The following is a 60948-nucleotide window of genomic DNA, read 5'->3' as shown; positions in this document are numbered from 1 at the left end:
ACACAGCCTGGCCAACATCCATGGGTCTTCTGGGGTGAGGCCTGCCTATCGGGCGGCACTTTGAGTGGCCCCTCCCTTTCCTGGCCCCTGCTCATGGCTGTCCAGGCCTGATAACATCCAGGGACATGTCAGAGCCCCCCAGCCCACCCAGCCCCCAACCCAGGATAGGCACAGGGTCTCATTTCACATCTGTATTTCTGGGGACACCCCATACCCAGGTCCCCTATGCCTTTTGTCCCTGTTGCTGACATCCCCAGCAGGACTGAGAGCCCCATCAGGTGAAAAAAGGCAGTCAGAAGCCCATCACCCCCAGGTGGATGGATGAGCTTTGTGGAGGTGACTAGTCAGCCCAACCCCACAAGTCAGCAGGGGCCGGGCCCACGGTCTATCCATGCATTCATTCCTCCATCACTGAGTGTTGACCAGGCACTGGGCTCATCGCCAGACATGGAGGAATGGATTGGACAAGGCTCACACGGAAGCTGTGTTCTAGTGGGCGAGACCAGGCAAGCACAGGAATATTCAAATCTGTGGTTACAGAATGGGCAGGTATCAGGATGGCTGTAGCACCGTAGGGGAGGCACTGGGCTGGGCCCTGTCTGGATTGGTGGGGATTAGACTTTAGGATGCTCAGACAGGAAGTGACCAGCTGGGAGGAGGCATCCTTGCTGAAGCGGGCAGCAACGGGGGCCATGGACAGCCCATCACCTGGGAGAGATGGCTGAGGGTTCTGAGATGGTCCCTAGGATGACCAGGCCCCCAAGGGGCCCCAAATGACCCCTGCCTGTCCTGGAGTCCCCCAACTCCCTTCCCCTGCAGCCTCATGCGGGTCTCTCTCAGATGCACAAGGAGGTGGTGATGTTGGTGGGCAGGGCTGAACATGGAGACCCCATGGATGGCCCCTAGTTGTCTCCTTCTTGATCATAAAAAAAAGAAGATTCAGGGAAAAAAACTCTAGACTAAGCTGTGATTGTCAAATGCTCTTAGGAGGCTTACCACATACATTCCCTCGGCCATTTAACCCACCTCCTCTTGTTGTTCGGCTAGGTTGTTTCCATGACAACCCTGCCTGGTGGAGGCCTTCGGATTCTGACTGCCCGAGGAAGGCTCTGTGGAGGAGGTGGCATCAGGGGTCTTGACGCTTGAGGACCACACCCCGGTTAGGTGCACAGTCAGAGGAAACAGCCCATACAAAGGCCCAGAGGAGTGACATGTTTGGAGGTCGGCAAGGGTCCCCATACTCAAGTGATACAGGTGCTGGGAGGGGGTCCCTGAGGCCACGAGGTGGTGGTAGCTGGGCCATCCATGCAGTAGTTGGGCAGTACCTGGGCCAGAGTGTTTGCAACCAAAGGAGAAACAGGCCCAGATTTGCATCATGGAAAGTCTGAGCTTCGGGCCAAGCAGCGGGGTGGGGGATGGGCTGCAGCAGTAATTGGGTGGGAGGGGGTGGACAGAGAGGAGGCCCCCCACTGGGGGTTTTCTGGGAACCAGAGGGAGCACGGGGTGGGGTGCAGTTCTCGGGAGGTGTGACACCCATTCAGAAGGTCCCTGGGGCTGTCTGTGCAGGAGCAGGGCTTCTCCTTGGCCTGTAGGCTTGTTGGCAGTGAAGGAAGGCCGTTGGCTGGAGAAGGAAAAGTCTAGATTCCTCCGTGTGTCCTGCCCCAGAGTCCAGTGTGGAGGCCTGCTCCGGCCCCCGGCCCCCACCCAGCCTCCTCCCTCTCCCAGGCCCCAGCGCGGCCAGACGCCGTCCACCCGTGGTGCCGAGAACCCTTTATCAGATAATAAATAAGGCGGCTGGAGCCGTCCGTGTCAACATCTTGGCGGGCCTCGCGGGGCATTGCAGGGGGGGCTGCCCCCCCTGGCTTCCACGTGGTCTTCGAGAGCCGACCCCCTCCACCCTGGCTCCAGTGGGACTGTGGGACTCACCAGCCCCCTCCTCTTTGGGGCCAGTTCAGCCCCCACTGAGGTGCACGTGAGCAGAACGGGGCACCCTGGGGCTTGCAGCCTCACAGCCGAGGGGTGCTAGGTCTCTTTGACCTCCTTTCCCTTCTGCTGAGTAGGGGTCTACATGGGGGCTGGGCACCCTGGAGGACAACTGCCTGAGCCCTGTGAACTGCCCCCAGGCTTGTGGCAGAGGGAGGGCGGGGAGGGCTGCACATCTAACGCCCTGTCCCCCGAGGCTGCGGCCTGCGTGCGTGGTGGCAGAATGGCTCGTCTAGGATGATGGTGACGGCAGCAGGTCTTGTCCAAGAAAGGCCCTTATCTGGTCAGATGAAGAGTGGGTAACCTGCATTGCTTCCTCCAAAGGACGATTTTCACTTCTTAAGAAGCACGTGACATTTTCAGATGAGAGACTTACAGAATGGGCACCCATTTTTAAAGAGCCACGTTTTTCAGTAACGAAGGGGAAACTAACTTTGGCCCCAGCCCCACCAGGAAGCTTGGGGGCTCTGGGCGCAGCTGAACACGGCGGCCTGGCTGCCCTGGAGGGCTGAGCTGGTGCAGGCAGCTTGTGTGGCAGCGATGCCCCAACTAAAGGGCCCACAGGATGAACATGTGCCTGCTGTGTGCAGGGGATATACTGCTGTGTGCAGGGGATATACTTCCGTGGGCAGGGGATATACTGCTGACCGATGGCATCAAGACTGGGGAAAGCAGGGTGAAGGGGAGCCACTGGGGATCACCACCCTGACATCCTCCTCGGGGATATGTCCATCCAGGCTGGGGGGAGGAGCTGCTCTCCTTCCAGACTGCCCTGGGATGCTGTCAGCCTCCCTGTTCTGGGTCTGGAGTGAGGCAAAGGGTTAAGAGCTTTAAGTGGGGAGAAGGGTGCTCTGAAAATGCTTTTTCTGGATCAAAAACCCCAGTGCCCGTGGGTCTCCCTGTTTCTACGCCATGCCCCCAGTTTTCCAGCTTTCCTGGCCAGTCTGATCTTCCTTCCCCAGGCACCCAGGACAGCGCAGCGGGGCTCAGTGGGCACTTCCCATGGATGGAGGGAGCTTCCCCAGCTGGAGGAGCTGTGGCCCCCTCCACCCAGGCTCCCTGGACGCTGCTCTAGTTTGAAAGACGTGGGAATGAGGTGCGGGCAGCAGGCAGCACAGATGAAGTGGCCTTTCTTTCCGTCCTGTGGTCTGATAAGCGGCCTGGGGCTGCCCACGCCTGCCAGCCTCCCCGGCTCATCCGGTTGTTTATGGCTGGCCAGGCAGAGCCGTGGGGCCGGCAGGCAGGAGGAAGAGCTGCAGGAAGTGGGGTGCCAGGCAGCTATATTCAGGCTCTGGTTCTGACAGCTTCCGGGTCCTGAAGAGAGGCTGGGGAGAAAGGCTTAAACTGAGATGCTCTTCCCTGAAGCTCCTCACGTCCAGAGGTGGGGGCTCAGCCTCCCCCATCCCAGGCTCGTCCTTAAAAATTATGAAAAAGAGGAAGAGATGGCCTCTTCCTTCCTCTTTGCCAAACACTCCTTCTCAGGACCTCTCTTCCTGGGTGGGGCGTCCAGCCCCCTCCTCCCTCTCGTGCTCTGCTCACTGAGCTGCAGGCACCTCCAGGAAGACTGCTCAGCTTGCTCAGGGCCCTGCAGGGGCCCCTCGCCTTGTGTCGCCTGCCACTTCTCAGGTGCTTGTCTCTTATGGGGGAGGAAGGACACCCGCGCCTGCCTTTTGGAGGGAGGAGTCGGAGACTCGCTGGTCTACATGGGGTGTGGTGCTTACTGGAGGAGGGGCGCTCCCACCACGACCACCACCGAAGTGGAGGCACTCCCCACGCCGCCTCTGTCTGCACCACTCCTTCCCTCCTCAGGGGGATGTTTGCTGCCCCTCCCCCTCCTCGAGAGCCCCAGGCCAGGATAGGGACAGGGACTGACTGGAGTCCGCCTGACCTCCAAGTGGCGACTTCTCAAAGTGCGGTCCCTGGGCTGCTCCACCCAGTGTCCCGCCCTTGTGCTGGTGGCAACCTCAACGGCGCCCGGTGTTCAGGAGCCTCATCAAGTCCTTAGGAGCCACTGGCGCGACCCAGGATGGCCAGTGAGGTCCCGCAGCCCGGTCCCTGCTGACGTGCTTCTGGAAGCAGAAACGACCTGAATGGATCCCGGCAGGCAGGGGTGAGGCCCGGAACCCACTGGTGATGGGGAGAGGAGAGCAAAATCAAGTTTTTATTTTACATGTTTTCTGATGGTGTCACTTGTGTTTAAATAAAAAAAAAAAAGACAAGGTCACATGGAGACACAGCTGGTTGAATCTCGGGGTACAGACTCAGGATGAAGGGACACGTTCAGGAAGGATGAGTATTCTTAAATATGAAGGAGATGTTTTTACATAGGATGGTGCAACAGTGGCTGTTCTAGATGGTTTACAAAACTTAAGATTTCTGAATCAAATTGGGAGTTGGAGGCGAAAGCTTTCAATTGGAAGATTTTACATTAAAAAAAGAAAGCCCGGTTTCTGGCTTCCATGGAAAAATCAGAAGGTCTTGGTGAAGGGCAGCTGCAGGACGAGAGGGATGGAGTGGCCCCTCTGCAGGGGGCCCCACTCTCTGCTGCCTCTGGCGTCAGGCTGTGAGCCATTGTCAGCTCCTTGGGCAGAGGTGCCTCTACCCAGCACAACAGCTAATTTGTCATCCAGCCCTGGGGTGGGGGATGGCTTTGTAAGTGAAAGGGGGTGTTATTGGTAATGATGCTGGGACAGACCCAGATGAGCCAGGACCTGTGGTCACCCCACTATCGGCCCTGGGAGTGACCCTGTGGGTCAGAATTGGGGTCCCAGGCACCTTTACTTACAAAATGGTCATAATATAGCCACAGATTCAGTCAGAACAAGGAAGGCTCTTTACTGCCCCGCCGGGGGAAAACCATACAAATAAATACCGGTCTACGATGACTACAACGTGATCGGCCCCTCGGGGTGGCGGCCTGGTACAGTGCCCAACCTGCCTATCTGTCCCTGGCTGTCCCATGCTCCAAGGAGGGCAAGGTTTCCATGCTGTGTCTCTATCCATCGAACATGGGGAGTGGGCAGCCTGAGGGAGTCCGGGGAAGCCCCGTGTCTGGCAGCCCCCTCATCCCCCGCTGCTGCTGGCCTCAGTCATGTCACCTGTGATCTTGGTTTTACCGCAGGAAGGTGGGTTTTGTCCTGCTGCTACCACCTGTAAACATGATGATGGCAAGTGTTGACGACAGAATTCAAGTTGGGGCTGGGAGCCCTGGGTCAGCCAGAGCCTCGCACATCCCTTGAAGTTTCCTTGCTGCCCAGGGAGGGGGCTTAGCCCTCCTCCCATCCACACAGAAGGCCGTGGCCGCCGCGCTGAGGGACCCTCCAGCACCTCCAGGTCCAGCTGGCTCCAGACTCTTCTGGCAGCAGGCCTGGCAGTCTGCTTTTGTGTTGGAGTAAAGAGGCAGTGAGGTGGGTCCATGGGGTGCCCAGGTACCTAGGCTAAGGCCAGTGCACACCAGGCCTCCTGGCGCAGGGCCCCGCCAAGGCCAGCCTGCTGGCCCAGGGCTGCAGAAGGCAAAGCAAAGTCCTCAGGCTCGAACTTGAACTCCAAGTGGCTGGGGGCCAGGGGGTCATCCACCTGTGCAGAGCCCTGCAGGGAGGACAGACCATGTGAGCCTTGGGAACAGCTGGCTGGCCCACCTGAGGGTGGGAGCCCTTTGACAGGAGGGCTTCCTCAGCGCCTGGAATGGTGTGGGCACTCCTTGTGAGGAACAATATGATAACCTCGGAAGGGCTCTCAGTCAGCATCGGCCACAGGGGACCCCCCAGCTCCATCGGCCAGCTGTGTGTCCAGCCCCGTTTCCAGGAGGGGCCTGTGGGGGCTCTGACCTGGCCGAGATGCCAGGGTTCCTCCTGGAAGTGCCTGGGAAGCAGCTCTGCACTCCCCACTCACCCTGTCCTCCTTACCTGGGAGGTGACACTGGGCCGAGGGCATGAAGGGGACGCCAGGCTGGGCTCGGGCTTCAAAGTGGCTGCTGAAACCTCTGGGTCAGGGACAGAGGCTGGTGGGGAGGCTGTGGCGTGCCCTGCAGACCCTGGTGGGAGTGGGGGAAGACGGGGCATTTACAGACACTGTAGATCTGGTAACATGGGGTGGGGTGGGGGTGGCCTCCCCCACCGGAGCCCCTGCCCCACGCCATGAACTCAGGCCACCCCGCCCCCTTTCCCAGCCAGAGCCATCCCAGGGCAGTGGCAGAGATTCGTACTTCAGGAAGATGATGCTTGCACCAAACATGTGAATCTCTAATGGTGGAATGTGAGGCACCCAGAGTGATTCCACAGAACGTGGGCCCCATGGGAGGCCTCCCCCAGCCCTGGCCCCCGCACCTGAGGAGCCCTTGGTCTTGGCAATGTTCTTCGGCTTCCGTTTCCGTGTCTGGATGCTCTCTTTCTTCATCGCCAGGGGCCGCGGTACCTGGCAGGGCGGCAGGGGTGGATGGCTAGTCACTGTCTGAGGTCACCCCCGTGGTCTCTTGCATGGCCATCTGCCCGGATCTCAGCCCTGCAGAGCTGGTCACGGCTGCAGCCCTGTTTGGGGAGTTGCTACCTGCCCCCCAGGCTCAGTGCTTTCCTCCAGGCAGGGCGGGGTGAAGCCTGTCCCACCCCAGCCTCTCAGGGCTGGGGGCTGTGGGGTCCAGAAGAGCCCTGGAGGTGTCTAGCCTCTGTCCCAGCTGAATGGCTACAGGGAAGCTGCAGTGAAGCTATGGTTTCTGAGAGGCTGTCTGTACCACGAGTCTAACAGTAACGTGTGTGCATGGTATGGGCAGTGGGGCCACATGCGTACAGGCGTGTATCCACTCAGCCCAGGCCCCGCCTGATCGACACCCTGCCCAGTTCCTCAGCCCCATCTCAGGCCAGGGGGTCCACCTGTGCCGGCAGCCCCATGGCCCTGCTCACCCCGTGCAGCTTCATGTACAGCCCGCAGGCATTGCACACTGGCTCGCCGTCTGCGTTGCGCCGCCAGAGGGTGGTGGTGGTGGTGTGGCAGTTGGTGCAGCAGAGGCCAGCCCGGCGGGATGAGGACTGTGGATGGGAGGCTAGGTGAGTGCGGCAGGTGCGGGAGTGGGAGGATGGACACTGGGCTCAGGGCTGACCAGTTATGGGGTTGGGTATGCAAGGGGCTGGGTGAGAGGCCTTTGGGTGCCAAGGTCCTGAGGCTGCCCAGGATTCCTTGTGGGCAGGAGCTTTGACCTAGCTCCCAGGAGCCCTGGGACAGATCACGTCACCCTTCGGGGCCTCAGCTTCCCTATCAAGAAAATTGGGACCTGCCTAGGTCCACTGTGGGGTCAGGATCTTATGAGGAGTGCAGGACACACAGGCTGCTGGGTTTCAATTGTGGCCTCTTTTTAACCAACGCTGGGCCTTCACTCTGTATTTCTGTGGTGAAACAGCACCCCTAGGGGCCACAGGGCCCCCTTGGGTCAGGCCCCAGACTGAACATTCAGGGGGGCTGCCTCCGAAGACCTGGGGCTCTGAGCACATGCTCAGCTCAACTGCTTGCACCAGACAGTGGGCAGCGGGCATCCACACCTGCCCTTGCTGCTCACTGGCCCGGGAGGGACAGTGGGGCCTGTCTGGAGACCCCCCACCAATCATTTCTAAGAAAACACAGACCTGGAAAAGCCTCCTCTCCTCCCTCCCCGGGTTGGGCAGCTGTCAGAGGCCCCAGGGAATCCACTCTGTTTAGTCTGAGGCCCGGCCTCCGATCTCCAGGGCAGGACTCTGCCTTGGGATCTGGGGCACAAGGGCCACAAGACAGGGAAGGGATGAGGCCCAGGAGGCTCCGGAGGGAGAGCAGGGCGGGAGCTCCTGGCCTGGCTGGGGAGACCCCACCCTCTGGCCGGTGGCCTCCAGGCCGCAGCTGTGTGGGTCCTGATGTCCAGCCTGGCAGGCATCACCAGTGGTCTCCCCAGGGGCTTAGGGGTGGACCTGCGCCCTGGTTGGAGTGCAGAGAGATGGTGGCTGGCCCAGGCCCAGCAGAAGTGGAAGGGCAGTGGTGGCCACAGCCCTGGGGCAGATGGTGGGACCCGGCCCTGATACAGGAGCTCCAGCCCCCCAGTCAAGTGGGCCCCAGCCTAACACCACCCTGGAGAGCTGGCAACCATGTCCTGACCTTGTCTAGAGAGCAGCTGCTTTTACTGGACACTACTCGAGTCTCCCTCCTCCCTGCCCCCTTTCCTCCCTTCCATCTGCCTCTCAGTTGCAGGGAGCTATGCCCACATGGAGGCACGCCACCCTCTAGAGCCCACTGTCCCACAAGAGGCAGCATCTCTTCCCATCCCTGCTGCCCGCCCTGGTCCAGGATCTCCTGAGCCCACAGTCCATTCATCTTCTTAAGGTGGGAGGAGGTCTTAGGACTTCCCCAAGGTTCCTAGATTGAACAAACAAACATGCAAACAGGATGCCTAGTTAGAATTGAATTTCAGATAAACAGTAAATATTTTCTGTAAATACACTCTACGCAATATTTGGGACACATTTAAAATGCTATTTGTTGCTCGTGTGAAATTCACACCTAACCATGTATTTAGTAATTAGTCTGGTCACCCTGACCTACATTCCCGGGCTACATCATGGTCCCTTACTCTTGCTGTGCCTTCAGACCAGGAGGACGATGGCTTGAGGCCCCTCCCCTCCAAACCAGCTGGGACCCTCAGGGGCTCTTACCAACTTTTGCCCCCTTAGAGTTCACACTGCCATCCCACATTCAAAAAAAAAAAAAAGTTAGCATCACTGAAACTCAGGAGTCACAGGAGTGCTGTCTCCTGGGCTGTCTGGCCACTTCCTGCTAAAATCTTTCCTATAGGAACACTATCGCAAGGGCGTAAAGAGACCCACACAAGGCCTTCATGCCAGCACTGTTTTCAACATCACACCACACAGCTGCACACATATGGGCACCACTGCAGACACACGTGCCCCCACGTGTCCCCCAGAGTTGCCCATGCATCTAGGAAGCTGCAGAACCGTGCGCACCAACTCAGGTGGTGGTGGGGTAGAGCCTTCCTCAGGTGGACTGAATGTACACAGGACACACCCTCAGGTGGGGTGAACCCACCACCTGGACCCTGAGGGTGCAGTGAAACCCAAAAGTCACGTTTGAACATTTTTCCAGTGAGCTTAGATTAAAATCCATAAACTGGAAATCAGATTAAAATCAAGACAATGGGTAAAAAGAATGACCTTGACAAAATTCTCGGAAGCGCTTGCTGATTTTTCTTTTTCCATCCCCTTGGTGCCTGCGTCTAACGGGGGGTGGGGAACTGAAGCTCAGACGAGTGGCCAGGGCGCGGGGGTGGTCCCGGGGTGGACAGAACCTCCTCCCTCGGCTGAGCACACCCCGTGGCCGCAGCCCCGGGCCATCTGCGGACACCCAGAGCCTCCCTCTGTCCTTCTGCACTCACGGCCAGGCCAGGCGGCTAGGCCTGGCCACTCTCAGGGCCCCTTAATCACTGGGCCTCTCCAGGCTGCGTTTTCTTTTTCTCTTTCAGTCGGTTCTTTTCAAAAGAAGTGGAACTTCAAAGCCAGTGGCAGAGCTGGCCTAAGTGCCAGGTTCCACAAGGATCTAGGCATCCAGAGGAATGAGGGTAGGAGGCAGCTAGAGCCGGGTGGCGGGCTGGCAGAGATGGGGGGCTCTGGAGAGGGTGTTGGGAAAGTAAAGGCTGCAGGTGGCGGTGCAGCAAAGATGTGGCCATTTCAAACAGGTCCTCCGCATGCTCTTGGCGGGGAGACCTGGGGACACTTAGCCTGATGGACGTGGGACAACCCCCCCACCCCGCACTTGGGGCTGCATGTGCTGGGGATACGAGGCTGTGCAGGAAGGCTCACCCGGAGCTGATGAGTGTCCCAAGGAAGCTGGGCTGTCCGTGGCACAGCCACGTCCTGGAGCTGGGCCAGAACCAGCCCTAGGCTCACAGGCCTGCCGTCCTCAGAGTTTGGCTTCTGGGCTCCAATGTTCAGAGGTCAGGCCAGGCCGAGCGGCACTTGCAGAGACCCTGGCCACAGGCACACATCAGCAGAGCCACTGTGACAACCCGCTCTACTCGCCTTCACTGACCGAAGCCTCGGGTCAAAGGTGTAAGCCCCACCCTGCGACCCAGGATACACACAGGAGGCAAACGGTAGAACAGCCAGGGGCTCCTGCTGGGAGGCGGCGACGCACACTTGTCATCGTCACATTCCTGTATTCTTGGTGACAAGCTTCTAGGACGTTTGGAATTATTTAAAGGAGGGTGAGACCAGCTCTTCCTGGAGAGGGCCCTCCTGGGCCATCACTTCTGCTCACACTCCAGCGAGAGTGAGACCCCAGAGTTGGGGCAAGCCTGGGGTGACCAGCCCAGCACCTCTGTGGCCAGGAGCACATGAGCTGGGCTCTGGCCTCAGGACTCTGAGAATCTTGGGGTTTTCACATGGAGCTTGGCCCTGCAAGGACCAGCCATCCGGTGAGCGGTGGAGCCACCCCGAGGGACAGGCAGGCACTCTGCAGCCAGTGAGAGGAGCCCCCCAGGAGCCTGCTCAGAGAGACACGGGGAGTAGTGGAGCCATGAGGATGCCCTGAACCTCAGCACCGCTCAGTAAACACTTCCGGGCGTGTTTTACATTCAGGTCCATGTGGGCCTGGAGTCAGGGCAAGCAGGCTGCCCACCTTCCAGGCCCTGCGGCCTCAGGGAGATGAGCAGACATGCAGGGATTCCCCCACTCTAGATGGCACCCCAAAGCTAATTATTTCATGTCCCCAGACTTGGAAACTGAGGCTTCACCAGGCCAAGTGCCTGTCTGTCCTCAAGCCACCCATGGCGCTGGCCACGGCTGTCCAATTTCCCTTTCTAGCAGGTAGTGGGCAGTTCCTGAATTCGGCTCGCAGAGGGCTAGACAAGAAGACTCAGGGCAGGGTCAGGAGGCTCAGCGTGAGTGGGGCATTGTGGGAGCTCGAGGCCATAGTCCTGGTCTGAGCCTGGGGTTGCCACTAGCCGGCTGCAAGTCCAGGGAAGCCCCTGGTGGTCACCTGGCTGTTGTGAAGGTAGATGCCTCAGCATGCAGATGGTGGCCTCTGCCTGCCCACCCCCAAGTTAGGAATTTTCTGCAGGGAGGTGAGCCCTGCAAGGGAAGAAGTGGAGAGGATGGCCCACTTCTCCTGTGTACTTGGCACCTGGTTCAGGGCTGGCCCCAGAAGAGAACAGGGAATCAGAGGAGGGAGGCAGCTTGGGTCACAGCCCCTTAGGACCCTCTCCCTTGGCCTTAGTTTCCCCTTCCCGGAGGCCACAAGAGACATTTTCTGGGCTGTGGGCATGAATACAGGCAGAAACAACAGTGGGGTGCCGTGAACTCTGAGGGCGACTCTCTCTGCAAGCGGCACCACACGGGTGCAGAGAGGTGGAGGACCCATGGAGCCTCCAAATCCAGGCCAGGCCAGAGGAAGAGAAACAGCAGCTGCCCTCAAGCTGCTGAACGCCTCAGTCCTGCTCTCTGCCCACCCATTTTGGGGCTTCAGAGCGTCCAGCCCCCGTGCTGCCATAGCTGGGGGTTCACGTTTCCAGTAAAGGCCTGTGACTGACCGCCCGCAGCTGTGGCAGGACCATCCCACAGCATCTGCCTTGGAAAGCCCTTCCATACTCCAGGGCTTGACACCAGAACAAGCCACCTATAGGGCTCCCACAAGCCTTAGCCCGGACCGAGGAAGAAGCCCCTGCAGCCCCCCCCCCGACTTTGGACAGATGGAATTACTGACGGAATTGACCATCAAAGTTTGCCTGTGAAACGGCAGAGAACAAAGCAACTTGAAACCTTTACACGGCTTCTGGAGACTCTGCCCTGCTGCAGGCAAAACTCGGGCGCCCAGTCCCCTACACGCTAACCAGCCGTACAGCAGAGAGAAGCAAAAGCGAAAATGAGTTTTGCCCAGCGAATAACCACACACCTGGTCTGGACCCATCCCTGCAGTATCAGGGGCAGTGGTCAGTGTTCGTCCCCTGTAAGAATCACTGTCAGCCCACAAAGCCAGCATCCAGCAGCCACTTTTCCCTCCAGTCCCATCTGGGGGCCATGTCATCTTGCCTCTCCACCACCCCACCACCTGGCAGCCCAAAGTCCCCAGAGTCACACAGCTGAGTCCCCAGCCGGCACACAGTGATCCCGGCCCAGGAGGTTCAGTGTCGAGCTCAGGGCAGCCCAGCCCCTTGGGGGAGACCCCCGCAGACCCTCTGGGGGAGTGGCCCCCAGCACAGGGGGCCCGTGGCAGTGGACCAGGTGCTCTGATCCTGCCCGACCCTCCCCTCCCCTTCCCAGAGCTCCACTGGCTCCCAGGCTGTGATCGAGGAAGACCAGCCCGGCCACCCGCACTCACCAGGCGCTTCTGTGGCCGCACGAGGGGCCGGTTGACACCGTTCATCTTGTGGTAGAGGCCGCAGGCGTTGCACAGGTAGTGGCCGGTGCCGTCGCGGCGCCAAAGCGGCGTGGACAGGGCCCCGCAGTTGACGCACTCGCGCCCCTCGCCCGGGAACTCCTCCAGGAGCTCAGCCGCTGCGGGAGCAAGGCGGGCGGCCGCTGGACGAGGCTCGGGCCCTTCCTGGGAGCCACCGAGCCGCCGCATTCGCACCACCTTTTCTTTTCCTTCCCCTTTGTGCCTTTATTTTGCTAATTTACTTCGTCTAACTTTTTTTTTTAAGTTTAAATTCACAAACAGTGATGTTTGTGCCAGATTTAAGTCTCTCGTCAGGGCTGCTTTATAAGGTCGGGGGAGAGTTAATAAATGCAACCCTGGGTAGGGCAACAGGGAACTAACTGCCCTACTAGGAACAGGGTCCAGCATCGCTAATTTTGACCACTGGGGAGGCAGGAGCGTCTACACTGGCAGAAGACCCTCGCGGGTCGATAGGAGGGGCAGTCAGGGATCTCGGGATCCTACAGGGACCGAGGTGCCTTCACTGTCAGCTTTCATGGTCTCGGCACAGTCCTCCCACTTGAGCAGCACACACGGCCAGAGCGGTGAGGCCTCCAGGCCCCTCCAGACCTGGCCGGGCTCTGGCGACACTTGGGCGGCTGGATCGGGTGGGGGCGGGGCGGGGATCAATCATCGCCTGGCCGGGGGTGGGCGCCTGGCGTGGGGCGCCTAGGCGGCCGGGTCAAGTGGATCCCGCTTCCTGCGCCGCTGCTGCCGAGGAGCTGAGGAGGAGTGTAGGCTAAAAGACCGGAGCAGCAAAAAAAAAAAGGAATGGCCCTTGGTTTGGGGGGAGTGGGGGTGAGAAAGTGTCCGTGGCACCCACTACTCAGAAGAGGGGTGGGGAGCAATTCTCAGCTTTACAGGTCTGGAATCCGATCACTCAAATTTAGATCCCAGAGAGGGACTGGGACTGGGTCTCAAATTAGAATATGCAAACATTTTAAAACAGAGACGAATATGGTGGTTTACTTAAACGAGAATTTTGAGCTTTAAAAAAAAAAGTCATTTCCCAAACTTTTCATAAAAACCGTTTAAGACATAGGCTCTAAATGGTATAATCCCAGAATACTGGGTTTGGATGAACGAAAAGCGAAAACACAGATGGTATGTGTATTAAGGATCTCAAGACCGGGTTTTCATCTTGGTGTGGGTGAGGTGCAGCCGCGGGGTTCCACCCAGGCTTACACGTCCCCCGGGGTCCCCCAAGCTGGTGTCCCACCTGGCTGAGAAAGCCCTGACTCTGGAGAGGGGGACATTTCGCAGGGTGCGGGTTTGCGCATGTACCGCCAGCGCCCAGGACCCTGGTCAGTGGAGCCAGTTCCCAGTCCCGCACTCACCGAAGGTGGCTCTGCGGCCAGGGAGGCCAGCCGGGAGACCCTGTAAGCTGTGCAGGACGCTGCCGTCCAGGGGTCCAGAAGTCCAGGACGGGGCCACTTCGGTGCTCATGTAGGCGGGGTAGGCTGTGGGGTACGAGGAGCTCACGGGCCTCCCGAGCGTTGCTGGGTACTGCTCCCGAGCCAGCATCGCGCCCTGAAAGGCGCCGTTGTCCCGGGTCCCTGTGCCACCTCCGGGCCCCGGGGAACTGTGCGCAAAGGGGAAGGCAGTGGTCCCCGGCGGCGGAGCGGCCGGTGGGTGCGGGCTGCCGGAGCCAAACGCTGACGAGTCTGCCGCGGCCGCCTGCGCCCAGCCGGGGTGCGCGGTGATTGCGGGAGCCTGCGGGCCGGGTTCGCACGCCGGCAGGTAGGGCAGCATGGAGGGGACCCGCGCGGGCGGCACAAACACCGGGGAGCCGGCGCCCGGCGTGTGCAAAAAGGCGCCCGAGTCCGCGTAGGCGGTCTGACCCGGGCTCGGGGCCAGCGCCAGGCTCTGGTACATCTTCCTTGGCGCGGCCTTGACCTGTAGACGAGAGGGACAGGCGTCCAGGTCACGACTACTGTGCCCCACAGGTGCTGTCGCTCGGGCCGCGCTTCTGGATCCCCAGCTTGGAGGTTCCTGGGGCGGGAACCCGCGGGGACAGGATGGCAGGGGGCAGGGGCGGCTCTAGTGGCCCGTGGGGGATCCGGGCGCAGCCACAACGCGGAGCTCACCTCTTTCACAGCCGGGACTTCCGAGGTTCACAGGTGGGCTCAGTGGGAGCAGAGAAGGAGAAACCGGGCGGGGAGGTGGGTCCGCAGGGCGCAGGCTTTGGGCTCTGGGAGAAGGAGCCCGGCTGGGTAGGGGCGAGCGGCCGGGTCCGGCTGCGGTACTTGGCCGCTGGTCGTGAGGATCCGAAGGCGCGAGGGCGCGGCGGGCGGCTAGTTGCAGACTGGAAGCCGGGGTCCTTGCGGTTTCTCGAATCCCGGCTCCTCCGCCGCCCCCTCTGCACAGCTCCGCCCGGACCTGGCCCGCCCCCGCCGCGCCGCCCCTTCCCTCCCGGGGGCCCACCCCTCCCTCCCCGCGGGGTCAGAGCCAGGGCTGCGGCCTCGGTGCCACGTGACCGAAGCAGGCCGGGCTCTCGGGGCTCCGCTCGAAAGGCGACCGGACGCACACGGCACGGGGCAGCCAGCGCTGAGTCCTTGCCAACGCGGGCCACACGAACCAGCCAGGTGCTCTGCGCCGCCGACCCGGAGGAGCTCCGACGCCGAGACTTCTCTAAATGTGTTAGGGCTTTTGAAGCCCTCCCTCTTGATGGGTGTTAACGGCGGGCTGCCGCTAAGGCTGGTTTAGTGTCTGGGACTGCGGTGGGTGAGTCTGCGACCCTGGCTGCGCAGCGATCATGGATATGGCGGTGCGGACTCCTCATTGCGCCCTTGGTCTGGGGCCCTTAGCAGGGATCCGGCTCCCAAAGCGACAGCCCAGCCCAGCTCCGTTCCCCTGAACTCAGATCCTGTTCCCCGGCCACTGCACCCACGAAGTCCAGTGGGAGTCCAGCAGCTTCCTCAGTGACCAAGCAGGGCCACTGTCCCCTCTCATTCCCTGCTGGGGACGCAGGTCGGGCGGGCAGCCTCCATATGGAGACACTTCCATTCCCCAAGGTCCCTGTATAACTCCTTGCCTCCACCCCTGGGTGGGGGTGGGAGGACTTTCACTTTGTGGGGAATTCTCAGAGTCTCCTCAAGGCACTGGAAATGTGGGAAGGGTGGGAGGCCACTCAGGTCTGGAGGTGGCCCCTGGCACTCCCTGAGTGAGGCCGAAGGTGCCAGCACCCTGGTGAAAGTGGCCTCCGAGCAGCTTCGCTGACTGATGACCCAGCCTCCCCACCAGGCCGTACTTTCCAGCCACCTTACAGCAGGCACTGGACCACCAGCCCTGCGAGCAGGGCTCACTGGAGGGCCCTTGGCTGCTGCACTTGGGGCAATGAGTGTTTTTCGTTTGCAGAAATGGGCCATCACCTCCGCCATTGGTCAGGGTGCTCTCCACCTGTGGAGGGGTGGGCACTCCTCGCCCTCTACTCCTGCGCAAGACTAGAATTTGGGGTGACATCGGGTCACCTACGCCCCTGGAAGATGGCAAGCAAGGGCTCCACTCTCATCTGGGCGGGGGACCCCATGGAAGGTTCCGCACTGGAACCTCTGGATTCTTCAAAAGCCTAGTTATGTGCCATTGGGAGGGGGCTTAGGGGTCTTCATTATCCCCTTTACTCTCCTCTCCCAGTGCTTCCCCCACACTCACCAACAGCAGTCTCTGCCTCCTCTCCCACCCTCAGGGCCCCTGGGTCCACACCACCCCAATGGGCTCCCCTAGTACCCACTCGCCTCGCGCTTCCCCCTGTGGGAACAGAACCCTCCTCACCCTACCCCCTGCAGACCCCGCCAGTGGATCTCATCTTTCTCTCTTCCGCAGTGGGCGGGGCAGGAGAAGGGGCGGGGATCCTGGAAGCTCACCGTGCCAAGGCCCCAGGGCTCGCGAATGCGCATCTCCCTGGGAAGGTTCACCAGCGGCCGGGCGCTGAGCCCGCAGCACTGCGAAGCCAGTAGAGCCTGCGCTGTCTCTGTGGCCCTCAGTGCCTGCCCCTCACACTGGCTTGGGGAGGAGCTAGTGTGACTGGGTCCTTTGGTGTCTCCCTGGGACTCGCACTCAGCTGGCACCACACAGAGGCCAAGGGGGTGTCAGGTGAGGGGAGCAGAGGGCTGGAGCCCCATGGTCTCAGCGGCAGCAGAGGAGGCTGTGGAGCTGGGTGCTGGGCCCAGAGATCAGAGCTACCGGGGTGGGTGAGGGAGACACAGGAAGAATTTCTACCCCGAAGTCAGTCTTGATTACCCCTCCCTGAGCCCCCTCTAGGCTTCCCACCCTGGGAACCTAACCAGAGTCAGCCTGGGGTCTGGGGGAGTGGGGGCTATCTCTCAACCCTGGAGATAAGAGAGTTGGCTTGTTAACCCCCTGGTGACCAGGCAGAGCCGAAATCCACGATTCCAGGTCTGACAGGGGCTGCGTGAGGGGCCTTAGGCAAAGTGAGGACCAGGGCCTGAGTGGCTGGGGGGTTGGGTCCTGGGGTGGGACAGGCCCTCTCAGCCAGCTGGGGGTCATTTGCACAGCAGCTGTTTCTTCCCAGCCCAGAGCTTGGGAATCCCTCACTTAGACACATGCATCAGAAAGGAAAACAGACCTCCTGGGGAAAAAAGGAGGGAGCGGGGCCTCTAGGCCAGCCCCCAAGAGGGACCTAGGCCTCTCCTTGGGTACCTCAGGGCCACCCCTTGGGTAGTGCCCAGGAGCCAGCTCCTTAGGGCACAGCTAGCTATCTGGTCACCTGCCAGAGCTATATCCCCAAACCCAGCCTCCCAGGGTCTGCCCTTCCTATAGGTGGGGGCTCAGGGAAGGAGGCCCGGGCTGGCTGGGTGGGGCCTGGGGTGGGGACAGGCTGGGAGGTCAGAGGCGTTCTGTGTCCTCCCCCAGGTATTCAGATAAGCCCCATGCCCCCTCCCTCCTGGGTGGGAAAAGCCAGTTCAAAGTCAGCCCCACCCCTGCCTTCTGCACTCTGAGGCCCCTCTTCCCTGACCTCGGGTGTCTGCTGACTCCTCCTGCCCCTTGGGGAGAATGAGGTGGGGTCCAGGTGGAGGGTTCCAGGGCCTCTCGAACCCCAACAGGAACTTCAAAACTCAGCATGGTGAGGGAGGTTGGGGCGGGGCCTCTCCAGAGGTACAGTGGGGAGGGGCTGGGGGGCCACATGGGTGTACAAGTCACTGTGGACACATAGGTTTGTGCACCTCTCCTGCAGGGAGGGCCGAGTTCCGGAGCCCAGGGCTGCCTTGGGCTGCCTGCCCTCCTGGGGGAGCTCAGAGCTGGAGCCAGGGGCAGCGACTGCAGAGGGAAGGGCCCCCAAGCTCCAGTTGCTTTGGCACCGCTGTCACTAAGGTTTTCTGAGGGTCTCCCACACACCTGACTGAGCCGGGAGCGTCTGTATTTTGACTCCTTTAAGGCTCATGGCTGCCTGGTGAGTGGGGGTGATTCCTGTGAGCTGTCACGCCATGTCATAGATGAGAACCAGGGCCAGGCCTGGCGAGGGCCAAAGGTTGGAACCCCACTCCAGGGCACTCTTGGGCCTGCCCTGCTCTGTCTGCTGCCTCTCCTCTGCCCTTGCTGTCTGCCTGCTCCTTTGGCCACTGCCCCCAACTCTAGTCCATGACTGGCTCTTCCAGATCCTGCATTTCTAGGTCCTCAGCCCTTAGAGGGTCCATGTGGTTGGGTGGGGGTGTCATCACTCGCCCTGTCCTCAGGCTTAGTGAAGGGAGACCCCGGCCTTACACACAGCTTGCCCTGTGGATGACCCAGCTGGGCCTTGAGGTGGCTGCCGAGAAAAGGGGAGCAGAAAATGGAAACAGAGCTCATGGGCGCTGTGTCATTTTTGTAACCCAGTCTGGTCTCGCAGGTCCTCCTGGCTAGGTCACCAGACGACCCTCGTGAGAGTGAGGGGTCCTCCGGAGAGGGACTCAGGGAGCTTGTTCTGGGGGGTCATCTCCCCGTCTGTTGTTGGGAGCAAGCCTGTGGCTGCAGAGATGGCAAATGTCCTGTCACACGGTGGGCTGTTCAGCTTCCAGGCCCCGGAGTCCCCGCAGAGGGAGGGCACGGAGCCACAGTGCAGGCCCATGGTCAGAGAGACAGCCGGCTGGTGGACCCCTGGGAGGGGGGTGATGCAGGGGTCTCTGACCCCCACCCTGCCTGGGCTCCAGTGAGGATGGATGTGTGGACAGAAGGCTGGTACAGGCAGCCCCCTCCTGTCTGTTACCTGTAAATTACTTCACCTGAGTGACATCATGCTGGGGGCTGGTAACCAGGCTGTGCCTGGTCATAAAACAGCCTGACATGGTGATGGATGGCTGCACATCAGATCTGCTGGCCCGACCTTGAACAAGGTCATGCAGGTCTCTGGCCTTCCATGGCAGCAGGTCCCTGACTTGAACGAGGTTGTGACCCTCAGGCCCTCCATGGCGGCGGGATTCTTCCTGACTTGAAGAATGAAAAGCAGAGGCTGCTATGGGATTGATGCTTGGCTGTCACCTGGTGCACGTGACTCCCTGGCCTTTGACAGCCCTACCAGCAGCAGGCTTCTCCCTTGTCCTTCCTGGGATCTCATTTTGCCCCCAGTGGCTCAGGATTCAGGATGTTTGTTTATCTCCCACCTCCTCAAAGGGTTTACACCCTCTGCTGAGCAGGACAGCCAACACCCCCCTCCATATCCTGCTGGATGGCTTCACGGACATTGCAGATGCATAGGGAGCTGCAACCACACGTTAGAAGCAGCCCAGGTGGTTGGGGGTCTCAGGAAACTAACCTGCGACTCTGCCTCAGGGGTCACCCTGGGTGAAGGGACGGGTCCCCCACTGGGGTCGTCTGTCCGCCATGCCCTCCCCAGAGACACCCGTTCCTGTTATGCCTTCCCAGAAGCGCACGGAGCTCATACAAGAAAACGTGTGCAGCACCTGCACACACGGGAGCACACACACACACGCTGGAGTGCCCACCCGAACACACACACACGCGTGCGCACTAGTGACATGCGTGTGCTTGCAATGCGCGCATAGACACCTGCACACACAGGCACACGTATGCGCCCACCCAGGCTGGCATATTTCCTTCTTCATAGACACAAAACCTTTCAGGGAAACCCCAGAAGATCAAACACCCAGAGGACCTAGGGTGGCTCAGAAAGCACCTCACCTGCCTCCCCCCAGCTCCCAGCTCTCCCTTTTCATTTCCAAATTGATGTCTGCTGGTGGGGCTGGGGAAATTCACAAGTGGGATCCACTCTTGCAGGTGATGAAGCCGATTGTCTTCATTTCCCACTGAGCCATCATTTCCCCAGTATGGAGCTGCTGTTCGGCTGCTTGTGGAGAAGACCTCGGCCCTGAAGAAGCCTGTGAGTGACGGTGACTGAGGGCCTGGGCACCTCCCCGTCCTGCTGCCAGCCTAGAGGGGGACGGCCCGTCTAGGGGGCTCCCTGGGAAGAAGGTGGGGGTGTGATTTCCCAGAGCCCCTGCCTCCCACCCTCACCTGCATCCCTGATGCCACCTAGCTCTGAGCTCTCCCCAATCTCCCCATTCCATCCTAGCTGAAACTCTTGCAAGACAGTGAGGTGCTGATGCCAGAACTTTCCTCTGGGGAGAAGGAGGTGTGCATATCACAGCGGCATGGGGGTACGTGTGAGGGAGAGCACAGAGCCTTTCCAGGGCCAGCCACCACCCCTCACCCCAGGCCCAGGCTTCACAGACAGGACTTCAATATTACTGCTCCTCCTGTCCCTTCCTGGGGAGCAACTGACTGCCACACTTGGGGGCTGGGGAGGCACCACCTCCAGGGCTCTGTCCCAGCTCCCTCCCTCCCTGGTTCCCATGGGCAGGGGCTCAGCCCTCCCCGCTCCTGGCCCTGCCTTCACCCTCCCCCATGACATCAGCAAAGATGCAGGAATATCCCCTTGACGGGAAGACTGGGGTGGGTGGAGAGAAAATCACAGGTTGGATGTTGAACCAAGGGCACAGAAGCCCTTGGGTCCCAGTGAGGAGGTATCATGGAGGCTGGGGGGCCCCAGACAGGAGACACAGTGAAGGTGGCCAGGGTTAGCAAATAGAAACACTGGCCCCCTAGTTAAACGTGGATATCAGATCAGCAACGTTTTGAGTCAGGGTCTTGTGCAGTGTCCTGGACACACGTGTACTTAGGGTGTGCTGGCAGTTTACCTGAGGCTCACCTCTAACTGGGGGGCCTGGGGCTTGTCTGGCAACCCTAGGAAGTGGGTGGCCCTTGGGCCACCCCGCTTGGTCAGCAGGGTGTAAATTACTTGCTTCCTTGCTGGTCTGGGTGGGTGAGAGGCAGGGCTGAGGGTCGCCAGGGGCCCTGCTGTCCGTTTTCACCAGGGCTAGGAGATGGGTGGGTGGGGGTGGCCGTGGTTGTGCCAAGTCAGGGTCAGGACTAGAGCCCCTCCCATAAATTACCCATCCCAGGGCAGGACCAGCTCTGCCTGACTGGTCTGTGCCACTGAGGGTTTTTCCAGCCCTAGACACTCTTGGGAGGCCAGTTCCAGCCCTGAATTTGGATCATGAGGGGTTGGGTCTGTGAGAACCCCTCGGTGGAGTACACTGGTCTGTCTTGTGGAGTACACTGATCTATTTTGCTTGTTTGCAGGTGGCAACTCTTTCTCTGAAGGCATTTTCCAGAATACCCCTTCTCGGCCCAATAGGAACAGGTTTGGGGCTGCCAGGGCCTCTCTCAGCAAGTTGCCTAATCCCCACCCGCTGGCAGTCTGCCCTCAACCTCCACCAGAGTTTCCCATATGGCAGACTCACCTGGGCTTGTAGGTGATGACCCCGGCTGCCGGGGATTTATCATGAAAATAGGACATATTTCTTTCTCTCTTTCATACCCAGGCACTGAGGCCTGGAGGGGTTCCGCAGGCTGGCCAGTGGGTCTGGGCAGAGCTAGACTACGTCACTGTCTATGTGACCCGGCTTGGCTGCTCCAGGTGGGAGGCACCTAGGGTGCCATCTCAGGATTGGGGGCAGGTTCACTTTTGGAGGTACCTGGGGCCAGTGGGTGGGGGATGCTCCAGGCACAGCCCAGGCAGGGGGGTGGGGCCTTGTCAGGTGCTCGGCAGTAGTGGTGCCTACTTGCTTCCATTCTATCACCTTTATTTGTATTCTTTTGCTCTCATCTTCAAAGAAATTTCCTTTCTCTTTCCCCTTTTCCTCTCTCTGCCCTCCTCCCCTGCCTTCCTCACCCTACTTCTGTCTGCTCCTGACCTGCCTCCAGCCCTGGCCCTCTGCCCTTTCCCCACTGTCTTTCTGAGGACATCCTCACAAGGTGTCCATCCTCGGCTGGGGGGGTCTCCTGGGTGCTGCGAGGAGGAGTGGGAGCCCCAAGCCACCTCTGGGTTCATCCCGCCAGGGGTAGGGGGAGGACGCGCGGGAGCCAGCCTCCATTGGCAGGATGGCGGAGTCTCCCAGCCAAGACCAGGACTTTATCGCATCCCAGCCACATCTGCTCAATGTACAGACTTCAGGGAGTGTCAGAGCCGTCAGCCCCATTCCTGCTGGCGGCTGAGGACCGGGAGGAGAATCAGGGACCTTGAAAGGGCTCCGAAAGAGTCAGACAGTCTGGATCGCAGAGGACGCTTGCCGGCTGGGACCACTGTGCCTTTCATCTTCATCTTTTGCTTTTCTTGCATTTCCTGTATTTTCCACATTGAACACATAGATAAACAGAAATGCAATGGGAAATAAATCACATTTTATAGAGTTTGGCTGAAGGAGCTCCAATGACGACAGGAAAACATGTTTGGGGAGTGAGGGCGCAAGGATGCCTTGGATCAGGCGCCGTCCCAGCCCCTTGGGGGTTTGCAGAAAGCTGGACACGTCTGCTCTGCTGGAGCAGAGAGGGAGCTGACGGCAGGGAAGGAGTTTCCAGGCCGGAAAAGGACTTCATGGACGGTAGGCAGGCCCCACTTCAGCAGAAACCTCCTTCCTGGCAGAGGAGGCCTTGTGTTCCCCAGTAGCCAGGAGCAAGGGCCAAAGCCCACTGGCACCTCAGTGTCGAGGAGCCTTGTCCAGTGCCCTTGAACATATCCTGCTGGTCTAGGGGCTTGGTGGGCAGGAGTGTGGGGGGATTAAACACGTTCCCTGAATGTTCCTCCTCCAGGGCCCAGGTCCTTTGGGGGGCCAGCTGGGGCCCCAGCCTAGAACTGCTACCCATGAGCATCCCAGGATGTGAGGCTGTGAGGATGTGAGGCTGTGGTTGGGGCCACTGCTGGGCAGAGTTTTGAGCTGGGAGTGGGTGTCACCTTGGAGGCAGTTAGGCTCAGCCCTGTCCTTTGGGTTCCCTCCCTGGATGGGGAGTGGTTGTGTCTCACGGTGAGGGTCCTGGGCCTGCCCCACTGAAGACTGGTCAGGGCGCAGCCTGGGTCTGTGGCCTAGGAGGCAGGCTGCTCCATCCTGTGATGTGGGATCAGTTCGTGTGGTTTTGGAGCCCTGCTCTCCTGATCTGTGCGGAGGGGGTGTTGTCAGGAGAGGGGACGGGCCTGCCAGGCACACTGGCTGGCACAAGGGGAGCCAGGAAGTTACACCACTGTTGGGAAGTCCCCAGCCCTGGATGGCCAGGTGGCCACCAGAGCTGGAGGGAGGCCTCCCCGGTCAGTGGTGCCCCACTGGCGTCTGAGTGAGACCCAGTTCTGGGCTGGATGCCATGCAGAGCTCAGCCAGGAGGTGCTACAGTCAGGAGGCGGGACCGCAGGTTGGTGGACGCCCCTCCAGGCTGACCCAGGGCGGTTGCCTGGCTCCAGCCCGACTCCGCCCCGTCCCAGGCTGCGCCTGCCTCCGAGCCCCCACCCAGAGATCACCAGCCTCGTGCCTCACGTGTAAAGAATTTCCCGTGCAGCCACAGCGGCAGCTGGGACATTTCTGCAGCTGGACGTCCGGAGGAAAATCAGTGTGTCTATCTCCCGACGCAGACATGGGCTGGCGTCCCTGGTCCTGGAACCCCTGCCCTAGCTTGGCTTCCCTTGGAGAGAAGATAAGGAGCTGTCAGCATCTCGTGGGCTAGAGACCCATAGCTTGCTGGTGGTGGGGGTGTGCCAGAGACGGCCAGACCCCTAGCAGCTTCTCCTACCCCTTTCTCCTCTGGGCTATAGAAAGGGGCCTTGGGGCCCAAGGCCCACCTCTGGCCTAGGCCTGGCAGTGTCAGAGCCTGGTGGCCCACCCTGCCGGTCTGGGGTAAAGGGCTGGGAGGGGTACCTGGCACATGGCTGCAGTCATTCCTGGGGGGTCATCCTCATTGCTGAGGGGCTGCCATCTCCAGTCAGAGCCTGCTGGAGCTGGGCTTGGCCAATGAGGAGCAAGTGTGTTCCTCTCCTGACACCTTGGCCAAGTTTGGACAGGCAAGGCCTGGGCCCCACCTTGGTGAGCTGTGCAATGTGGAGCAGACACAGCAAACACACAGGTCATGCAAGAGGCCATGTCAGGATGGGACGATGCCGAGGGGTCCAGGGAGTTCTGATAGGGGCTCAAGAGCAGCCACCCTGTCCCTGGGACCTCCAGCTGCCCATGACTCCATCCTGTCTGAGAACACTGAGTCCAGAGGCTGCAAACAGGCCACCACATGTGGCTGCCCCTCTGTGTTTTAAAAACAGAAGATTTTAATAAAAATACAGATTTTTTTTTCTCTTGAAAAAAATCAGTGTTTCCACCAGGCCAGAGCGCCACCTTTAGAAAAGGTGAGGGCATGCCCGGCAACCGCAGACAGCACCTCTTCCTACTGGTCACTGGTTCCCTGCACGGCCCCTTTGTAGCCAACTCCTGACTTGGACACCATCGCCCTGAAAGATGGTTGGCAGGAGGGTCATTTGGCTTGGTCTCAGGAGACCAGACATCCATCACTAACTTGTTGATTTGTTTGAGCAAGACCCTGTCCCTCCCTGAGCCTCAGTGTCTTTATCCCCAGAAGCCCCTCATGCCTGTGTGCTCAAAAGACAGCGAAATCATAGGAGCTTGTGGCTTGGGGGTGGGTTCAGAGCCAGACCCCAGCACCCACAACTCCCACGGCAGATGGGCAAGTCTGTGCACTCCTATGTCTTTGCCACTAAAGCCACACAGAAAATTCACACATCTTTGAATGGCTTGACTAGTTGTAAGTTTTGGTTTTTATGTATTTTTCTCAGTCAGCTTATGCTACACACATAGCCCTTCTCCTGGTGAGGAAGGGTCTCTATAGCTTTGCCATCAAGAGGCAGACCTGAAGTTGGAAGGTTTGGGGGTGACTTGGAGAGCACCTAGGTGACTTGATGGAGCTACATGTAGCTCCATCTTCATGGGGACAGGGTCACTTTCTCTGGGTCTTAAATTCTTTGAATGAGTGGAAGATGTGGAGCAGGTTTCTAAAAGCAAGATCGTGGGGCTTTGTAGGCAGTCCTTGTCTGGAATTAAGAATTGGGATGAAGCAAAGTGAAACTGGCCCACAAAGACTGCATTTAGGAGGACTGGCTAACCTTTCATATAGTGATGAGCAAGGGGCTGGGGCTGGGAGACTGACATCCAGCAGTGTCCAAAGGCACTGGCCAGCGAACCCTATTTTGAGGCGCATTTCACAGGACTGATGTTCCCCAGGTGCCCTTCAGCAATGCTGGACTAAGCAATATGACATGTACAACACGCTTGTTATGCGTTTATTACTTGCATGCCTGTCACGCCCTCTGCTCTGCTCCCCGCTGTGAGGAAGGGGTGTATCTTGCTTTTGTCAGTTTTCTCTGTGGTTTGTCAGGTAATGGGTGCTCACTTACAGCTTACAGAGTAAGAAGCAGCCTCACAGAGGCCTTTCCTGGGCAGGGAGGTCAGGTCTCAGCAGGAAGGTGGAAGGAGTGAGGTCCCCCACTGCTGGTACTGTTTCTGGGATGCAGGTAGAAGGGGATGTGCTGGGCTTCCCAAGTTTGTCCACAAAGCAATTTTCTTTGATCTCCTGGTTTCTCCTCAAAGGCTGTTCACACTTTCCCCACTTATGGGGCTGATAAGTTGTGTGGCCGACAGCTGGTGGCATTTGCTCCACTGATTCAAGGAGGTGGATGTTTTTCATGGAGATAAGCCTGCGAAGTCAGGGCCAGTTCCAGTGCTGGGACAAGGAGCAGCAAAGGCCCTGCAGAGGTCTGTGCAGAGTGGAGGGGTGGGGTGGGGTGTCTGCCCAGCCCTGCTGTGGCATTTTCCTCTGTTGGTTTTGCCCAAGTCTGATAAACGAGCCTGCTCTGGCCAGAGCCTTCTGGGGGCTTATCTGGCTGAGTAATCCTCTGGCCTTGGCTGGAGAACACCAGCACCTCCCCTCTGCCCCCATCTTGGCCCCTGTGGGCAGTTTCAGATGGAGGTGGAGGAGATGGAGGGGAAATAAATTCCCCTGTCAACTTTCTCAACTCAACTTGGGGCCACTGCGGGGTGAGGATGCCCCTCTGGGGAGAGACATCTTGCCTGGGAACAAGAGTCCTTTCCACACTGGCCCCCAGCTCCCAGATCCCCACTCACTACAGCCTCACTGCACAGACCCCCTGTAACTGCAGAGCGTCATTCTAGTGGTCCCCAAGCTCTAGACTTGGACCTGGATTGATTTTGCTTCTAAGAAGGGTCAGCCTGCCTGGATCCACAGAAAGATGAGCTGGTGCAGCCTAGTGTTACAGACAGGGAAACAGTCCAGAGATGTGAACTGGCCCAAATCTGCACAAGGAGGAGTAGCCCTTTCCAGCTTCCTGACCCACAGGACTGCACTCTGCCCCGTCTCCCACTGAGGCCTGCCAGGTGCATCCCAGGGTCAGCGTGGGCCTGGCCTCCCTCCTGAGGGCTGAACACTCTAAGTTGAGGCCACAGCCCTGGAAGAGGTGAAATGTGACCTTTGTCCAGCTGGCACTGCTCCATCAGGCACTTTCCTCTTGACCCTGGGTGGGGCAGGGGAGGCTCCTTCCACCATCCATTTCCCAGCTGTGGCTGAGCTGCCTGGCCCTGTATCCACTGACCAGTTAACCAGGAGACTCCGGGGACCATTAGGAAGTGAGTTTGGGGCCCTAACCAACCAGTGTTTGTTTGTTTAAAAGTAATTTTCTTTATGGGTTTTGGCCGTGTGTGTCTTCATTGGCTTTTCTCTAGCTGTGGCGAGCAGGAGCTGCTCTCTAGCTGCAGTGTGCAGGCTCCTCATTGCAGTGGCTTCTCGTGTTGTGGAGCATGGACACTATGTACATGGGCTTCAGTAGCTCCTCTAGAGCACAGGATCAGTAGTTGTGGTGTATGGGCTCGGTTGCTCTGTGGCATGTGGGACCTTCCTGGATCATGGATCGAACCTGTGTCTCTTGTTTTGGCAGGCAGATTCTTTACCACTGATCCATCAGGGAAGCCCAGCCCACCAGTTTATGAACATGTGTGCTGTTTCCAATTTCAATAGAGGTCACCTGGAGCAAGGTCCGGTATGGCCTTCACTCTGTTTGTCTAGGGCAGGTGAGGGCAACCTGTGAGTCTTGGTCTCCACATCTGAGAAGTGGGGTGATGAGCTCAACCTCCCAGGGAGCTCAGCCTGGCCTGGCTCATGGTTCTCACACTCACCATCATCATATCATCAAATGCTGAGAGCCTGCTGGGGATAGGTCCCTCTGTGACTCCTGGAAACACTCCTGCCAGGAGGCTCTACTGCCCTGTTAACAGCTAGAGGCCAATGCAGGGCTCAGCAAGGAAGGGCTGAGAGGCCCCCAGGTCAGTCTGATCCCCAGCCAGGGGCTTATCCAGCCCAGAAGTGTGTCTGTTGGCCTTGCAGAGGGGAGGGCATTTGGATAGGGCATTGAAGTGTGAATAGGAGTTTTCCAAACAAGGTGAGAGGAAAGAGCTTTCAGGGGTGAGGGTTTTAAGGCACATGGGTAGTGACTGCTCTGAGCAAGTGGTTGGAACTGGGTAGCTGAGTAGCTGATGGTGGAAGACACCTGGGGAGCATAAATACACCTGGTGTATCAGGCAAAGGAATCTTTTTTTTTTTTTTAATTTTTTGACATCAAAGCACAGCCCTCAATAGGATTTCCTGTTGGCCTTTATGAATCACAAAAGTAATTTATGTCCACACTAACAGTTTCTGAAAGAAAACCAATGCTATTTTGTCCTCCCCCTACCCATGGGCTCCCCAGAGACCTCAGGATCTGCTCTCTGTCCTGACTCACTTGCCCCCTTATATAAACACACAGACGTCAGACTATGGAACAGTGCTCATTTATTTTGAACAAATCTGCATCTCCTGCCATTAGCTTTATTTTTTCCTGAACAGTCTATATGGATCCTTCCACATGAGCATGTGTTCTCGAGCAGCTGCACAGAACTGTGTGGTGGGACGAGCAATGGCGAGTTCAGCCAGCCACTGAGGATGGACATTCTGGTGTGTCCAGGGTGATTTCTTGGCCATGGAAACTGCTGTGTCGAGTGGGGTGCTGGCACATCTGGGAACCTTCATAAATTCCCAGAAGTGGGCTTGCTGGGGACAGCTCTGAGAACGTGTTATTTTAGTAAATGCTGCCAGATCCCTTTGCAGAAGTGCTGAAGGACGTAGCAGCCTTGTTCGTGAGGCCCATTTCCTCCCCTCCCAACCCAAGGTTTCAGTGGAAACTTTCACCCGTAGGGTGACTGAAGTCCTGCATGTACCTTCACAGATTAGAAGCTGTTCAGCCCTTAACCTCCCCGACTGTGAGGGAGGGAGCTGGACGCCTCAGCCGTCCTGAGCCACCCTGGCCATTTGGGGTTCACTAGGGCTTTCCTGGATTATGAGCTCTGGGCTCTGCCAGGGCTCTTGCTCCCTGCCCCTCCTGCCCTGTGGAGTGCCTCTGGGCAGATTCACCGGGCCCTGCAAGCAGGCAGCTCTGGACTTTGCGCCTGGGCCTGTGGCGCCTGGGAGAGGGTGTTTCCCAGCACAGACCGCCCTGACCTTTGGCAGCACCCCGACTGCAGACTGGGGTGCCCTGGGGAGGCAGGTGGCGCATGGCCTGGCCTGTAACCGGCAGTGACTCATGGCTCACCCACCATAAAGTTGAGGTGACGGGCTCCCTGATGCTTACCGCACCCCACTTCTCCCCGCAGCCTAGCCAAGCTGAATTCCGTGCCCACAGGGCAGCTCTGGGCTCATCTCAGGCTTCTGCAGCCTCCCACCCCACTCTCCCACCCCCTACCCTCGTGTGGGCAGCTTGGGGTGTAGCCATCCTGCCTTCCTCCCTTTCTCCCTCTCGTGAGTGCCACCCTAATCTTTGCCAGGTCTCCTTTCTGCCTTTTCTCTTTGCCGGCCATTCTGGGTGTCCCCTCCTCCAGGAAGCCCTCCTGGGACCCCGGGAGATTGCCTCTCCCTGCTAGAACTCCATCCCCACTAGGTTCCTGCTCTTGGCTACATGGGAAAGTGTGGCACAAAGAGCTAACATTGGCACAGGGTCCCTGGTCACCCCTCCCCCTGTTTTAGAGACGAGGGGGAGAGGGGAGCCCAGTGTGAGGTGCCAAGCTCAGGGTCAGACATCCAGCTCCATGGGTGCTTCTGGAGGAACCCGGCTCCTGTGGGGCTGAGGACAGAACCTCGAGTGTGGACTCAGGAGCTGCGGTGACCACCCACACTGCCCCTCCTCCCCACTGGCCTCTGGCCACCCGCTGAGCTGCTCTGTGCCTCAGTGTCCCAATCTGGAAAGAGGAGTTCAGGCTGTTGGGGGATGGGATCATTGTCTGTTCCCATCAAAGAAGGAGATGCCTAGGGGAGCCACTCCCGGACTAAATAGGGGCTTCCCCAGCCCCTGCCGGCTTCTGAAGCCTTCCTCCCCACTCTCCCCCACCCTAGTGTTTCCCACCCTACCCTGTCCTTGTGTGGGCAGCTTGGGGTATATACTCCCTGCCTTGCTCCCTTTCTCCCTCTCGTGAGTGTTGCCCTAATCCTTGTCAGGTCTCCTCCTCTCCTCCTTCTCTCTTTGCTGGCCATTCTCCTCCTCCAGGAAGCCCTCCTGGGCCCCCAGCAGATTACCTGTCCCTGCTCAGAACTCCATCCCTGCTGGGTGCCTCTGCTCTGGTACCTGCCAAGGGTATTGCAGAGGTTTGGGTGGGAATTCTCTCAGTGTGACCTTGACCTTGAGGCTGGGGCTCTGAGCCAGTTTCCTCACTTGGCCCATGTGAATATGGCACCTGGAGGGGCTTTTCAGGGCAAGGGGCCTTCTGGGCAGGGCTTTGGAAGCTGTGTAGGAGTTTTCTGGAGAAAGTGGAGCAGCAGCAGGAGCCTGGAGCCTGGAAGTGGAGAGGTCACCAGCCATGCAAGGAATCAGTCCTCACCTACTAAGGACCCACCGTGTGACCCTCTGTTGTTCTTTCCAAAGGATTCAGTTTCTTTCCTTAAGGACAGAGAGGTTCCAGAGCCATGACATCTGTTTATTATCCTGAGGGTGGACAGGACCACCTCTCCCCCAGGCCCCTGCTGCTGAGGGTGAGGGTCTGGTCAATAGTGCTGTCCCCAGGGTGGGTCATTCCTGAAGCTCCCCAGACTTGAGGGGTGGGGGTGGGCTAGGAGGATAAACCATCCCTTGAGACCCTGGCTGGTGTGGCCCTTGCTCTGTGCCAGGCATGGGAACAGAAGAGAAAGAGGGTAGCAGATAAGCTCCTGCCATTGTGAGCTTAAAGGAGGGAGAGTAGTCAGAGAGGACAGAGAGACAGAACCTGGTGGTAGCGAGGGCAAGAAGGTCACAGAAGATCTGTAACGGAGACAGGGTTATGTGAGATGGGCTGTCAGGGAGGCCCCTGGAGGAGGGGCCCTTGGTGGGAACCAAGGCCAGGAGGGCAGCGCTCGGCAGACCCAGGGCGTCTTCCAGGCAGAGGGGACAACATATTCGAAGGGTGGGATGGAGCTGAAGAGGAGAAAGAGACCAAAGAGGTGAAGGGGAAGCTGGAGGATGCCCCGTGGCCCTGTAGACCCCAGGAAGAAGGTGGGATCCCCTGTTGCCCAGCCTAGGAACTCAGCCTGGTCCTGGAGCCACACTGGGCCAGATGTATCCAAGACCCCTGTCTGTTAGCAGCCTTTGCAGTGCCAGCCCAGCTCCACCTGCCTGCAGAGCCCAGGGTGAGCTGATTTACTGCAGGCACTGGAGGTGGGGGGTTCCCCAGGAGCCACTGATTATGGGGTGTAGGGGCTGGGGGATGGGCAAGCTGAGAGGGGTGCCTTCTCTCCCTGCAGGGGGCCCAGCCAGTGCTGTGTCACAGCTTCCCTAGGGAGGGTGAGACCTGGAGGGTCCAACAGCATTGAGAAAAGCCTGTGGAGCATGGGGGGCCCCAAGCAATGCAGGGTGACAGTGCCAAGCCCCTGCCGTTTGGGTAGGACAGCTGTCAGGTGTCTTACCTGGGGCTGGAGGCCCAGTGGAGAGTCTGGCTTCTTAAGAAGAGACTCCTGAAGCCCACAGCCCCCTGGCTAGGGGAGGGGATAGAGGGTGGCCTCTCACCAGGTTCCGCAGACCCTGCCCCCAGAGCCCCCCCTCCCCACTGCATGCTTCCTGCAGCCACACCCGCGTTCCCGCCCCGGCTCAGGTCTGGGGGAAACTCCTGTGTCTTTGCCCATGGGGGTGGGGGGGTGGGGGTGGCTGTTGGGGGGTGGAGGGGTGGGAGGGGGGTGGGGGTGGGGGTGGTGGATGGTTCAGGGGGGTGGGGAGTGGGTACTGTCCAGGCAGAGGAATTAAGATGAATTCAGATATGCCCCTGAGGCCACCACAGACAGCAGCGCCCTGATGCTGAGTTCTTGCTGGGGCAGGTGGGCTGTAGATGGGATGGGTGTGCTGCTGCTGTCCACTTTACAGACCAAGGACACAGCAGGTCTCCAGCGGAGGGGGCCCTGCCCTGGCCTTTGAGTGTGGATGAGGGGTGAGGGCGGGGCCTGGTTCTCCTCCTGTGAGCAGCCTCGGGCCTAAAAGCCACTGGGCTAAATATAGCTGTGGAACTTCCCGGAACACATCATTCCAAGTGTCCAATAATGAACGCTCCACAGAGTACCATGTCCCTCGAGAAAGCCAGGCCCACCTGGCATGTCCCACGGGGAGAAGGGCAGGAGGGTCACTGCCCACCACTGAGGGCTCAGCGGCACCCCCGCCCAGGAGAGGCCTGGGGGTTGTGGGTGCAGACCCTAGTGGGCTCGTCCTCAGCTCCCTAGGTGGCCCGACTGTGACTGGAGCTGGGGAGGGGGCGGACGATGGCATCCCCATCCTCTGGAATCTTCCCTCGGGAAGGGCCAGGAAGCTTGTCAGGGCCCCAGAGAAGCCTCCTGTGCTGCCAGGATGCGATGCATGTGTCGCCTCCTCCAGGAAGCCCTCCTTGCTGGCACTGGCCCCCATGGACCCCTCCCCAGCCCTGGCCACTGTCTGGCAAAGGGTCTTTTCCACTTGTGGAGAAGAGTATGGACCACCACAGGCAGGCTCCGCTTGGTCTGCTTGCTGCCGGCCCTGAGAGGCCCCAGATGTGTGCTGACGATGTGATGGATGACAGGCAGACAGGAGCCTAGGGAGCGGCCAAGCAGGGACCATCGACGGCCAACAGTGGTGCCTCCCATCCAGGGGTCACCCAGCCCCTTGGGGCCCCAGCAAGGTGCCCGGCACTCTTCCTCCAGGCTGTTCAAGTCCATGGCAGATGGGCGCCCTGGGTCTGGCCCTGCCCCACCTCCCCTCACCCCTTTCCCCTGCAGGGGGCTTGTGGGGAGGAGGGCGACGCGGTTCAGCAGGGTGAGTTCTGTACACAGAGGCTCAGCGTCTGGCGCATCTGAACGGTGGTCCTCGGTCAAAGCTTGGCACCCACTTCCGGGAACAGGCCTTCCTCTGGGCAGGGCGAGTTTCTTGTTACACCTGTGCTCTCCGCACAGTCACCTACAGGGCACCTTGGTGAGGGCTTGGCTGAGCAGGCCAATCCCTCAGGTTCAAGGTCAATGAGACCCCAGCCCTGTTCCTGCTGACCCCACCGGGGACCCTGCAGGGTCTTTGGTAGGAGGTCCTCTTCCCATACCGCGGGTCTGTCCTGACTAGGGGGCTGTCCACCCGGAGCCAGGGGTCTGGTGGACGAGCTGTGGGTGCCCCCTAGTGGCTCCATGGAGCAGCGGCGTTGAGTGGCGGTCAGACGAGGCCGGAACAGGACCTCGGGGCCTCCAGCCTCAGTGCACAGGATCCAGAGCCTACGCAACCACAAAGTTCTCCCTGGACCTGCAGGGTCCTGACAGCCATCTCTCTCCCTGCCCTCCGGTCTGGTGGGCGCTGAGCCTTCTCCATGCCCACAGCTTAGTCATCTCAGTTCCTCCTGGACAGGGAGAGGAGGCCATCCCTGAGGCGTCACCCTCACCCTGGGCCTCAAAGCAGGACCCCCAAAACTGAGCCAGGCACCAGAGAGTGGGGGTCTGGGGGCCTGGGCAGCACCCCCACCCAAACATGTCGAGAGAAGCCACTGGGCGTTGCTCAGGGCTGCAGGGCCTGGTGAAATGCCTGGACTCGGGTCATAGGTCCATGGGGCAGCTTGATCCAATGAAGGTGGGAGCCACTGTGGCTGGCCCACCCCCCAAGGGCAGGAGGACGTTCACGAGACAGTGACACACACGTCTGTTTCACACTGGGAGGAACTCTGAAGGCAGGGGATGGGGGCCTCTGGGCAGACAGAGGACAGCTGAGCAGGAGAGAGTGGGGAGAGGAGGAACAGCATCAGGGTGGAGGAAACAGCACGTGTGCACTCAGAGCGGCCTCCATGGAGCTCTGCGGAGGGGGAGGTTCAGCAGCAGAGGAAGGGACCCCAGAAGCCTTCCTTCCCTGGCCTGGGGCCGGCTACACCGTGAGTGTTCTCTCTCTGGCCCTGACCCTCTGCCCTGCCTGGCTTGGGCTTCCTCTTGCTCCTCGTATCTTTCCTTCTAAGACACACTAGGGGACACTGAGCAAAGAATCATTTCTTCCTGCAAAACATTTTTGTGGAATAAGTAAGTTTATCTGCGGTGAGAGTTGGAAAATTACAGCATGGGAATGGGGGGTGCAAGGAGGCGTGCACCCCTTCTGGAGTCTGGCGTGGGTACCATCTCACTAATGTTTAACAAGAGCCATCACTTGGGGAGGGGGAGGCAATAGGTGGCCTTTACCAGGGCTTGGGGGGAGTGACAGGGACGTTTTTTCAGAGAGCAGCTTGCCTTTGGGCCATTTGTCTGGAAGCCCCGATACTCTCTGAAATACACTTGATCTTTGTTTAAGGCAAGGAGACTGCTGTTATGAATTATCAATTACTGTTGGCTTGGGCTAGCCTGGGAGACACGTTTAGTGGGGGACAAGTGAGGAGGTCCAGGTCACGAAGGTAGAGGCAGGAATGGATGAGGGGACATGGGCTGACAGTTGATGGGGATGGCCCTGCCCCTGCACAGGTGCCCCCCATCCCCCACCGAGGCCCAGACATTGAGGGCCTCCGGGTGGGGCAGTGTCTCCACTCAACAATGAGATTCTTGGGAAGATAAATTTAGGTACTTCCACTAATCACGTATTAACGTGATTTAGAACTGGACATAGAACAGCAGAGTGGTTCCAAATTGGGAAAGGAGTTCGTCAAGGCTGTATATTGTCACCCTGCTTATTTAACTTATATGCAGAGTACATCATGCAAACTGCCAGGTGGGATGAAGCACAAGCTGGAATCAAGATTGCCGGGAGAAATATCAATAACCTCAGATATACAGATGACACCATCCTTATGGCAGAAAACAAAGAACTAAAGAGCCTCTTGATGAAAGTGAAAGAAGAGAGTGAAAAAGTTGGCTTAAAACTCAACATTCAAAAAACTGAGATCATGGCATCTGGTCCCATCACTTCATAGCAAATAGATGGGGAAACAATGGAAACAGTGACAGACTTTATTTTCTTGGGCTCCAAAATCACTACAGATGGTGACTGCTGCCATGAAATTAAAAGACACTTGCTCCTTGGAAGAAAAGCTGTGACCAACCTAGATAGCCTATTAAAAAGCAGAGACATTACTTTGCTGACAAAGGTCCATCTAGTCAAACCTGTGGTTTTTCCGGTAGTGATGTATGGATGTGAGAGTTGGACTGTAAAGAAAGCTGAGCGCCGAAGAATTAATGCTTTTGAAGTGTGGTGTTGGAGAAGACTCTTGAGAGTCCCTTGGACTGCAAGGAGATCCAACCAGTCAATCCTAAAAGAAATCAGTCCTGAATATTCATTGGAAGGACGGATGCTGAAGCTGAAGCTCTAATACTTTGGCCACCTGATGCGAAGAACTGACTCATTTGAAAGACCCCGATGCTGGGAAGGAATGAAGGCAGGAGGAGAAGGGGATGACAGAGGATGAGATGGTTGGATGGCATGACTGACTCAATGGACATGAGTTTGAGCAAGCTCCGGAAGTTGGTGATGGACAGGGAAGGCTGGCGAGCTGCCGTCCATGGGGTCGCAAAGAGTCGGATATGACTGAGTGGCTGAACTGAACTGAACTGAACTGAATGCGATTTGAGTGTTTTATGAGAGAAAACATTTTATTTGGGCAAATGTCATCTGAGAGTGTCAGGAACTCTGGAAGCAGGTCAAGTTCAGAGCTCGGTCAAGCAGTCCCCCCACATCTGATCTCCATCAGGGAGGTGGGCTGTGTCCCGTGGTCTGCTTGAGAAAACACCCCAGAGGGTGGAACTTTTTTCTTCCTGGTGGTGTGCGTCGCGGGACATCACCACTAGGCGGTACCCAAGGTCTTGTCTCTGATGGGGGTGTACGCTCAGACGAGCCTCAGTGTGCAGTGTCTGTGTGAGTGTGAGCATAGGTCTGTGTGTGGATCTGTGTGTTCCTGTGTGTGGGAATGTCTTGCCCTGTGTGCGTCCCTGTGTGTGAACGCGTGTGTGTGTGAGTCAGCGTTCGTGTGTACTGCTGTAGGTTGGGAGCTGTGACTCCAGTGCAAACCCAGTAGCCCTCATTCTCCAAGTAGCCAGCACGTCATGTGGCATCTTGGGACCCGCCTCCCCTGACCTGAGTGGAAACCAGCCTTGAACAGTGGACACAGTGCCCATGTGCTGCCTGCTGGCCCAGGGCTAGCATCTTCTCTATGGCTCTACGTGACCCCAGCCCCCTTTGGGGTCTGTGAGCAGCGACCTGAGTGGGCTTTCAGAGGGGCCCAGCCAGTGACCCTGGCCCCAACCCTGGCTGAGAACCCAGAGGCAGAGCCTGAGGGTGGCTCCCCAGTGGCTGAGGGCTGCCCAGGGCTCTAGAACCTCTGATCCCACACAACCCCTCCACCCGCTCAGTCCCAGGGCTGCCCCTCCCCCAGCACACTAAAACCTGGATGTAGTGGAGCCACTGGTGGGTCCCAGGACAGACCCGGGGGGAGTGAGATGACAAGGCCCTGTCACTGATATGTGTCTTAAACCACCTTCTGATGGGGCTATTTTTAAGCTAAAAATACTCAGACCCACCAAGCTGCGAGGGTGATTGGCAGACACATCTCCTGGTGCCGTTCAGATCCTATAAGGGTGCCCAGCTGAGGTGGGTGCAGCACCCCAGCCCCCTCCCCAACTCCCGACAACACCTAGCCTGGGTGGGTGACCCGGTCACCAGACAGGGGAGCACCAAATCCCCAGGCGGGGGAGCACGCATCCTGTGCTGCCACGCGCAGGCTCTGTAGGACCACTGCCAAGCTTGCTTCTGCCCCAGGGCCCTGGCATCTGCTCTTCCCACCATCTGCAACGCTCGGTCCCCAGACCTCCTGGTCCTCTCCTCAGTGTCACCGCATCAGAGACCTCCCAAGCTTCAGATGGGGCTGTGACCTCAGGGCGCTGCAGGGCAGCGTGATCCAACAGCAGGCTGCCTGGACCCTTGGCCCAGCTCCTCTGATAACAAAGGTGTCAGGCAGGAGATGCAGATACGGGAGCCGCCAGGCGGCTTAATGGGCTGAGCATCCTCTCTGGGGGTCAGGGAGCGGGGGGAGCCATGGGGGAGGGGCCCGTGGTCGCCTCCCTCCTTCCTGGGTGGGCACATCCTGGAAGCATCAAGGAGGGCATGAGTGCAGAAGCCACTGACTCCCAGGGCATCTGGAAAAGAGGCTCCTGGTCTTCCGTTAGGTTTGGGTCACATAGGCCAAGGGGCCCTTCCCGGTCCTGAGGGACCCAGATAATGCGTCACGTGAAGGGGAAGGGATGCCTGCCCTGCTCTCTGCCAGCGTCTGTCTCACTGCTAGCCTCTGAAGGCCCGGAGCTGCCCACCTGCCCACACACTTGCCTTTGGATGTCCTGTGGGCATGGGGTGAAGGTGGGCTCTTCCTCAGGTCAGAGTTAGAATGTTGGGCCTGTAGGACCCCCGAGCAGTCCGATCCGGCTCATGCAGCAGTGAGGTGGGGAGAGGCCGCAGAGAAGGGGTGTGCTCTGTGTCCCCAAGGGCTTTCTGACTGTTGCTGGACACACCCCGAAATTCCCTCTGCCGGCCCCATCCACCCCCAGACAGGCCAGGTCTGGGGATGGTATTTTGGGCACTTAGTCTAAGTGTCCTGAGTCCTCACCCGGACCCCAGAGTGGGGCTATGTCTCCTCTGTTGGGCACTGGAGGGGACACAGTCTCCCCCATCAGACAGGCCTCATCCTGCTGAGCCCCAGGATGGTGATTCGTCCTCTGTCTCCAGGCCTTCACAGAGGGACCCCAGGGCCCATGCTGGGCTGCCCATAGGAACATCAGTAAAGGCAAAGAGGCTATTCTTGGCAGGGGCTCCTCTCTCTGAGTCTCTGATGAGGGGTCTGAGCACCCCAAACCTCTCCAAGGAGGGAGTAGGGTGCTCAGAGTGCTGGGCCGGCCCATGTCCCCATGGTACCTCAAGGGGTCAACCTTGAGGGGTGCTCTGGCAGCAGCTCTGGACAAGGCCCTGCCAGGCTGGAAAAGAACTTCTTGACACAGCGATTCCAGGGCCAAGCCCACGTCCAAGTCCGTGGCTCCACACAGACTGGCCGCAGCTCCTGTCATCAGCAAAGCCCTGGAGGGCAGAGGTGTGGCCAGCGAGGGTCACCTCCCTGAGTAAGTCTCTTCCTTCGGCCACTGAGTATTTGATTTGCTCAGAGTGGGGGCTGGACGCCTGGCCCTGCAGAAATGGGCTTTACGTAGACCATCTGTGCAGGGGTCTCTGTGCCTCCATGTGCCCTGGACCAGCCTGGAGATGAGACCTGGACTCTCCAAGGCAGACATAGGACAATGGGCCCAGCGGCTGGCCTGTCCCTCCACCTGATCTGGCCTGTGGGCTCACTTGGCAGGGAGACTTCTGGTCCCTGAGCCGCTCTGACAGTTCCCTCCAGTTGGCCCGTTTCACGTGAGACTCTGGGGGCAGTCTGTCATCAGAGAACACTGCCCAACAACAGCTGGTTCTGAGGGTTTCAGAGGGTCCCCAAGTTGCACCCCCAGGGGGTCCATGGCCCCAAAGTGGCCAGGGAAGTGCCTGGACTTGAGCAGACTCACCACCCCTGCCTTGGCCCCAGATGCTGGTCTTCCAGCCTGAATCTGCCAACTGCCCACACCCTTCGAATGTCTGCACCCCATAACTCCTTGCACTCCTGACTGCCTGCACCCACCAACTGCTGCACCTCATAATTACCGGCACCGCTGACTGCCTGCACCCCTAACTACTTGGACCCCATGACTACCCACAGTATCTGACTACCCACCTGGCAACAAAGCTGCCGCCGCCTCTCTGATCAGGGCAGGAGTTTAGCCTGGGGCAGCAGGGTCAGACTCAAGTCTGTCTCTGTGGTCTTGCAGCCCACTGGCCCCAGCTCCCTGTCCCAGGGGAGACCCTGTGGACCTGCTAAGCGGGAGGGTGCTCCCCTGGCAGCCTTCAGTCCCAGGACAGCTGGGAGAGGTTGGGATTGGGTTTAGACTCTGAGGTCTCCTCTCCTTTTGGGAGGTTCCTCATGTTCCCCTTCCAGCACCGTGTCCACCAGAAGTCCTGTCCCTACTGGTGTTTTCATTCCCTTTTCCTGGGAGGTCCCTACAGGCTCGTCTCTGACTTGTCAGGTGTGTGCTGATCCGAGGGCCTGGGCAGGAGATGGGGCTGGAAGTGGAGCAGGGCTCTGGGTGGGGGTGGGGGTGTGGTTGTTCCCACCAACCCCCTGATTCTCTGATCAGAATCCCCACTTTAGCTCACAGCCCAAGTCCCCTCCCCTCCCTCTGCTAACTGCCTCCCTCAGAGTGGACATAGACCCTTCCTCAGTTTCCCAGAGCACCGTGGGTTGCTGCCTGTTTATACCAAGCCTCCTGGGATGTAGGCATCCACTGACGGCTCTCGGGTGACAGGGACACCGTACATGCGTCTGCTGTCTCTGCATCGTGGCTGCTCTGGCCATCTCCAGCTCCTCCCCAGCCCGGACCCCCCCATAATGTCCCCCTGGTTCTGGATCAGCTGAGCCCTCACCTCCCTCAGGGATCCCTGTTCCTGGGTGAATGAGCCACCTCCTCTGAGAGGTGATGGGGGATCATGATGCTCACAGGGGTCGGGAGTCTTCCCCTCCTCCCCATCCAGCCCACGTTGGTCACAGGTCCAGTCCCACCACCTGCCTTCCCACATGACCTCGGAGGGCAGCAGAACGGCAGGGGCAGGGGCAGGGGGAGGGGCTCCAGGGGCTCCTGGAGGGTGGGAGGACCTGCAGCGGCTGCCTCTTGACATGACGGAACCAACGGGTTCTCAGGGCTCTCCACGCCACCCCACAACTGGCAGGGACAGGACATTGAGGGGGTGGGGGTGCTCCCAGGATCCCAGCCCTGCTGTCTCGGCCAGGGACACCAGCGCTCCTGAGGCAGGCCATGCATAGTGAGGAGTGTGGGTGTGACTTAGTGGCTGTGGTTTCAGGGTACAGGATGGGGAGGGTGGCCACATCTCCATGGGGCCAGACTTCAGGTGAGATGAACCATGTGGATGCCAAGCCCCATCCCTACCTTTCATACCCGGGGCCCTGCTGGCCCCACAGCTTCTGGATCCCAGCCTGGACTCTGCATCCAATCAGCCCAGAAGTAGAGCTGATGGGCTATGGGGACAAGGCAACTTCCTTTTTGCCGAAGGTGCTGAGTGCAGACACTTGTGCCTCCACTGTCCAGTGCAGAGCTGGGCAGAGACAATGCCCGGCTGGCCAGCTCACTCTGCTTCTCTCCATCCCCTGGAGGAGCCCGTGGGCCAGGGGTGTTTTCCAAGTGCCACCCCCACCTGCCCGCAGTAGGGCAGAAGCCCCATTAGCCAACCCTGGTGGAGCTCTGCTGTACTTAGTCACCACTGCTAAGATCGATACTGAGCACCTGGGCGGGGCTCCTGGGGTGGGACCCTTCACCTCTTCCATGGCCCCAGCCCAACTAGGCCAGAGTCAGGATAGACCTACGGTGCCTGGGGCAGAGTGCCTCCCCTTAGTCTCTCTGTTCTCCCTCACTAGCTACCCCAGGAGCCCTTTCCAGAGTGGAGGATTGTAGCAGTCATTTACACATTAGTGAGACTTAGGCCAACCGGCTCTGTCTTCCCAGGGGCCTTGCAGTGGCCACGTTTACAGCATGCCTGTTAGGCTCTGGCCCTGGCCCATCAACTGGGTACACCATGCCTCCCTGAGGCAGGTAGGAGTGCCAGCATCCTCCAATTTTATTATTATTATTGTTAGGCCATGCCATGTAGCATGTGGGATCCTAGTTCCCCAGCCAGGAATTGAACCCATGGCCACTGCAATGGAAGTGTCTGGAGTCCTAACCCACTGGACTGCCAAGGAATTCCCATCCTTCTATTTTAAAGATGAGGAAACTGAGGCTCAGATAAAGAAACTTGCCTGGAGTCTTAGAGTGAGTGTGGTGGGGACATGACCTCACCCAGGAGGGTCTGAGTGGACCTCTAACCATTAGGAGGAGGAGGATGCTTTAGTGGGAAGGAGAAAGTCCACTCGGAAATGACATAGGAAACTTGGTTCCTGCTTTGTGCATTCCCAGCATCAGGAGCCAGGGTTTTCGGGCTTTTGGAGGCCTAAAAACTGCTTCTGGGTCTCCAGGCAAGCCTGGGCCAGCTGCAGGCCTGACTCAGCTTCCTGTGTGGGTGCCGACCTGGGAAGGGACAGGCTGTCCTGGCTGCTCCCCCTCCAGCCTCGTCCAGACCCTGCCGGGGGCATCCTCACAGGCGGACACTGTGGTTTCTCCCTTCTAGCTGCAACATGTAGTGAGACCATCCAGGCCCCAGTGGGGAGTGTGCAGGGGTGCCCGGAAGCCTCCAGGGTCCCTCCTGCCCCAGGAGCGGGGAGCCTTACATACCAGCCCCTCCCCCACACCCAACACAACTCCCGCCCTGCACCTGTCCATTCCTGGCCTTTAAATAGCTGTGACTAGGCGCCCTGTTCCTTGCTCCTCGCCAGGGGCAGTGTGCACAGCACAGACTTCCCCCAAAAAAGCTGCCCCTTCCCACCGCCCATAGGCAGGCTGGCCAGCCCTGGGGCACAGCCGGAAAGTAGCCAGAGGACACCCTCATTTGGTCAGTTGGAGAGCCTGGACACTTGGGTTCTCGTTCTCTGTGAACTTGAGGAGGAGAGCAGAGACACAGGGTGTAGGTGGCGGCTCCCACAGCAGAGGGCTGGCCGGTCTGCGATGCCTGGGAGAGGGCCTGGGCAGCCACCACTTACCCTCCCGGGTCTGGGACCGCCTTCTTCCAAAGGCTGAGGCCATTTAAGCCTTTTGTGCACCACCAGTGGTGATGTGGCCTCAGAGCGCTGGTCAGCAGGTGTGTGTGCAGCCCCAGCCCCCGCCCCAGGTCTGGGAGTGGCCAGGCCAGGTCCATCCTGTCGTGGTGGGAGCTCTCTCCCCAGTTCTCCCCAAGCCCGAGCAGAGCCGCCCAGAGCCATTTCCGCCCAGCACCTCAGTGCTCTGTTCCTGGCTATTTTTAACCTGAGTGTGGTGAGTGCATTTCTTCAAGAAAACCGCTCTCCTGATCCATCCACGCGGTAACCAGCGTGGACAGCAGGCTCATGCACCCGCCGGGCCGCCGGGCTGTAACTGGAGCCCATCAGCTGACCGGGACAGGATAAATCCGGCTCCTCTGACAACTGTTCTGATGGTCTTATCTGGTTACGCACACCCCTCCCCATTCCTCTGTCAGTCCTTAATATAACTCTGACATCGTGCCTGGTGCTGGGACCAGGGCTGGGGCAGAGGGCTCAGAGGCTGGTCCCCTGGTGCTTGGGGAGTGATGGAGGCCTGAGAAGACCCGCTTCCTGGAGTGCGGAGCCAGGGCTGGCTCTCGGGGTGAGGGGCTACCCTGTCACTGGCCTGGTGGGGCTGTGGAGGGCATGCAGACTGGAGCTGGGCTTGGTGAGGGGCCATGATCTCCTCCAGGCTTTTGAGACCATGGGTGATTTTAGGGACAGAACCAGAGCTTTCATCAGAAACCCAAAGGGTCTGATGTGATTAATGCTGCTGGGAAGGCAGATGCATTCTCATTGGTTCTGAGAACACGTGCATTTGGTAACATCATTTTTTTGAACAGACCCTGAACCACCCTATGTCCTGGAACTGTGTCCCTGGGGAGACATTTGTTTACAGGGACTCCCTCCTGGCCCTGTGGCCACATGCGCCAGGTGGACTGGTCTTCTAGAAGCATCCATGTGCATGAGGTCATCTCTCCTCCCAGTCAAGCTGTTCATTTCAGCTCCATTCAGACAGGAGAGGAAGAGGGAACTGGTGGGGATGAACAAAAACCTGCAGGACTCAGAAAACACCTCCTTGCACAAGCCTGAAGGGCAGCCCTGGAGGGGACCTGGGGCAGCATGGGCTCAGGGTGACGCTGGGGGCTGGCCTGGGAGCTGTGGGTGAGGATGCTGGCCTAGTGAACCTGAGGGGATCCACTTGGGTCCCAGGGCTCAGGGTCTCAGATCCTGTGGTATAGCCTCCCCAGACAGAGTCAGATGAGAATAAAAGGCAGTTTAGGGCAATCTGCTGTTGCTGCTGCTGCTGCTAAGTCACTTCAGTCATGTCCGACTCTGTGCGACCCCATAGACGGCAGCCCACTAAGCTCCTCTGTCCCTGGGATTCTCCAGGCAAGAATACTGAAGTGGGCTGCCGTTTCCTGCTCAATCTACTAAACAGCAAACCCCATAAATGCCAGAATTTCTTATGCCATGGGGCTGGCCACTTATTTCAGAGGTGCTACGTTAATGTCACATATGGCATAAAATTTTTAGTGGGCATTAATTGAGCCAATGATATAATTACAGCCATAAATTGAGAACTCCTCTAGTCCCCAAAGTTAGGAGTAAATCTGTAAATATTTATTTCATTGTGGCAAAGGGAAAGAAATGCTCCAAATGAGTTCATCAATAATCCCGAATTTGCCCCATGCTGTACCACGGGCCTCTGGTGTGGGAGCCTGTCAGACTGGACTTGCTTGTGGACCGGAACGGCCCAGCCCACACAGGTCTGGGGACAGAGCAAGCATTTAAACACGTTTGTTGAGTGACTGATCGAAACATAGATGAAGTGGGAGAGAGGGCCTCGACTCCTGCCAACATTTTGTCTCGGGTTTTCCTGCTCTGAGGGGTAATTGTGTGAGCCCCTGCCCCCTAGACTGGGGCACAGACAAGGGCAAGAAGGGGCCGCCCAGAGCTGGGCCGTCAGTGAACCCCGTGAGCATTCCTCATAAGACAGCATGGCCCTTGCATGTGGGGTGGTGCCTGGTGGTCCCGGCAAAGGTCAAGCATTCCAAAACTATTTGTGAAGCAAATGAAAGCCTGTGGGCATGAGACCCCGGGGGTGCGGTCAGAGGACTTGGAGAGACAGGCTGACCATGTGGTCACCAGGTCCGTCCAGGGACACTCGGTTCTGTCTGAAGACTCTGAGGCCTCTGTAGAGCCCAAGACTCAAGTGAGGGTTGGGACTGTGCCCAGGGATTCTCAAGTCCACCCCCAGGGAGGTGGGGAAACAGAATGAAGGGGAGCAGGCCCTGTGCACTGGGTCCCCCCAGGAGTGGGCATACACCCCCACTTCGAATGAGATGCTGAGGGCTCACTTGAGACCGCCAGGCCATTTGCAGAGCCTCCTGGGTGTGTCGAATGCCTGCTCTAGGACAGGCCACCCATGGGACATGAGCCACTCTGGCCACATCTCCAGGCTGAGCAGGAAGGAGGCCCTGCCTGTGGGCCCACCTGTCATGGCAGCTCAAATGCTTTGGGAATCAAGGTCCTAAGATAGCCATGATGGCCGATCCTGGCACTGGGAGGCTCCCTAATCCCCTCAGGCTGTGGCTGCCCTATGCCTGCAAGTACCCGAGAATCACCCAGCCACCCAGCGGGCGCGCCTTGGCGCTCCCTTCCGTGGCAGCTGGCCAGGCCCTGTGGGCCCAGCGCATTGGCCGCTTCTGGTCTGGAGCAGCCCCTGCCCTCAGGGCCTCCTGGACCACAAGCCTGGATCTCTTCCATCCATCTGTTCACTTGACATGTGTTTCACAAGCGCCTGCTATATGCGGGCTAAGAGACAGTGGTGGGAAACCCGTGGTCCCTCTCTGTCCTCCTGGGACCATAGCCACATGACCACATGGATGATGTCACATTACAAGGCCCCAGGTCACTTAAGAGATGGGCAGTGCTGATGACCCACGAGTGAGGGAGGCAGCCGAATCTGGGGTGTCGGCACCTTCCTGGGAGAAGAATCCTTTCCCCTGAAGCTTGGGGAGGAGGGGGCTTCCTGAGGAACAGGAGGGGCACTCCAGGCTTGGCCTCTTTGGAAATGCTGCCTCCCACATTATAGGGGCTCTTTGGAGACCCCTGGAATTCCACTGGGTCTCCTGGTCCCCGGTTTCCCTCCCCTAGAGGCGTCTACATAGCTAGATGCAGCAAAGTGGCCGTCACCCCAGTTCAAGAATGTCCGGGGATCCCAGCACACAGCAGCCCTGTTGGAGGGTGTCCCTTGCAGGTCAGCTAAGTATTCTGCAGGAGTCAGAGCCGCCAGTCAAGCCCAGCCGGGACATGGGGCTTCCTGGGAGGGTTGGGAGGGGTGCCGGCTGCAAGCCTGTTACTAGTTTCTTCATCACATCTAAGTTTTTCATCAAAACCGTGGCTTTCTGGGTTCCACACCATGCACCCATGATGATTTCAACTGTGTGCAATATTTTCAATGCAGAAGATAGCATGAATGGCTATGGTAGTTTTTTCGCTTTTATGTAAAATTATTAGACTTAATTTGGGGGGAGCAGTTTTAAGTTTACAGAGAAGTTGAGTGCAAGATAGAGAAATTTCCAGTATATCCCTCCCCTAGTATTAAAATCTTATATTGGTGTGATACGTTTGTTATTAATGATGAGCCAATGTGGATAGATTATTATTACCTAAAGTCTGTAGCTTACAACAGGGCTCACTCTTGTGTTATATATTCTGTGGGTTTGGACAAATGTGTGATGACATGTATCCACCATTATAGATCACACAGAGTAGCTTTCACTGCCCTAAAAACCCTCTGTGCTCCACCTGTTCATTCCTCCCTCCCCGCAACCCCTGACAACCCCTTATCTTTTTTACTGGCTCCATAGTTCTGCCTTTTCCAGAGTCTCATAGGGCTGTAATCACAAAAGTCTGTAGCTTTTTCAGATTGGCTTTTCCCCCTTAGTTTAAGGTTCCTCCGTGTCTTTTCATGGCTTGACAGTGCAGTTCTTTTCAGGACTGAATAAGATTCCACTGTCTGGACGCACCACAGGTTTTTATCCATCACCCACTGAAGGACCTCGTGGGTTGCTTCTGCGTTTTGGCAACTGTGAACACAGCTGCTGTAAACACCCACGTTCAGGATTTTGTGTGGACAGAGGTTTTCGACTCCTTTGGGTAAACACCAAGGAGCATAGTGGAGTGCATAGTCAGAGGATGGCAAGTCTGATAAGAATTCATCAAACTGTCTTTCAAAGTGGCTGCCCCATGTTGCATCCTCACCAGCCCTGAATGAGAGCTCCTGTTGCTCTGCCTCCTTGCCAGCACGTGGTGTGTGAGTGTTCTGGATTTCTGCTGTTCTAAGAGGTAGGCAGTGATGTTTCATTGGTCAGATTTTGCGTTTCTCTGATGATAAACTATGGGAGCATCTCTTCATATGTTTGTTTCCATGTGCATATCATCTTGGGTGAAGGGTCTCAAGATCATCAGCCCACTTCCAAATCTGGTTTTTGCTTTCTTATTGAGTGTGAAGAAGTGAAAAAGCATTAGTCGCTTCAGTCGTGTCCAACTCTTTGCCATGGACTGTAGCCCACCAGGTTCCTCTGTCCATGGGATTCTCCAGGCTAGAATACTGGAGTGGGTGGCCATGCCCTTCTCCAGGGGATCTTCCTGACCCAGGGATCAAACCCAGGTACCCTGCACTGCAGGCAGATTCTTTACCATCTGAATCACCAGGGAAGCCTCTATTGGAAAGCAGATGTGTGTTTATCCTTTATCAGGTGTGTGTTTTGAAAGTATTTTCTCCTGACTGTGGCTTATCTTTTCGTTCTCTTCTGTGTCTATCACCGAGCAGAATTTAAAATTTCAGTGAGGCCCAATTCATCAATCTTTTCTTTCACGGACCTTACTTTCAGCTGGTGTCATATCTGAAGAGTCATCACCAACATCAGAGTTCCCTTAGTTGGAGACAGTTTTCCTTTAAGAGGCAGAAGTGCTGAATGGTTTGCAGTCTTTTTCTCTGGATTTTATTTAGATGTATTTATTTTTTTTTTATAAGCTGCAGTGTGTTCTGCTAAATCATCAAGGGGAAGCCAATTACACACTGAACTGGGCGAGAAATGTTGAGCAAAAATGAAGTTTCTGGCTGGCAACTTCCAGCCCAAATTGCACTGGGACATGAGACGGAAATCTTCAGCAAGACGATGCCCTTTGCTTGATGTCTTGGCGGAGGGTTCCTACTCGGGGTGCCATGCAAGGACACGAAACAAGGCAGAGTGCGTCAGCCTCTGCTGGGGTCGGGGCTGATAGGCATGCCGGTAAAGAAGGGGCCTCAGGGATGGAGGCTTAGTGAGGTATAATCTGATGAAAGCAGAGTGGCAACTAGTCAGGAAGGATGCACTTGTTGGCCCCAGAATCAAAAGGCATTTTACAAGGTACACAAGAGCCCTGCTGCTGCCAGAACACACCCCGTAAATCCAGTGACTTGAAGCACACACGTGTCATCTCACAGTCTTCAGGGTGAGAAGTCCAGGATGAATCTCCTGGGCTAAAATCAAGTGATCCTGCGGTGGTCTTTCTGGAGGCCCCCCAGGAGGTCAGTTCCAGTGTCCAGAGCCCCTCTGTCAGTCCTCACAGCCAGCGGCTGGCACCTTCAGTCCCTCCTGCCTCCACATCGTATCTCCTCCTACGGCTGTGTTAAAACGTCTGTGGTCTAGTGTTCAGACGCACTGAGGGACCCAGGAGAGTCTCCCCATTGTGGTCCTTAGCAGCACTACACGTGCAGAGTCCCTGCTGTCCTGAGGGTCAGGAGGCCGCGTCTTCAGGGGCTGTGGTTCTGCCTCCCACACAGGGGTGCAGTGACCTGGGACGTGCCGGTGGACCGGCCCCGCCTGAGGGCTGCGCTCACCACACCTCACTGTGCTGCTCCAAGCCTTAGCCTGGCTTCCGTCAAACCTCGACAGGGCTCTGTGTCAACCCTCCCGGAGGACAGAGTGACAGCCGTGCCCCCTCGGAATGCCTTCTAATCAGATCACTTCGCCGGGCCAAAGGTCACTGCAGGGCTGGATTAGGAAGCGCCACCGAGGGGAAGCAGACAGGGAGGGAGATGCTGGAGATGGCGGGGTGGGTGGGCTGTCCTGGGACTCGGGGCCAAGTCTGTGTGCTCAGCACCACCCCTCCCCCGCCCCCTGCCGCCCAGCATGTTGCGGAGAAGGTGCAGGCAAGGGGCGCTGTGAGGGTGGCTGTTGCAGGCCTGATTCTTACCAACCATCTGCCCTCAGCAGCCAGGCGGGCCCTCACCCTCCTCCCCATCCTTGCAGAGCTTTCCAGCCGTGGCATGGGCCTGAGTTCCTCTCCCTGGGGCAACCGCTGACCATGCCTGTGTCTGGTATCCCATCCTGCCTCCTGGGGGCTCTGAGCTCAGGGTCAGCTCACTGCTGGCCCTTCCAGGTCAGCTCACTGCCGGCCCTTCCGGGTCAGCTCACTGCCCGCCGTTCCAGGTCAGCCATGGTGGCTCCAGGGCAGGGAAGGGGCACGATAAAGACAGGCACTGTCATCCTGGTTATGGATTAGAGGTATAGGGCACACAGTTATGACCCTCACAGAAACCTGACCCTTTTTTCAGGGTCCCTCTGGTAATTTTTTTTTTTTGAGTAATAGACTCTGTCTTAAACAGCAGTTTTAGTTCTACAGAAGAATCACGCAGGAAGCACACAGACTCCCCTTACGTTCCCGCCCCCCTCCGTGTGCATCATCCACACCCCCACCAGATGGTGCATTTGTTAGAACTGATGAACCTGCATTGACACGTCACCACCACTCAGGGTCCACAGTTTACAGCTGGGCGGACTGTTGTGCATTCTGTGGGCTTGGACAAATGTCCAGTAACATGTGGGCTTCCACAGTGGCTCAGACGGTAAAGAATCCGCCTGCAATGCAGGAGGTGCAAGAGATTTGGGTTCGATCCCTGGGTTGGGAAGACTTCCTGGAGAAGAGAATGGCTACCCACTCCAGTATTCTTGCCTGGGAAATCCCATGGAGAGAGGAGCCTGGTGGGCTACAGTTCATGGGGTCGCAAAGAGTCAGACACGACCGAAACACTAACACTTTCACTTCACTTTCATGATACATGTATCCACCACTATAGCTCATACAGAGTATTTTCACTGCCCTAAAAATCCTCTGTGCTCCACCTGCTCATCCCTCCCTCCCCCTGCCAACCCCTAATATTTTTGCTGTCTCCGTAGTCCTGCCTTTTCCAGAGTTCAGAGAGATGGAATAACAAAGTCTGTAGCTTTTTCTGATTGGCTCCTTTTACATAGTTAAATGCACTTAAGGTTCTTCCATGATTTTTCATTGCTTGTTAGTGTGTTTTAATTAGTGCTGAATAATATCCACTGTCTGGTTGCACCACAGCTTATTTATCTGTCACCTGCTGAAGGACATCCTGGCTGCATCCAAGTTTGGCAACTATGAATACAGTTGCTGTCAGCCCCACATGCAAGTCTCTGTGTGCAGAGGGTTTTCCTTCCCTGAAGCCTCTAGTGCTGTGGGATGAACTGCATCCCCTGAAAACCTGTCTGTTGGAGTCCTCACTCTCAGGACCTCAGAAGGTGCCCTTATTTGGGAATAGGGTTGTTGCAGGTGTAATTAGCTCAGATGCAGTCACTGGAGAAGTGTGGCCCTAATCCAAATGACCTTATGGAAGGGGGTCTTTGGGACAGACACGCTCACAGGGAGGAACCATGTGCAGATGAAGGCCGAGGCCGGGAAGATGTTTCTATGGGCCCAGGAATGCCAAAGATGCCCACAGTCAGCGGAGCTGGAAAAGGGCCGGGGGTAGGGCCTCCCTGGGGAAGAACCAGCCTTGGGAACAGGACTGGTCTGTGGGACCTTGTTACAGGGGCCCCTGTACAGCCACATGCATGTGCTGGGCAGCACACACAGCCTGCATACTGTCTCACTCACCTCGGATGCCGGGCTCAAGGTGCTATCACTGGTTTGCAGGTGGGGGCAGGTGGCCCCCATCACCTGCCTCCCAGCCAGCTCCCCACAGCCCCAACTCAAATGACGGGGAGCCAGAGAATTTTGTATCCAAAGAGTCGGAAGCTGACAGTGAGTGCGGGGACCCTGAGCAGCCCGCAGCCCCAAGGTCCCTTGGGGATTGAGTCCAAGGCAGCACTGCCGGCCCCCCACCCCCACCCCAGCCCGGCAGTTTGCAGCTGACGAGGCAGCAGTTATTCCTGCAAGAGAAGCGGCCTTAGCTTTCCTGACTCTTCGATTGTGCAGCCAGGTCTCTGAAACTCCGTTCGTCAGAGCTGCAGGCTGGGGAGGGACTGCAGACAGAGGCCGTGGCCAGCCCTGAAATGACCTTGGCTGCGGGAAATGCCCTTTGTGATGTCAAACTTAATTATTTCTGGGAGAAATGTCAGCCAGGCCCTAATGACTCTGAGCTGTGTAGGCAGAGCTGCCGCTTGGCAAGCTCAGTGCTGGGGTCTGGGGTCCAGGGGGCACTGGGCACAGGGTTTGGGGGAGGTGCTCTTGTTCAGACCTGGCACCTCTGTGGGGCATGTGGGAGTTTGAAGCCTCAGCTCCAGGGCTTGGTGGCCTTGGTGAGTGGGGATGAGTGCAGGAGGGGGAGGTCACTGCCCTGGGGTCAGAATGCAAAGGGCCCCAGGCCCAGAAATAAGTTACTGTGAAGACTTCCCTGCTGTGCCCACCTCCTTCCTGGTTCATCACAGTTCCAACCCTAGCCTCTTGTTCTGGAACCACTATTCTCCCCTCTCAATACTCCCTGGAGGTCCCCTGCCCTTAGAATAAAATCAAAGTTCCCATCCTGGCCTGCAACCCCACATGACCCCCATCTTTGCCCTCAGCCTCTGCTGTCTTAACGTTGTATTGTTGTTCACAGGGGTCTCTGTAGCCCCCGGGGCTGGATCCTCGAGCCCAGCCCATCTCACCCCGGGAGCATCACTTTTGGAATCATCAAGGATGGCAGAGGGTGCACACGCTGATCTATGAGGACTCTGATGCCCTCCGAGGTGCAGGGCCTGTATTTCAATGATCCCCTGCATCCCAAGCGCACCTGCTTCTCCAAGAGCACCTGCCCAGGCCTCTCCACACATGTAGTCAAACGTTCAGAACATCCTCAGTGACTTTTACCAGTTTTGTTAGAGGTTTACTTTCACAGTGATGATTGCCCTTAACTGAACAACCTCCCCCTCCCAAGCCAGACACTCCTCTGGGCGGTGCCCACATTGGCTCAGGGGGTCAAGCGTCATCTGTGGTTGGTGTTTTATTTTAGCAAAGAGGACGTGAAGGCACGGATGGGACTTGCCTGGGGACTCTGGTCCAGAAGGCAGCTGCGGTCTATGGCCATACCACCCTGAACGCACTCGATCTCAACAGAAGGCAGCTGCACCAGGACCGACCCTAGGTCTCAGAGGTGGTGCCATTCCCTGCAGCCTTGTCTCAGGCCGGCTGTGCAGACCAGTGGCCCAGGGTGCCTGGGCTCCCAGGGGGACAGACCTCCTGCTGGGCCTTGCACAAGGTGGGTGGTATGGGTCCCCACCAGGCCTGCCCTGTGGTTGTGGACAGTCAAAGCCTCCGTACCCGCCCCCTGCCCCCCAGCTTCCTGGGAGGCGACCAGAGATTAGCTGCCTAAACAATTAAAAATCCTGTTTACTGGCAGTGGGGACTATTTCAGGTTTCACCTTTCAGCCAATCGATGCCCAGTCTGCACTCGGTCAATACCCAGCTCTCTGGTCAGGACGCCAGCCGAGGGAGGGGCGGGCCCACCCACCCAGGGGTCCAAGAGGGGGTGGCAGGGGTGGTGAGCCTGGGGCCCCTCAGTTCTTGTTGGGAGTCAGCATGTGGCCCTGCCCCCTGGACCTCAGCCCCCAGGCCGCCCTCTCGACCTAAAACAAGAACCGGGTGGCGGGCTTGTAAAGATGCTGTGTGGGGAATGCAAAGTGCAGGTATACAGCAGGTGCTCAGCGAATGCTGGCTGTACGCATCTCGAGAGCCTCCGCCTTTCTCCACTCAAGGGGCACATGGTCTGCATGCCCTGGTGGCTCTGGGGCCTGGCCCTTCCCCAGAGCTGTATGGGGAGGGGAGAGGGCTGTTCTGCCACCCGCTGGTCCTGCAGCCCGGCTCAGGGCACATAGCCTCCTCTGCCTCTTTCTCCTCCTCGTCTGGGAGATGCTCACAAGGAGTTGAGGGGAGGTGGAAAGAGTCCTGCCTCATTGAGGCCCCACCCAGGGCAGGCCACGACCTCCACACACATCCTTTCCATCCCAGGGTCATGTTCACACAGGCTAAGCCACTTGTGACCCTGCATGTGGGGACCTGGGCTTCGAGCAGCCACCTCCTGGGGACAGTGGCACCTGGAGAGGGTGGGGGGCACCCATTGGACTGGGACTTGGACCCAGGTGAGGCAGTAGGGAGAACAGGGGAGGCTCTGGACCCTTCTAGGAGGTAAAAGATTCTTTAAATTACCCCCTCCCCAAGGTAAGCCTAGTTCCCTGGGCAGCGGGGCTGGGAGCCAAGACCCATGGTCACATTCCAAACGTGAACTTCTCCATCTCGTCTTCTCTCTGACCCCCGAGGTGCCCTGGAACTGGTGGCCCCTGACAACAGGGGCTGGAGTGGTGCATGCAAAGCTGGTTACCGGCACCAAGGGGCTGGACGCCCTCCCCATGGTCCCTGGGGCCACCGTCTTTGGAAAGAAACCCCTTCCAGAACACCAGGATACCCCCTAAGACATGGGTGGAGGCCAAAGACAAAACCTGCCGCCCGGCACAGCCCACAAGGGCTGGGCTTGAGCTGCTGTGGGTGCCTCCAGCCCGCCAACCATGGCCCCCTCTTTCCCCACCATCCCTGGTGAAGTTGTGGCCCCAGGGGACACCCCACCATGGTCAGGGCCTGGGCAGGTGGGGGGGCTCCCCTGTTCTCAGGCGATGCCACTGCATGAGGAGCTTGAGACAACCGTGCCTGGTGTCTAAGCCCCATTTACATCGTCACTCAGCATGGCCCTGGAAGAGAGACATATTTTTAAGGGGACTTCTGACACATTTATTGGTGGGGCTAATTAAAAAGCCTGACCTGACTCGGGGGCTGGGAGAGGCAGCGAGGTTGTCATATTAATTACACCTATGGAAGGCGTGAGCTCGCCATGAGAACTTACTGGAGAAAGGGTGACGCCGGGGGTGGTGGGCTTTCAGCTGGGGCGCAGGGTGAACCCCAGCTCCCTCACAGCAGCGCCAGGCCCCAGGCTCACCTGGCAGTCACTCCGAGGGAGGACCAGCCTCCTCAGTGGGCCTCCAGCCTTGAGAAAGCTCTTCCTCATCTTTATCTCGGTCCTGAGAGGGGCCCAAGAGAAGCTGGGGGGGCTGGGCCCCAGGGAGGGGGTCTGGGGAAGAAAGTGGGGAGAGAAAAGCTGCTGCAGGGGAGCTGGGTCGGGAGATGGTGTCCGAGGCATTGTGGACTGTGCTATCCCAACGTCCACCGTGGGGCCTGTGAAGGTTTGTTGAGCACCTGCTGTGTGCTGGTTCCATCCTCGGCAAGTCCAGAACACACCAGGAATCAGCCAGGGCTCTTGGGGCTCTGGGGGTCGTCAATCAGAGGACAGGCTGTGATGGGGTGGTTGAAGGCGCCCATGTCACATGCCTTTCAGACTCCATCCTACTTGTCTGCTGGACTCTCACTGCTCAGTTGTGGGGTGCGGGTGGGCTGGCTGGGCGGGCCTAGAGGGGAAAGTGACTGCAGCAGCTCCCCCAGACCCACATCCCCCAGAGCCCCGCCCCTAGTCCTCTGATCACCCAACCCAGCTTGGTTTCTTGGGAGCAGCTATTCTGGGTCTACCCAACAGGTGCCAGGTGGGGCTTGACTCTGCGGTAATGTCAGCTTCCTGAAGTATCCTGCTTGGCCCCTCTGTCCTGATTGATCAAGTGCCCCTCCCCCCCTCCGCTGGCTCTGCAGGGGGGCTCCAGGCCTCACCCAGGGGCTGGAGAGTGGGCCTGAGCCCTGAGATGGGTGGGTGCCACCCCTTCCAGGAAGTCCTCCTGGCCCCTCTCCTCTTGTTACCCACACTGCTGCTGATTCTAAGCTGGGCTCTCTTGCAGGGAGGCCTGGGCTGTGTCTGAGCTGGCCGTTGGGGTCTGAATCTCCATCATTCCCCATGCCCGGCTCCCTTCCCAGGGGCGGGGTCCAGAGCCTGGACCAGCAGAGCAGGGTGCACCGTGTGGGCCCAGCAAGTGTCTTCCAAGTGAACGTGTGAATGGATGTGCCCCATCTCAGTGCCTCTATCTAAAGGGGGTTTGTGCTGCTCCTTGGAGGCCCTGGTTCCTAGGGAGGGGTCCAGTCTCCTGTGGGCACAGCCTTCAGCCTGAGGCCACCTCTGTGCCCACACCCTTGGTTGAAAGGGCCAGACTCAGAGGCATGGCCCCACAGGCGGCTTCCCCAGCACAGAGCTGAGGAGACCACCCCCAAGCCCCCACCCTCACACCCCCAACCCCTTCCCTGTCCCGCCCTGCCCCTGTTCCTGGCCTCCAGAAAGGAGCCCTGGGGGCAACCAGGCACAGTCCTGCATCTCACTAATTAAAGAAAACCCAGGGAAGGAACCAGAACCGAGGCCGGCGTGAAGGCGGAGGGGTCAGTGGTGGACGGAAGAAAATTTATATTTTTTGGCATTCGCCTGCCTCTGCAATGACATAATCAGAAGGTTTTTTACTGACTGGGCAATAAAATAGCTCATAACTGTGAACGCATGGTGCTTCAGCAAAGCTGGCTGCGGGCTTCGCAGCCTTGGCGAAGGTCACTCCTGGGGCTCAGAGATGCTGCCTCGGGGGTGGCAGCCCCGGGGGCTCCCCACACAGGGGCAGGCCTCAGAGGGGGCTGCAGCTAGTCCTGGGTAAAATGCACTGCAGAAACGACTCCCTGCACTGCAGTGGGCCTTTGGATTGACCCCTCCTCAGCCCCGTGGCTGCAGGGATCCTGTCCCATTAGACAATGACCCCAGCCCAGCACCAGCTAGTTGATTGACAATCTCAAAAATCTAGGTGAGGTCAGCTCAGCGCGGAGAGGGGGGTGGGGTGTCATCGTCTGGGAGGAGATGGGGATAATGACAGATCTTAGGGGAAGGGGCGGTGGACCAGGGGGGACCTACACCACATCATAAATGGGGGAATGGGGAGGTAACAAGGGCTCCTCACGGCACCCTGGACAGGGCCAGCAGCCCCGGTGGTTCCCAGCTTGGGGCAGGACACAGAATTGACTGTCCATCACCTCAGTGACAGAGCCAGATCCAGAGACACCTGGGATCTGCTGTTCTCTCCCAGTCCTGGGGTGAGGGTGGGAGGAAGCATCTGCTGGGGAAATCTCTGTAGCAGACTACCATACACCACCACAAACTGTGAGCCTTCAGTCCAGCCAAGCCTGGATATAGGGCCCATGTGCCACCACCCACAAGGCATCCCTGCCAAGCCATGCCCTTTCCACGGAGCCCGGTGCACCTTGGCATCCTTCTCAACACAGCCAGCAGCCCCAGCGAGATGGAAGGGGCCGAGGACGCAGAGACCAGCTGCACACGTTATCCCATGGACGCAGCTTGAACTGTCCCCTACATTTTACAGTTTAAGATTCAGTTTTGTTTCCATTTTCGGCTCTGCAGGACAGATGACCACCCAGTTATCATCTCACAGTCCCTGAGGCTCAGAAGCCCAGTGTGGTTCCTCTGCTCAGGGCCTCCCTGGGCTGAAAGCAGGTGTGGCTGGGGCTGAGGTCACTTCTAGGCTCCTTGAAATTGTGGCAGGATTCATTCCTGCCGGTTCCAGGTTGTCTGTGGCTGTGGGCCAACGGCCACCTACAGACTCTTGCCATGTGGCCCCCCCGCCAAGGGCAGGTCAAGACCTGGCTGTTGGTTCCTTCTCTGAGGCCAGCAGAACAGCGTCTTTCTGATGCTTCTCCTTTTAAAGGGCTCACCTGATTAGGCCTGACCCACCCTGCAGAATATTCCTTCTGATGAACTTGCATTTGAAAGAGTAACAGCCTAATCTTGGGAATGAGTCCCCATCACAGTGGCTGGTCCTACCCACATGCAAGGGGTGGGGGGACAATGCGGCAAGGATGCTGCCTCGCACAGGCTCATTTTCAAAAGAAATTGGAGAAATTCTCCAGGGAGGGCTAGTCAGTGAAATACCTGAGACCCCAGGCTGAGAGTCACCAAGAGTCCCAAAGACCACCCTGAAGGGTGCTCAGGCTTGGCTTCCCTGTGACCTCAGGAAAGATTCCCTGGGATTTGAGATTTCCAGCCCAAGTTACCGGAAGAGCATTTCTCGGGGAACCGTAACTCTCAGCAGGGGAGTCCCCGACCCTCAGGACTCAGAGTGTCACCCCTGCCTGCCAGGCCTGTTCCAGATCCGTGAGGACTGGGATTCAATAATTTATCAGATCACATAATAAATTCAAGGAGTATCTCCAAGGTTTTGAGAACCCGAATTCGACTTCCTCTGGAGTTTTACGAGCCGGCAAAGCCATCCATCAGGGCTGAGCGGGTTCCATTTGTTAAGTGGATGGCTCCCATCAGGGCCCTGCTTCTCACCATCAACTCACCTGCTACAGGGAAACTGCTCTGTCAAGAAAGAAAAAACCAGGGAGCTTCCCTGGTGGTCCAATGGTTAAGAGTCCTCATGCCAATGCAGGGGACACGGGTTCAATCCCTGGTCTGGGAAGATCCCAAATGCTGCAGAGCACCTGAGCCCGTGCGCCACAACTATAGGGCCGATGCACCCTGGAGGCCCTGCTCTGCAACAACAGGCCACCGGAGTGAGAAACCCTCACACCTCAACGAAGAGTAGCCCCCACTCGTCGCAACTAGAGAAAGCCTATGTGCAGCAATGAAGACCCAGCACAGCCAAAAATAAGTAAAGAAACAAAGAAAGCAAAAGCCCCTTGCCCCCCAACCAGGGACCCCGAGCGTGGCCGTCCCCACCCCAGCCCATGAGCTTCTGTCACTACAGAGGCTTAGGAACATTTCCAGGACAGAGCTGGTGGGTCTGGCGTCTGACACTTAGGGTGAAGAAGGAGAGAGAACTCCACGAGAGAATGTCCCGCCAACGCAGCCACGTGAGCGCACACACAGGCGGTGCACGCAGTACGTCCTCTCGGGGTTCGGTCGGTGGGAGCCCTGACCTTGGCAGTGTAGGTGGGTCACCTCACCCCTTCTCTAGGCCGGGCTGTGGCCCTTGCCTGCCCCAGGAACGTCTGCCTCCCCCTAAGGCTGGCCCAGGGCTAGTGCGAGACCAGCCTGCAGGGCCAGAAGGGGCTGTGTTAATGAGGAGCTGGGCCTCGGGCCGGGGTTGGAGCGGGGCAGATACGGTAGGCCTGTCACTGTTACCACGGGACCAGCTGTCAGCCAGGCTGAGAAGCTCGCTGTTACTTGGGTGCCCAGCGTGACACAGATCTGAGTGGCTCATGAGCACTGGGGCTGGGCTGGAACCCCTTTTTTCCAGCAAGATGGGTCAAGATGGGCCGTAACAACCTGGGCAAGCAGGTGGGAGCAGGGCCCAACACCTTTGCAGAGGACACGCCTCCGGTACAGCACATCCCGGGCACACTGTGACATTTATAAATGTTACACGCAGGGAAAGAAAAAAAAAGTCCCAAATTAAGCAAAAACCCAGAGAGCGCCTACCCACGTGGACCCTGAGAAGCCACTGGGTAGCAACTGCGTCACCCCATCAGCAGTGGGATTGGCATGGCGGCCCGCGTGCGGGCAGCTGCTCAGTCCCTGGAGTTAGGCTTTGCTGGTCTTTTTTTTAAGCACTTTCATAACAGTTGTAGAATGAACATTTAGTGGGCAGTGACAAGGGGCCCGGCTAATTGTGGCTGAGATCTTCTTGGGTCAACACTCCCAGACACCTATTGTCTCAGGGTTCTGGGGATTGGCAGCTAGTGGCAGGAGGTAACCCCTCCCCCAGGAGCCTTAGTGAGCTGATCTGGTGTGAATGGGGTGCTAGGGGCTCTGTGGATGTTCTCAGGACCCCTGGGGAGGCCCTGCCTGCATGCGCTGAGCAATGACATCCCCGGACCTCTCCAGGACAGCGCCAGAGCCCTGTGGTCTACCTGGGGAGGAGAAGTTCTCTGAGCCCTGGAGAAGGGAGGGGCAGGGGACAGGTGCGCCCCAGCCATCACCCTGTGTTTGTCCAGAGTGGTAGAAAGGGACAGTGGGGAGGGAGTGTCCAGGCACCTAACGCGGACTGGAGCCTGTGCACAGGTAGTGACACTCACCCACCTGATGGACATTCTGTCCCTTTGTCCAACATTATCAAGGGGAAACGATTTGGGGGCTAAAAGGGTTTGCAAGTCAGTGGTCTAAATGCCTGTTTCTATCAATTCCCACACCTGGTAGGTCTGAAGCTGGCTCCTCTGTCATGTGGAGGATGGGAAACTCTACTTGGCTCAGAAGCAGGAGGGAGGTGTCAACTGCAGTGAGAAGGGCTTCCTCGGCAGAGAGCTGGACCAGGGCATTCCTGCCCGACCCACTCTGTGTGTCCACAGCAGTTCAGGCCCCTCGGAGGGAAGAGGCAGTGGTGGGGGGCAGGGGTTGGAAACTGAGTTGGCTCTGCTTACAAGCACAGGATAGATGATGGGCATGGTCATCTGGGATCCTTCCCCTCCTCCCCAGAGCCCTCCTGTGCACAGCCCACCCCCAATTTCCTGGGTCCCTTGGCCACCTGGAACTTTCTGAGCTCTCCTGCCTGCCCTCCCACAACCCTCAGCAGTGGCTGAAGTGACTGGGACAGCTGTGAGATGACCATGATGAGGCAGGAGCCCCCAGAAAGGGCAGGTGGCCCGTGGAAGGAGGGTGGCCAGCTGCCGGTTCCTCTGTGGGTGCTGGGACCCGCCTGCAGAGCCATGATCCCTTTTGTTTCACAGCTTGTTCTGACAGCTGCATCTGAGCAAGAGCTCCAGGAAAGCTTTCTGCTGTGATGAGCACCCAGATTTAAGGCAGGACTCCAAATGCAGCCAGAAATGGTCCCTGGACCTCCCCACCCCTGCCCCATCTTTATGATCAGGGGTTTCTTTGTCCCTGGAAATAGGAGTCTGTCCCTTGTCCCAGAAAAACACCTTCCCAAGGGCCACTGGATGCAGTGTGTGAAGGGACCCGACAGCCACCTTCCACGGCTTCCTGCCCCCCATTCTCTGCAAGACTAGCTAGGGATGGAAGCAGGAGGTCAGCTCTGCCCTCAGGGGCCATGCTGAGGGCAGCTGGGTGGTGGGGACCCCTCTGTGGGTACATCTGGGAAGAAGGAGTGGGTTACAGGGTCAGGACCTGGGTGTGGGACCCACAGCCACCCAGCCTGGCCCATCTTCCATGGTGTCTACTTACTGATAGCCCATTTTCTTCTAGGATGGGTCTGTGTGAGTCCTCCCCAGGGGGAGGCTTCTGTGGGTGGAGAAGCCCTTGTCACCTCTGGAACACACACTGAGATGGGGGGACAGAGAGGAGAGGGAGGTGGAGTAAGAAGCCAGTCTCTGCCCTCAGGACTGGGGTGACCCCAGAGGGCTCGGAGCTCAGCCTGGACCCCCAACACCCCTCCCTTCCAACACCGCTTGCCCTTAGGGCCCTGCTTTACCTCTCCCCGGAGCTCTGATCTAGTGCAGGCTCATGGTGAGGCAGGCCCTGCTGACCCAAAGCTGCACTGACCTGTGAGGACCTGCGACGGTGCCGTGGCCAGGTCCCCGAAGCACCCTGCGTCTCCATGCCGGTGAGGCTGTCACCATTCCTGGGGGGAGGATGTCTCTGGAAACAAACTGCTCTCTGCTGACGTCACAGCAGTAAAATATCACTTTATGAGCTGTCGGGGCGGTTTTCCCACTGCCGTTATTGTGATGTGCGCACATTTGCTTTGCTGTGCGTGCGTGCTCATGTGCGTGCATGTGTGTGTGGGTGCATAGGCCTGTGCCTATGTGGACATTTGAGGGTCTGGTGACTGAGGTCTGGCACCAGGGGACCTCATGGTCCTCCCCCCACCATAGGCATTTCACACCAGGTTCTGCTTCATGGGCCTCCCTTCCATTCACCCTCTCCTCTAAGCTCTCCACGCAGATGCTGTGAGCCTGTGTGTGCCAGGGTGGTGAGGTGTGGGTGAGCAGAGGCTGGGCTCTGGGACCCACGGTGCACGCCGGCCCTGGCCTCAGAAAGGCTCTGAGAAGTCCTGCAGGCAGACATGCGCTGAGCGCAGACATCCAGCTGTGTTAGGGGCCACTCTGCGCCTCCGGGTCTCTTGTCCTGCCACTCAGGCAGGGGGACAGCTACGTCCACAGGTTCTGGGGATGGGATGTGGGCCCCTTTAGGGAGGGGCTTTATTCTGTCTACCCCACAGGGACTATTCCAGCAGCAGACAGGACTGGGCAACATGACATCCCAAAGTCTGCTACTGCAGCCGTCCTTGGCCCGAAGGGCAGCAGCTGCGCCCTTCCTCCCCTCCCCACTCCTGCCCCTCTCCCCTCCCCCTCCTCCCCTCCCTGCTCCCCACTCCCCTTCCTGCTCCCCCTCCTCCCCTCCCCTCCCCATTCCTGCCCCCTGCCCAAGTGGAGGCAGGTGCTGGGGTGTTGAGAGAGGTGAAGCTGGGGATACCCTCTCCATCATTCAGATCCCCAGGAGAGCAGGAACGTGGTCGTCACAGCCTGGGGGTTTGCCCATGTCCAAGTGGTGGGGTCAGTGGGGAGAGAAGGTATGGCTGGACCCTGAGCTCCACTTATCTTTTTGTTGTTTTTTAATTGGGGTGAAATCCACATAACATAAAAGAGCTATTTTATAGTGAACAATTCCCTGGCAGTTAGCACAGTCACCACCACCTCTCTCTGGTTCCAGAACGTTCCGCTCCCTGGGAAGAGGGCTGGGTTCCCATCAGGCGGTTGCTCTCCTGTGCCCTGGCCCTGGCAGCCTCCGTCTGCTCCACCTCTGTGGCCCCGCCTGCCCAGGTGGCTCGTGTCGTTCAGTCAGCACCGCATCTCCCAGGTGTGTGCGCGGCGTGGCTCTTGTGGGCTTGTCCATCCATGGGCAGCTGGTTCTGGGTCCCCTTTGGCTGCTGTGAGTGCTCCAGTGCGAGTGTCTGCTTAGGTCCCTGTCATCGGGGGGGGGGGCACGCTCCGAGGAGCGGGGTTGCTGGCGTGATGGTTTGATTTTTGAGGAGCTCCCTGACCATCCTCCACAGCAGCCACACCGTGTTACATCTCATCAGCAACACTGGAGGTTCAAATTTTGCCATATCCTCACTGACAACAGCAACACTTGTTATTTTCCGGTTTGGGGCTCCTGTCGTTTCCAGTCATGCTGGTGGGGTGAGGCAGTGTCCCGCTGCGGTCATTGTTCTGGTGACCGGTGATGCTGACCATCTTCCGCAGAAGGGCATCGACGACTCAGGGGCTCTGATGGGTAAGCTGGGCTCATCTTAGCAGAGAAGCTATTGCAGAGAATGTGTTTGCTGTTGTCTGAAAGTACAGTGAAATTTTAAAATAAAATCTAGGTTTATTTTGTTCTGTTTAAAGATTCAGGGAAGAGCAAGTGAGCAGGAGCAGGGTCTCATCAGAGGGAACACAGCTGATGGAGGATTGATGCTTGGAATGGCTCTGGACACCTCCTGGGGAGGGGGGTCCCCAGACACGGGTGAGGCTGTCTTCAGGGGCACTGGCTCGACCTTGTCCCCCGCCACTCCAAATAAGACCCCAGCCTCATCTCCACCCCAAAGCTGAATGCACACTGACCTGTGTCCAGCCGTCTGCCCCACTCCCCCCCGACACGCTGCCTACTTGTCGAGGTGCCAATTGATCCCTGAATGGGTCATTCATTCATCCATCCATCTGTTCCGCTGGTGAGGGAGACCGTGATGCTATCTGTGGGGTCTCCCTGGCTGGGCCTCGGCCAGGGGCTCTGTCCACA

At 58.2% G+C, this 60948-nt stretch overlaps 1 protein-coding gene and 2 long non-coding RNA genes across 7 annotated transcripts in view; 1 reads left to right on the top strand and 2 right to left on the bottom strand.

Moving 5' to 3' along the window:
* Positions 1 to 4126: 4126 nt before the first annotated feature.
* On the bottom strand, positions 4127 to 14727 carry GATA5 (GATA binding protein 5). Of its 3 annotated transcripts, XM_027976971.3 has the most exons (7): positions 14508 to 14727; positions 13758 to 14316; positions 12325 to 12500; positions 6879 to 7004; positions 6309 to 6396; positions 5889 to 6016; positions 4127 to 5571 (listed from the first exon to the last, which is right to left on the bottom strand). In XM_027976971.3, exons 2-7 carry the CDS (start codon positions 14293 to 14295, stop codon positions 5416 to 5418), a joined length of 1212 nt encoding a protein of 403 aa, XP_027832772.2. In that variant the 5' UTR covers positions 14296 to 14316; positions 14508 to 14727; the 3' UTR covers positions 4127 to 5415. The 3 variants fall into 3 exon arrangements, 2 of the variants coding, with proteins under 2 accessions (XP_027832772.2, XP_042085834.1); XR_006055649.2 differs by having other exon boundaries at positions 5459 to 5571; positions 5889 to 6396; XM_042229900.2 differs by lacking the exons at positions 4127 to 5571; positions 5889 to 6016; positions 6309 to 6396 and having other exon boundaries at positions 6889 to 8352.
* Positions 14728 to 14916: 189 nt separating this feature from the next.
* LOC121816186 (uncharacterized) lies at positions 14917 to 34899 on the top strand. 3 transcript variants are annotated; one of them, XR_006055651.2, is made up of 6 exons: positions 14917 to 15187; positions 15778 to 16512; positions 19651 to 19753; positions 19946 to 20030; positions 21016 to 26402; positions 33982 to 34899. It is a non-coding gene; the product is annotated as an uncharacterized LOC121816186 (long non-coding RNA). The 3 variants fall into 3 exon arrangements; XR_006055652.2 differs by lacking the exon at positions 15778 to 16512 and having other exon boundaries at positions 14917 to 15144; XR_006055650.2 differs by having other exon boundaries at positions 14917 to 16512.
* A 24860-nt stretch (positions 34900 to 59759) lies between these two features.
* Positions 59760 to 60948, bottom strand: part of LOC114117482 (uncharacterized) — a 4918-nt gene continuing 3729 nt past the window's right edge. Inside the window, exon 2 of the long non-coding RNA XR_006055648.1 lies at positions 59760 to 60500. This is a non-coding gene — a long non-coding RNA (uncharacterized LOC114117482). The remainder of the gene's footprint in view (positions 60501 to 60948) is intronic.

This window comes from Ovis aries, chromosome 13 (genome assembly GCF_016772045.2).
Source record: "Ovis aries strain OAR_USU_Benz2616 breed Rambouillet chromosome 13, ARS-UI_Ramb_v3.0, whole genome shotgun sequence".
In the NCBI taxonomy this organism is placed as follows: Eukaryota; Metazoa; Chordata; class Mammalia; order Artiodactyla; family Bovidae; genus Ovis; species Ovis aries.
This window is presented reverse-complemented; position numbering and strand designations above follow the sequence as displayed.

Excerpts from the sequence above, each read along its gene's own strand:
- GATA5 (XM_027976971.3), bottom strand. The coding sequence starts at position 14,295 with ATGTACCAGAGCCTGGCGCTGGCCCCGAGCCCGGGTCAGACCGCCTAC. Across the intron at positions 6,017-6,308 it reads CAAGACCAAGGGCTCCTCAG|GGTCTGCAGGGCACGCCACA; the intron begins GTGCGGGGGCCA and ends CACTCCCACCAG. Across the intron at positions 5,572-5,888 it reads GGCCCAGTGTCACCTCCCAG|GGCTCTGCACAGGTGGATGA; the intron begins GTAAGGAGGACA and ends TCCTCCCTGCAG.